The 60,948-nt window shown below is 34.5% G+C and overlaps 3 protein-coding genes and 1 non-coding gene across 7 annotated transcripts; all 4 read left to right on the top strand.

Annotated features, from left to right (window-relative positions):
* Positions 1–217: 217 nt before the first annotated feature.
* On the top strand, positions 218–11,532 carry LDL1 (LSD1-like 1). Its single transcript, XM_086429935.1, is given in 4 exon segments — positions 218–2,623; positions 2,626–2,865; positions 11,103–11,179; positions 11,267–11,532. Coding segments are annotated over 2 exon segments (2,547 nt in total). The 5' UTR covers positions 218–286; the 3' UTR covers positions 2,836–2,865; positions 11,103–11,179; positions 11,267–11,532.
* A 14,264-nt stretch (positions 11,533–25,796) lies between these two features.
* On the top strand, positions 25,797–43,196 carry LOC147409529 (putative pectin methyltransferase QUA2). Of its 2 annotated transcripts, none has more exons than XM_086429960.1 (10): positions 25,797–25,917; positions 26,497–26,771; positions 27,392–28,126; positions 28,218–28,350; positions 29,450–29,690; positions 34,139–34,364; positions 36,300–36,475; positions 36,638–36,941; positions 37,077–37,215; positions 42,628–43,196. In XM_086429960.1, the coding sequence occupies exons 3-10, from the start codon at positions 27,960–27,962 to the stop codon at positions 42,778–42,780; spliced, it is 1,539 nt and encodes a 512-aa protein (XP_086286086.1). In that variant the 5' UTR covers positions 25,797–25,917; positions 26,497–26,771; positions 27,392–27,959; the 3' UTR covers positions 42,781–43,196. The 2 variants fall into 2 exon arrangements, with proteins under 2 accessions (XP_086286086.1, XP_086286078.1); XM_086429952.1 differs by lacking the exon at positions 25,797–25,917 and adding an exon at positions 25,966–26,206.
* Positions 43,197–44,699: 1,503 nt separating this feature from the next.
* TRNAY-GUA (transfer RNA tyrosine (anticodon GUA)) lies at positions 44,700–44,792 on the top strand. Its single transcript has 2 exons — positions 44,700–44,736; positions 44,757–44,792. It is a non-coding gene; the product is annotated as a tRNA-Tyr (tRNA).
* A 3,551-nt stretch (positions 44,793–48,343) lies between these two features.
* On the top strand, positions 48,344–58,092 carry MBD8 (methyl-CPG-binding domain 8). Of its 3 annotated transcripts, none has more exons than XR_015174356.1 (5): positions 48,344–49,306; positions 52,390–52,531; positions 52,609–53,997; positions 57,235–57,698; positions 57,851–58,092. XR_015174356.1 is itself a non-coding variant. In XM_086429941.1 (4 exons), exons 1-4 carry the CDS (start codon positions 48,450–48,452, stop codon positions 57,646–57,648), a joined length of 2,802 nt encoding a protein of 933 aa, XP_086286067.1. In that variant the 5' UTR covers positions 48,344–48,449; the 3' UTR covers positions 57,649–58,092. The 3 variants fall into 3 exon arrangements, 1 of the variants encoding a protein (XP_086286067.1); XR_015174353.1 differs by having other exon boundaries at positions 57,886–58,092; XM_086429941.1 differs by having other exon boundaries at positions 57,235–58,092.
* The last annotated feature ends 2,856 nt before the right edge of the window (positions 58,093–60,948 follow it).

A 60,948-nucleotide genomic window follows, 5' to 3' on the forward strand; every position in this document is an offset into this window, starting at 1 on the left:
ATACTTACGAAAGCTTGAGGTGAATGTACATTCATATATTCCTATCCAACGGTCACAAATCATCAATCAGACAGTTTCGCCCACGTAGAGATAAGCCACCCTGGACATGGACCCACAACCCCACTGAATTTGTCTTTTTGTATTTTGTCTATCTAGTCAACTCGCGAGTCACATCAATGAAGCCCGAGTTTCGTAATCTAATTCTAATATCAAAACCCTAGTCGTCCCGATCAAATTCATAGCGAGCGGAGCGAAGCGAAAGCCGTGCGGACTGAAACTCCCCACCATGGGAACAGAACCTGCAAATCTCCCTCTTCAAACTTTCCAAGATCCAATGTCGTCAAATCACCTCCCAAACCCTTCCAATCTACCCGAAAACCACACTACAGATCCGGAAAACCACTGTGTTGACCCCCATGTCTCATCGGAAAACCACCTTGCAGAATCCTTAATCGAAAAGTACATGAAGGACACTTCAGAGGCGATCCCGGAAAACCACCAACCAGACGAAATAGCTCCTCCTGCGAAGAAACGTAGAAGGAGAAAGAAGCAGTTTCCAGAGATGATTCCATCCGCCGCAGCTGTAAACGGACTTCGTGTCCTTCGTCCACATGCGAAATCCAACGTATATAACGAGAAAGTGATGGATGAGATCATCGAGATGCAGATCAACGATAATCCTTCGTATTCGAAGAATCGGAGACGTAAGATTGCAGATCTCGCTAGAGAAGTTGATATCGAAGCTTTGATCGCAATTTCAGTTGGATTTCCTGTAGATTCGCTCACAGAAGAAGAGATCGAGTACAATGTTGTTCCTTTACTTGGTGGAGTTGATCAGACGAACTACATCATAGTTCGAAATCACATACTCGCAAGGTGGAGATCGAATGTGTCAGTGTGGATGACGAGAGATCATGCTTTGGAGTCAATTAGATCTGAGCATCGAGGGCTGGTAAGCGCGGCTTATTCGTTTCTTCTTGATCATGGATACATTAATTTCGGTCTCGCTCCATCGATCAAAGAAATGTGTTTGAATCCGCCAGGAGGAAGAGCAGAGAAGGCGAATGTGATTATTGTTGGTGCAGGTCTTGCTGGATTGGCCGCCGCCCGGCATCTCTTGTCGTTAGGGTTTAAAGTTGTGATCTTGGAAGGTAGAAATCGGCCGGGCGGCCGTGTTCGTACGAGAAAAATGGTTGGTGATGATGTTGTTGCCGCAGCAGATCTCGGTGGTAGTGTTCTCACCGGAATTAATGGGAATCCACTTGGTGTTCTGGCTAGACAGCTAGGGTTTCCACTCCATAAGGTACGCGATATATGTCCGTTGTATCTTCCTGATGGAAAGGCTGTTAATTCCGAGATGGATTCAAGAGTTGAGGTTTCTTTCAATAGGTTATTAGATAAGGTGTGTCAACTTCGACAATCAATGCTAGATGAGGTTAAGTGCGTCGATGTTTCTTTAGGTAATGCACTCGAAGCTTTCAGACGTGTTTATAAAGTAGCAGAAGAGCCGCAAGAGCGGATGCTATTAGATTGGCATCTCGCAAATCTTGAATATGCGAATGCTTCGTTGTTGTCAGATCTATCAATGGCATTCTGGGATCAGGATGATCCGTATGAGATGGGTGGCGACCACTGTTTCATTCCTGGTGGGAATGCGCGGTTCATCCGTGCACTTGTGGAGAATCTTCCAATCTTTTATGATCGAACTGTTGAACGTATACATTACGGTTCAGACGGGGTTATGGTCTTTGCGGGTGGACAGGTTTATCGTGGGGACATGGTTCTGTGTACGGTGCCATTAGGTGTGCTCAAGAAAGGATCGATCGAGTTCATCCCCGAGCTTCCACAACCGAAGAAAGAAGCAATTTCGAGGATAGGTTTTGGTTTGCTAAATAAGGTTGCAATGTTGTTTCCTTACGATTTTTGGGGTGGAAGCATTGATACCTTTGGGCATTTGACGGAGGATTCAAGTATGCGAGGAGAGTTCTTTCTGTTTTATAGCTATTCTTCTGTGTCGGGAGGCCCACTTTTGGTAGCTCTCGTTGCAGGGGAATCCGCTGTCAAATTCGAAACTATGTCTCCTGTTGATGCCGTGGGTAGGGTTTTGGATACATTGAGAGGGATTTTTGCTCCAAAAGGTATTCTGGTTCCCAACCCTGTTCAGGTTGTTTGTACTCGTTGGGGGAAAGATCGGTTCACATATGGATCTTACTCTTATGTTGCAATTGGGGCTTCGGGAGATGATTACGACATTCTTGCAGAAAGTGTGGGAGATGGAAGGGTTTTCTTTGCTGGAGAGGCAACAAACCGACGGTATCCCGCGACAATGCATGGAGCTTTTCTTAGTGGGTTGAGAGAGGCTGCCAATATATTGAGAGCAGCTAATAAAAGATCCTTGGTTCTTCCAGAAAAAGCAAATAATGCTAGAGAGACAAATAATGCCAATGCTAGAGAGGTAAATCAAGTTGGAGAGGAAAATGACGATTTGGATGGGCTGTTTGAGACTCCCGATCTGACTTTTGGGAGCTTTTTGGTTCTGTTTGATCCAAGATCAGTTGATCTTGACTCTCCATCATTGTTGCAAGTGGGATTTGGTGGTGCGAAGTTGGCTTCTGGTCTCTATTTTTATACTGTTTGATACCGAGAAAACAGGTCATGGAGCTGAAGGAAATGGATGGAGATGGAAACAGGGTAAGGGCGTTGAATCGCAACTTTGGGGTAAGATTGGTTGGGAGGAAAAGTTTGGGTAGTGTTGGAGAATCTCTTATAGCCGGCATAAAAGCTGCTAGAGTCAATCTCAATGGGAAAATCACAAATGAATCCCACCAGATGTAGGAAATTTCTCCTTCCAGTTCCATTTGATAGGTATTAATGCCCAACTCTTGGAATTATTACTTTGAAGATTTTCATTCTGGTTAACTTCAAATTAAGTAGATGGGTAGAGCTCGTAGTGCCTTGGATAATTAATTGATTTTATGCTTTTGGGACATCTTTCTTGTTTAAGAATTGCTGCTCTGAGTGGTAGAACTCGTAAGTCGTACATCTTAGTGACCATATTCTGGACCCCAAATATATCTTTTAATTTTATAGATTGCATAATTCCTAGTTATTTTTTAACAGCTTCATGATGGGCCAAGATTTAAATGGGGACTTTTATGTATGCTTGCCTTTCTTCATTATTGTGTTTCTTTGTATGATCATTATGAACAAATCCTTTATCTAAGTTACTGTGTATGACATGGGTTCTGCACAATTAGGTTTCAACACTCAACTAGAGAAAATATTGGGGTTTTTTTTTTTGTTAAGTATAAAGATTCTAGAATTAAGGATAATGAGAAAGAGAACAAGGGAGGCCGAGATAGCCCCCACAACAGAAAAAACAACTTACAAGGACAAAACTAAGTGAAAAACAAAACACAAACATAAATCAAATGAAAACAACAAGCAAAAAGAGCAATACTAAGAGGCTCACAAGCTATCCCATCTAAATACAAGATCTTCAAAGAAAATCCTGATGAACTCCTTGTTTAGCTTAGTCCAAAAGAACATCAATCCTAATATCTCCATATAGACTATGTGTGCTCATTTTTCTCCTTGCCTTTGAACACCCTGTTGTTTCTCTCATTCCAAAGATCCCACTTTATGGCCGAAGGAAGAATAGACCACAAATGCCTCTTTTTGTGAGAGAAGATATTGTAGCCCTACCCTTTTAGCAAAGAAAGGAAGTTATTGGGAATAACCCAACTTATTTGAAATAAGGAGAGAAATGAACACCAAATACCTCGAGAAAAAGAGCAATGAATAAGAGTATGATCCACAGGTTCCCCATCTTTCATACAAAGAGGACAAAAATTGAGAGTGATCAACCATCGAGATATCAAATTATCTAAAGTAAGAATCCTCCCTAAAGAAGTGAGCTAAGTGAAAAAGGATACTTTGGTCGAAACAGAAGATGACTAAATGACTTAGGTTGGGTATGAATTTACTGACTTTGTAATAAGGGCTTTGTAATATGTTCTAACAATAAATCTCTTATCTTTAGCCTTGACCCACACCCTCTTATCATGATCGTTCTCCCTAAGTTGGATTTCATTTAAAAGGTTGAGAAGAGATGTCACACCGGTTGTTTCCCAATCGTAGAAATTTCCCCTAAAACCCAAGTCCCAAGAATAAGTATTATCGTTGTAAATTAGGCATTATTCAATTGAACAATTCTTACTTAATGGACGGACATACAAAGATGGGTATTGAGATGACATAGTTGAATTCCCACACCACCTATCTTCCCAAAATTGAATCCTATTCCTTGACCCCACCCTAAAACTTATCTTTTTCTTAAAATCACTAACCTCCTTCAAAATCCCCCTCCACACACTACAACCATAACTCCCTTTGCCTCCCCACTATACCAACCAAATCTCTTTTTTTCCATATTTCGCATGCACTACCTTCCTCATCCACAAGTTATCCCTCTCTTCATCGAACCGTCATAGCCATTTATCCTAAAAAGCTCTATTTATTAACCTTAGGCCTCTATTGGATTCTTGCCCAACCATTGAAATAGAGTTGGCATGAAATGGGATTATGCTGCTCATTTAGGCAGGTTGTAGCTTCTATATCTTTTGAGAGCAATGAATCTAAATTTTGTTGTTTAATCTGTCGTAAAAAAGGATGCAAATGAGGATGGCATTGAATTTGATGATTTTGATTTGTTGATGAACCCTAACTTGGATTCATGATGCAAAAGAAGTATAACTGAACAAATTATCCCTAGAAAAAAAAACAATAAGAAGAGTTTTTCACAAGGAAGAACTATGTTATTATCAAATATCAAGTGTTCGATTGTGATAGAAGGATGGATTTTTTCCATTGGATAGCCAAGAAGTAATAATATCCTATACTTCAGGTTGATGGTTTCTTGTTGAGGAGAAAACAAAGATTTGAGATTAATGCTTTGCACTTCTATTGCAAACTCTATTTGAAGGCTTAACCTAAGCTTGATGGATCAAGATCAATATTTGATGGTAGATGTCAGAGGTCTTGTTGTAGACTAGCACCTAAGTGCATAAGAGGTGCTTGAGACTTTTATGAAGGTAATGGAGGAGTTTCATGAAAGGAATGTTGTGTTCATTGTAGCTATGTGTTTTTCGGCTAGGCAAATCCCACTTTACTTAAGAAATTGGAGTTGCCACCATTCATTAGTTTTAGGGTGTGACTAGTCACCCAAAACAGAATTTTCTTTTGAAAGTCATTTTTTCAAAGAAAAGTGGCTCCAAAGGTCAAACTAAAGAGATATGGGTAAGGAGATTCGGTTGAAGAGTGGGTAAGGTGTAGCTATGTGGTCTTCTGAAAGGAAAATCCTACCCTCCTTTCATCACATGAATTCTCTAGGAGGGAAGGAAGATCTAAAACATTATCGGGCAATAAGCTTGTTGGGGAGTGTCTATGAGAATTTCTTTATGGTTTTTACATCTAGACTTATAGAGGTTTTGAGCTCATTATTTCTCATTTTTAAGGAGACTTTGAATGAGGTAGATAAAGTCTAGGCGGGGCATGGGATGGCTGATGAGTGTGTTCGTTCAAGAACCCAAAGTGGCATTATTGTTGTTATATACGCATGTAGGAGTAGTATAAAAAGTAATTTTAAATTCTTGGACTATAATTGGAAGAATTATTTTTGGGGTGAAATTGAGAAAAGGGTTCTCTACTGTATAATGCTATCTTATTGGTGTTAGTTTCGTACTTTTCAATTGTTTTTGTTTTTTTTTTTTTTGTTGGGCTCTCAATCTCCCTTTCTCATTGTGGAATCATTTTAGCAAACCTCGTTCAAATTTCAAAGTGTAGACGAGTTATTTGGAATGCATTTTATGTTGTTTGAAGTTTATAGCATTAATATAGATATTGCTAATAATGAGGTCATGGGAATAAAGGGGTCATAAATATTGTTGAACTTGCTAGCTTATTGAGTTCGGGCCGTTAGATGGATAAGTTGCTTTGGTCGTACTTCGGTTTTCGTATTGGAGCAAATTATTGTTGACTCTACTGCACTTTAAATGGAGACTAGTGGTCTCACATAAAGAATGCCTATCGGAAGGTGGTGAGATTACTCTTATCCATGCGGAAGCGCCCAATGAATTTTCTTCCCTTATTACCTATAAAACTTTTTTTTTACCCTTATTCTTTAACCTTGTTTTGGTGGTTAAGAAGATTTAGAAACTTGAGAGAAGTTCCTTTTGTTATGGTTAAAAAAAAACAAAAACTTAATGAAATATACCATTTAGTACATTGTAAAAAAATTATTTGTGGTTCTAAAAGCAAAGGGAGGTCCTGCTTTTTGACCCTTAGAGGTTGAAAAACTTGGCCTTTCTAGGGAAATGGTTATGGGAGACCAAAAGTAACCAAGAAATAAGTCTTTCAAGTGAGTAATTAATTGTAAGTTTGGTAGTCGCAATTGGGGATGGGACGACAATGTTGTAATTCAGCTTATGATGTTTGTGTTTGGAGAGAAATCTCAAACTTGTATTTATTTGAAAGTTTATGATGCGTTGACGTAAACCTTCAATCGTCCATGATGGATTTATATACTATAGTGTCCAGTTGTCTTGAGAGTAAGTGGTTGTGGGGTATGGGATTATTTGGTTAGGAGATGTTTGAACGATTGGGATTGGTCATGTTGGTTGCTCGTCTTAAAATATCCCGATCATGTATATGAGGAATGATCACATTTGGAAGTTAGAATCTAAGGGGAAGTTCGGAGTTAATACGTTTGGCTTGAGCTTTCCTGAATACAAGAGGATCTAGTGACTTTAGTTTGATGAGATGCCATATTTTTTGGGGTATTGATGCTAGAAAAAAACTTTTATGATAGTCATCTCCTCCTTTTTCGTTTCTTAACATCTCAAATATTGGAACTCTTCTCTAGCTCTTTAGTATTTGGTGGGTTATGCTCAAAAAATAAAATAAAATTGGTGGATCATTCAAAGTTGGAACTAGTCACAAAAAACTCGATCCCCTCCCCCCAAAAAAGTCTCATTTAAAAAGCCTTTTTCAATTGTAAGTCTATAACGATTAAAACAATAAATAAATAAAAAAAACTCGTTTTTACGTTTTAAACACATTTTTAAGTTTTAAACATTTAAAAAAAAAAAAAAGTAATAAAAACCTTCTTTTTATAAGCCTATGGTTAATTTGTATTGCCTTATGGTTGTTTGTCATTCGGTTCATAAATGTTTATTGGTTTTGATGATAATGTCTTGATGTTGTGGTTTTAAAATTGTTTCAAGTGTCTTATTTTACTCTTTTGATATGTTGATGTTTAAATTTTTGTTAGCATCATAAAATGTATACTTATGCATGGAAACATGTTATCATGCATAGATAGTGAATAATAGTATTTTTCTTACTCAAAAATATATTGGAAACTTGGAATAAATGTTTAATATATACATGTTTGGAAAGATATTATCATGCATAGATAGTCAATAATAGTATTTTTCTTACTCTAAAATATATTGGAAACTTAGAATAAATGCTTAATGTATTATTTACATGTTTGGAAACATGTTGTCATGCATAGATAGTCAATAATAGTATTTTTACTTAAAAATATATTGGAAACTTAGAATAAATGCTTAATGTATTATATATTCTACGATATATTTTTTATAATTTTTTTTATTATATTTATTGTTTTTTCCTATTTTATTCTCGTTTCTTTCCCCTTTTTCTGAAGTTTGCCCCTCCCATTTTTAACCCGTATTCCGACTTGGTGACTGGTTGGAATAAGAACCTATTTCAGAAGTATGGTGATGAATTTTGTGGAAATTGTTTCCCTTTTCAAGTAGTTAGACTGTTTAGAAAAAATAAAATACTAAGATCTTTGATGACAGGTACGAATCCGATGAGCATGATATAAAGAAGTTTCAATCAAAACTATTCTTGTAGAATTCAATTTAAGGGAACTTTGTGTTGTTTTCTTCCACAAGTTAGAGGGTTTGTCCCAAAAGATGTCTCCAATGGTGAATAATTAATCTTAGATGGTGGTTCCCCTTTAGGTATTCTCTTATCTATTATTTTTATTTGCAGATTTTTCTTCCGACTTTTTTTCTTCTTGTATTTAATACAAATTAAAAAAATCATTCTTCTTATGACTTCAGTGTGTGGTTTGGCATCTTTGAAGTGCAAGGTGATTTTGTAGTGAGTGGATAAGGCCTTGATAATGTGAGTGCACACGTCAATCATCGTTCGCTCATGAGCATACACCTTAATTGTCGTTGGCACGTGAGCATACTCGTTGATTGAAAGGTTGGGTGAGATGACCTAGTTTCTATATGAATCAATCGTAAATGGGTTGAGTCAGTTTTAGGGCATACTTCATGAGGCACTAGGCCTTGAGTAGTCATTTAGAGCGAAGTGATATAAATCCATTGCCTCATGTCTATGAGTTGAGTCATTTGGCCGAGCATCAGACGTAGTTATATTATGATTATGGATGCGACTGAATATGATGGTTATGAGATAAACCTAATTTAATTTTTAAGAAAACGTATATTAGGTTCGTATATTGGGTTCTTCACGCTAAGGTGGTGATGTGACGACTAATCAATATGAATTGATTTCTAGCATTAGGATTCTTCAAATACCATAAATATGAAAGAGGGGAAATTCAAATGAAATCTACCTTGTAAATTTATTCGGTTGACTATTGGGAAATTTATTGTAACTACTGATTACATTCAGGTCAAAGATCTTACCCAATCCTTGGGGTTTATTTTCAATGGTTCATCATGAATTATATATAGGACCAATAGTTGGAATGTCCAATTAGTGGAGCCTGACATGGGGTCTAAAACCAATTAAGCTAACTAAACCTGTATGGAATTTTTTTTTTCATAGGCTGTATGCAATTTTCTATGACACCCCCAACATCATGGTAAGAAAAGTTTGATAATTTGAGCTTGTCTGCCTTGTCAAAGTAATTCACTTGAATAAATTTGAAATTTATGTGATCAGTGAAATTACAAAGATTCATTTGTGTTTGTACGTGGAGATGAGAAACAAGGCGGCGTGATTTAAGGTTGACAATCAAGTAATTAAAAAAAAAAAATTGAGATGTGAAAGACTTGGGTTGCATTGGATAGGTCTTGATGCTAGATGAAAATGGATCAATTAATTGTAGTCGGGAAGTTTTGAGATTTTGGAAACACCCTTTGAATTCAACAATGAGGTGGTATATGACTGTGTATCTAAATTGGTACTATACTTTTTTATTGTACATTAAAAATATAATGTATTTGAGGTAGATAGGCTACATAGATGCACTAAACCCAAGAGATGATCATTGGAATGGATTTATTCAGGTGTTCAGACACATTGAACTTGGTGGTATTCCATTATGCATAGAGGATAAATGATGAAAAATGGTTGGGGATTTAAGCTACTGATGGATGTGTTTACTTTTGCTTGGGCCTTTATTGCTTTAAAATGCACTAAAAGGTTGTGCATAGCTCAATTAATCATGAAATTAGGGCACATTGACTTTTGAAAAGGCAAGCATATGGTGAAATGGTTGGGGAAACCTTTTAGTAGATGTAATGTCATGGACCCAGCATGTGGTTACCATTCTAGCATTATTACTACTTGCAAGATTTAAAATCACATTTCGATGCAGTGTTTCATTCAGGAGAAATATCAAAGCGCTCTCAGATTGGAACATGGGAGACATTCCGGTTTTTTCAAAACATTAATGTTTTGGGGTCAATTTTGTGTTCTGGTCTCGGCCGAAACCAGAATGCTCCATTGAAAGCATTCCAAAATGGCATGAAACTTTGAACCATGGGTGTTTGCATCTAATTGTGTTTAGTAAACATGCAAGGATATAAAAGTGCATGTTTGGATATTCTTTAGCATTTTATATTGTAAGGCAATCATTCTTTATTTATTTTTTTATCAGTAAACCTGTTTTTAATGAGATTAGTAACTCGATGATGGTAGGAATTGAATCCATAGACTTTACCAACTATTCTAGCTGGCACCTTCCTTTGTGAGGCAATCTTATCTTGATGAAGTAGTGGGATTGAGTACATCCAATATGATTACACACTTGAGACGATATTCTAGTTCAAAAAAATTATATTCCCTTGCACGACATCTCAGTTTGACTCTGTATATTATTTTTCACATTATTTACATGGGGGATCATTATATATGTGGATAACATTCCCATGTTTTAATTGGAGGGGCCTACCTACTCAACCGACTGCTACTCTCCATGTTATTTTTATTTTATTACTGAATCTTTGTTTTGTTTTGATGGTGATGATGACTTTCCATATTTTGTTTAACAGTTTTAACAATTGTTTATTTGTTTCCTTTTTTAAGTTGATTGAGACTATTATTAATTGGGAGAGACCCGTTTTCGCTACATGTCTCTCCATCATTTCTTTATTTAAGATATTTATGGATGTTCTATGTATTTCTAATTGCATCAATGTTATATTAAAAAAAATTAGGTATGTCTAGTAGTATCTGTATTTAACTCAATTCATATCTAATCCCTTTATTATCTCTAATTGGAATATGTTGTTGCATTTTAATTTGTGAATTTGGTTAGCAAAGATTTATTTTGATTATTCATGAACGTTCACTGCATTTTTTCCAACCGTAGCAATTGATATTGCACTGTATTGAACCCTGGCAGGGGCTTACGGCTTACTAGGTTTTGAATTCACATTTGAAGATTTTTTTTTTTTTTTTTTTTTTTTTTTTTTTTTTTTTTTTTGTGGAGGGGTGGGGGGGGAGGGTGAAGCCATAAAAATGGTTTTTTGTGTTGTTGATTTCAAAGTCAGTATGTTTCATGGTTGTGGCTTGATTGATTGGGAAGTCAACATAGCATTGGAAGCAATGGCAGGTAAAGTGCATTTCATGTCTTAGTGAAATTGATAGTTGTGCTCTTATACTGTAATTGTGTTTTTTTTTTTAAACAATATTTGATCTCCTCTCAGTAAAATTATCAAACTGTGTGGATAAGAAACCCTAACAAGCTGTGCATATTCTATCATTTATGCAAAAATCCAATGATCATTATGAAACAATGCTGACAGGTCTAACTCCGAGGAAAGATGCTGACAGGTCCAAGGATCCTTCTCTGCTCATCAATGTGGGTCCACAGAATTACAAGGTACAATCCGAATCCTTCATAGCTAAAAAAACTCGTCAAGTATACATAATAAAAGGGAGCGCCCCGTTATAATTGTTTCTCTTGCAGGGTGGGGGGGTTGGACCCACTAAAGTATGGCTCTTGCATTTGAGATTCCTTGGCCACACGATCAACATTAGGTCAACGACGATGTAGGTTATTCTTTCTTAGTCAGGAAAATGGAACATTCCAAGCAGTGCAGAGAGAATTGGTATTATTGGCCTCACCAGCCCCATTGATTGAAATGTAAAATTCATTTTTTAGGTTTTTCAGTAAGCAAATTCTCTGTGTACTGTTATTTTAATAGAGTACTACATTCCATTATTTTTAGTTAATCTTTCTTTTGAGTCTCTCTAATTTTAGTACATTTATTGAAGGAAAATAGTATACTCCTCTTAATTGGGCTTTTTTAATATAGAACTCTCTCATGAAATTTGACAAACCTTGTAATTATTAAATAATTAATTTCTAAATTTGGAAATTTTCCTCTAATGAATCGCCTGTATTTCCTTGTACACTTGCACAGGAAAATATTTAAAACAATTGAAAGGATGATTTCCATGACTGACCTGAATTCAAAGTGGTCCTTGGGCCCTCTCTTACTAACAGAAGAATCCAATATAGAAATGATGATCTCTTGAAGTGATTCCCCAAATTCTCTAAATAAGGTACGAATAAACGAATTTAATTGCTGAATGTGATAACATTTCCTCTCCTTATCCTCAATTTTATTTTCTTCAACATTCAAATCTCAATAGTAACAAAAATAAGATATTTTTGTGACCGGTAATGGTTTTTGGAAGAAAACTAAAAACTTCATTTACATAATCAAGATTTTTTATTTTCTATTTTTTTAAATTATTTATGAAACTTTTACAATGCAACTCGATTTTCAATGCCACACCTCTGATCTTCCAATAAACTCACTCTATTACACCTTACGATTTTAAAATTAATTTTTTTAGAAAAATCGGAGCAACTTTAAGAATCCCTTCCCCCCCCCCCCCCCCAACCTTCATTTTCCCTAAATATTGTTTAATATACCTCTTTTATCATAATCTATTTGGATTTGAACCTAATCGCCACAACGACTTCTTCCCCTGTAGAGGATGGTTCATCACTCTCAACATTCAAAACCCGAGTCCCCTATTTTACCTTAAAGATAAGATTAGATGTGTTTCAAACTCATTATCTTGTTAGTTCTTCTTCCTTTCTTACCATGCCACAAAAAACATGGAACATTAATCTAGCTTGGCCTCAACATTTGTAGTTATATAGAATAAGGAAAGAAAATAGACTCAAGTATTTTTTTAAAGTCATTTTTTTATGGGTGCTTCCTCAAGTTATGCAATGTGTCAATCTTGATCTTCTAAAATCGGGTTGAGTTCAGGTTTGCCCAAGTTAGGTAATTTGGGTGGATTTGAGAGGTTGACTCGTTGAATATGCCATGTTTCCTTTTAATCAATAAATGAGTTTTATATCTTATTAAAAAAACAAAATCACTAGTAAACAAAATCACATACAATCTCCAAATCCATTATTGAGAAAATATTTAGACAAATCATACTTAATCAAAACTCACATTAATAATATCCAATTGTCCACAAGTCATAATAATAAGGTGAAACAAAAATGTTAAACAAAATAATATAAATTACTATAAAATTATTTGTATGTTAGTATATAGGCATCGGGTTTGAGTTGAGTCAGGTTGAGATATTCTAACCTAGGCTCAACTCATTTTCAACATAACCCAATCCAATCTCTCCCATCAATTGAGTTGAGTTCGGGCTAGCCAGCCCAGGTTGCACAGCCCTAGTCAAACCAACTGAGCTATGGGTTTAAGTCCAAAGAGAGAGATTTCCTTTTCCACCATAAGAAAGTTTCTTTTGAGAATTTAATCGGTAATCCCAAAATCACCATAAAAGATCACAATATGCCATTAAGAAATCTGAGTTTATTTGTTGGAGTATCCATAAAAGTTAAGATGAGTAACCATCACAATTCTGGGTGGGCTCAAAATCAGACAATACCAATTTTCCCCAAAATTTCAATGATAATATTAAAGATAAACAGAATAGAGGACCACCTTACCTAAGGCCTCAAGAATACTAGTTGTCACTTCATTCAATCTTAGTGTTGTTTGGTAACACTTCTAAAGTCTGAATGAAGGTGGTTCACATTTAAAATTTAAGTTTCAAAAGTTTTATTTCTATTTGTTTCGTTTTAGATTTCAGACTTCAGAATCGAAATTCAAAAGTTTTAAATCAACAATGAAGGATGTTGATCAAATTTTTGAAGTTTGATTTCTAATTTTCAGACTTCAGACTTTAGAAGTGTTACCAAACATAGCCTTAGTCGAACCAATTTTCTTACAAAACCTGGTCAGACCTGAATGGACAACAGTCTAGTCTGATTTTTAAAACACTATTTTCGAGTTTCGACTGGTTAACTATGCCAAAAAGTTGATCGAAAATTTGATCAATTTCCATTTATGATTGAATTTTTACACTCTACTCCATTATTTGGCTAAGTGCATTTGCAATATATTGAAGAATTAATAGCTATGGTTCGGAGTCCTTGACGTTTGTTCTCTAAAATTGGGGAGTTTCTTCCTTATCTCGACACACCCACACTTGCTTAAATTACACTCTATGTCTAATGTCTATGTCACATCACTTTATTTATTTGAATTTTAGACCTTAGAATCTATTAACAGCAATGTCGGCCCATTGAATTACAAAGGGAACAAAATAGATATAAAAGTTATAAGGAGGTCACATGCAGGATTAATGATTATGATTATTACAAGTAAAAGATGAAGGATGGAGAGTGTCTGGTGCTTAGTCACTTAAAGATAGTAATGGGCAGCTAAACAACCCACATGGTTTTGGGTCTTATTTGAAGTGTGGGGCCTTGCATTTATATAATTGAAGGGAAAGTAACACATTTAACTTTGTTTAGTTGTATATTTTTCAATTTTTATAATGACGATGCCCGAAGTAGGGTGTTATTAATGGATCAGGTCAGACCCTAAAATATGCGTGGTGTTATCGTAACTTCTTCGCCCGTGTTCTTGTTCCATGACCCAATAAAGGAGGATCGTTATGATAGGTTGACGATCAGAGTGTGAAAATCGCTCATCCCTTAACATGAATCTTGATCGAACATTTCATTTTGTTCATGTTAGGGCGTCTCTTAATGAAAAAAAAAAAAGAGTAATTGATTTCTGGGGAACAAAATTCGTTTATCTGATCTCAAATCTTTGGGATAACACTTTGTTATTATATGTGGTATTTGCACTCTATCTATATAGGTATTGTACTCTGTCGTAACCATATTCGAGAGGGACTCTACTTGATAACATGTATATATATATATATATATATATAAATTAAAGAGAGTTACTATTACCACACCATTTCCAATTTAAATCATCAAAGAATTGCACACAATTGGTGTGGTGTTAGCAAAAGTTGGTGTGGCAATAGCAACTCTCAAATTAGACCATATATTTTATTTAAATATATTGTATATCTATTTACCATTTATCTAGATAGATTCGATCTGAACCGGGCATGATCTAGTGATTCTAGGATTGAATTTGGATCCAAATTTTGTGATTTGATGAAAGCCCAATCAATAAACTATGAGATTGGTCCCAAACCTACCTCAACCCTTATCGTATTAATTCTAGATAGACCCTCTTCAGATCCAAATCAAACACATATCGAACCAACAACTTTATCAATGCTACGATAGAAAATTAATGAATTAAAACATTGGATCAAAACTTAATCTGGGGGTTCAACACAAGTCAAGTAGTGATACTTGATTTAGGGAGATTTGAATCCCATACCACACAAATCCAGTAATTCTAATTCATATATATTAGTATAAGTATACAAAGAGGTGATAAATAAATAAGAGAGCAACTAACGCCACACCAACTTTGTGCAATTCTCATAGGAATTGGTGTGGCATTAGTAAAAGCTGATGTGGCAATAGCATCCCTCGAAAAATAAAAAATAAAAAGCAAAGTCAGTGGTGCTTTTGTGATTTAAAGCAATTAAAGGGTTACTAATGAATCTCACGTAAAAAGTCATAAATCAACAACGCAATCATAGGTGCCAGAAGAGCAAAAGTAGAGCGCTTAAAATAAAACATGTTTGTTGGGGGAAAAAGCAAAGTTTGACGATACTCTCTTCTTATGAATTATGATAAAGAGATGGAGATATTCATACAGTCAATTACGTCAAATCGAAGAAAAAATAATAGTTTGGTTCGCTCTCACTATACTTGAATACAATATGGTACGCTCCCATTACAACTAGATACAATAACACACCACCACACAAAGAAATCCAAAGTTTTACTATTTTTTTTATGATTATGTAAGGACTGGGGATGTCGACGGGGACTTATTTAATTGAAATCGACAAGAAGGTATTGGATTCCTTTTTATTGGAATTGATTCGAGTCAGGTCTCTTTAAACTAAATTGATTGAGAAATAAAATCGATAGGAACTGATAAAAAAAACAACGATCAAGACTTGAAATTGTTTGAAGAGAAATTTTTTGACAGTTACGATTTTTATAATTGTAAGTAGAGAAGTTAATTTATATACTTCTGTTATGATCGTTGAACGTTGTTTAATATGGATATTGATAATTTTGGTTTGATGAGATTTAGGGGGTGTTTAGTTTGAATTGTAGAATCAGATTCTTGAAATTGATTATGGATTTGTTTGATTCAAAATATATAAAGAGAGTTTCTATTGTCACACCATCTTTTACTAATGGATGTGTGCTAATTCTTTTATAATTTACATATGACTAAGGGTGGCATTAGGAAAAGTTGGTATTCGAATAGAATCTCTTTATATAAATTGACTTTTTTAATAATCCAAAATCTCATTTGTCTATATTGTTATTAAAAGCTGATTTTGGACTCCAGAATTTAATTTCGTTTGGCTACATTGTGATGTAGGCTATAGTTTCTTACTCTCAAAGTTGGGCAAATGCAAAACTAATATATTAAATACTAAATGCCAAAATATGAAAATGCCCCTTAAAATTACAAAAATACCCTTAAAGTATGAAAAATGCATAAAAACTATCAAAATTGCTTCAAAGTGCATTTTTAAAGGCTCGGAAAGGTCGACAAATTGTTATCTATTCACCAAATTGGAAATTCAATTCCCCTTTAAATGCACATGCTATATTGAGCAAACAAACAATTGTGGCATTATCGATGACCAAAAGTAGTTAATATTGTGGCATTGCATCGCATCATTCCTAATTATTGGTTTTGTGAAAAGAAAAAAATCTAATTAAAAAACTCGAGGTTAAAGTTGAGAGTAAAAATATTTAACTTAGATATTGAGGATGACTAATTTTTAGAGAAAAAATCTATGAATTTTTTTTATGTATAAGAGGTTGAAGATAAGGGCATTTGAATTATTTTTTATTAGTTTCCAAGAAAATTCAACCACCAATAAGTATATTCCAATTACCCTAATAATAATGATGTTTTTTGTATTGTTGTTGTTTTTAATAATAATAACACCTTGAATCATGGGAGTTTTTGAGATATAAGACATTGTAAATATAATTAGACATACATTTTTATTGTTATAATATCATAACGTCTTTTAAAATGATAGAAGGTATTTTCAAATTTTATGGATTAATGTGCTATTGTGATAGATTTTAGTGACAGATAAAGAAATTTACTATTATTGCCCCCACGACTATTTTTTTTCACTCTTAATTGTCCCCACAATTTTTTTTCTACTCTTCGGTGCCCCCACATGAGCAAAATCCTGGCTCCATCCCTGAAGGTTGAATGGTGCCACGAACCAACAAATTCTCTCGTTACATGAAAAATAAGTATATATATATATATATATAGGGTGCAACTTGGTCCGGTTCAAACCAAGAATCGAACCAAACCGATAGCTTTGGGGTGGTTAGGAACAAATTGTGGTTCGATTCCGGATTACGAAAATGGAGAACCGATCAATTTGGTTCGATTCTCGAATCAAGTTTGTATAGAACCGAACCAAACCGATAACCTAACCCCTATGCAATAAATAAATATATATGTATATAATAATTATTAAGAATTATTTTAAGAGTTAGTACATAGATTAGTGATCTTTTATAAATAAACTAATGACTTTTTATAGATAGATTTATGATTTATTATATGAAATTTTATGTTTATTTTTTCATTCAAAAATATTATTTATAATTTATAAAATATTTGCAATTCGTGAAATCGAATCGAACCCAACCGACTTTAATTCGATTTGGGTTGGTTTGGTTCCAATGGAATTTGATTCGGTTTTGGTTCTTATTTAGTAGAATCGACATATGTCGGTTCGATTCCAATTGGACCTCAAACCGAACCAAGTTGCACCCCTAAATTATATATATATATATACTATCACAATAGAAATAGAAAATCATTTAAGAAGGTTTTCACAGCTCTCTAATTTTTCATAATTTTTTATTTTCAATTAAAAAAGGTTAATCTGAACCTCGCCATGTATTGAATTCTACAATTCGATTTTGCTATAAATTCGAAACAAACGTCACCTAAACTAAATGTTACCTAAAGAATACGTGACTGATTACGTAAGCGCTTAGATGTTGATATTTTTCTCTGTTGGGTATGTAGGGTTAATTTTGGTAATTAAAATCAAGATCTAAGGCCTTTTAGGTAAAAGTATCCCGAACATGTGACATCGCATCACGTGAAATCCTTTCTTCACCAGAAAATACCTCGATTCATAGATCTTCATTGATTTTTTATTTTGATAAACTTCATTATTTTTTATTTTATAATAATTTAATATTTTAAAAATTTTATATATTAGAAAAGGAGAATGAGAGAGAATTCACATCTACCTAGGTCTTGGAATAAATACATTTATTTACAAAATATAAAGGAAGCCTAATGTGTTGATCACAAGTACCTATCTCCCTCACTGGTTGCACCAGATACTGCCATGTGGCGAACTCTTTTTCATCCACTCCTTCGTTAGCGTAGTGTTCGACATCGTGCTTAACTATGTTGATGTGGTGCGGTGTAGACTGTAGAGTGTCATAGATTTTTTTCCTCGAGATACAAGACAAGAAATTTATGATAATCTACACATTACCATGTCAGTGCAATGTCGAAGGAAGTCAGTTCAGTATTTTCTTAAAAAGATAACTTGTTTGATAATTTCTAATTTTGAATTTGAGTGATTTTCATTAAAAGTTTCAAAATTTTCTTCCTTACTTTTGGATTAACAAAAAAATACTCATAACTAATGCAACGCTTTTTATTTTTATTTTTTTTTATGAATATAAATTTATTGTACAAAATGGAGCTCGAGATGACTTACCATATACGATGCCTAGCTAGAAATACTTCTCAAACACACTCATGTGATAGAGAAAAATGGTACCAAATATCCGTAGTACGTAATTGCAATGAAGAAAAAGAGGATTTGTCTGATTCCCCATCCGACTTATACATCCGAAAAGGAATTTGGGAATGTGAGACCACTTCTAATTACTTGGTCCATAGGTAAAATCCTATTTTAAATACTGAGTCAAATAAACAAGAAAATTTTGGATAGAACCTTTAGTCCCCAAGAAAGACTTAAGAATGCAAGCCAAGACACATCGATGAGTTAATGTTAAAATGCATGCCACAAAAGATGGAAGCGGATCCTCTTTAGCACAATTTCTTGTAGCACGCTTCCAATATATAAGAGAAAATCATACTAAAAAAATAATAATTATCACCTCAACCCTCTTATGACCATGACTTAGATCTGATTTTAAAAAAATAAAAATAAAATAAAATAAAAAATTTCTCCAGATCCATGTCTTTACCAATGAACTGCTACTAAACTCCCGATATTTTAAGTTTGAGATTTAATTGCATATCTGATGTGGCACTCTTTTAACTACTGAAAGTGTGTTATAGAGGATATGCTTCCACAGAATAAATGTACTTGTGACCAACACCTCATATTTTCTCTAAATACATAATTTTATTTATTTATTTTATTTAATGAGTAGTATTTTTCACATGTCATGCACATGTAGATTATTGAATTTCAATTATTTGGTTGGAGCATCTCGAGAATAAATTTATTTTAAATAAGACAAAAAATATATATAATGTAATTAATTTTTTTGACATGGACCATTTTATGAATGAAATGGGTGTGTAAATGCATTTTCTGCAACCATTATGGGCCTTTTTTGTATATACATGAGATGTGCATGTATCTACAGCTTATGCTATGCTGCAACCACTGTACTTACACGTGGCACACATCCATTTTGTTGGGCCCACTAATTGATGAGAACTTTAATAACTACCTTTCAAAATCACTTTCATGATAGGGTATCTGATGGTCCCCAAGTCCTAGGTAAAAGAAAAAATGATAATTATTATGAATTCACTATCAAATATTTTACAAATCTTGTGAGTTTAGAATCTCATTTTCTTTATCAAAATCTCAATATTTTATGAAAAATAGAGTTAGTGTTTTAGTAACCTACGACTTTTCTTTCTACCTGTCAGTTTCTTATTGGATGTGATATTTAGAGAATAAATAGAGGCAAAATAATGAACCTAACCTTCAAATTTGTCATAATGGATGACTAAGACCTTTGGAATTAAACTTTTCTATATAATTATGAAACCAAATCTAAACACTTTCTTCTAAGTCAATATATGGGTTTGTAACTAATGAGAAAAAACAATTTCTTTAGAAATAATTTGTTAGAAAAGTAAAAAAATTAGGAAAATATTTACTTGTGTTTTGATTACATATAGGAAAATGTCAAAAGAGGGTTTGTGTTTAGTTTTGAAGGATTGAGATCTAATCTTAGAAAAGATAAATAATCAGGCCAATGTCAAACTTCAATTTTTCTGATAAAATTATTTACTATTAATTTTAGATGGTTACTATTGCCACACCAACTTTTATTAATGCCACACCAACTTTTAGAATAAAATATATTTACGATTAGGGACGGACAAGTTACACACAATTAGTAGTTGGTTGCACACCAATCTTGAAAAATAACTTTTTTATAAGATCTATTTTAACCTTCAAATTGCACTTCATTATTGATAATGTTAAGGTTTAGGGTTATTCACTTTCTAATGACTTTCACTGCGTTTGGATAGAGCTTCTTGACGACTTCTGCTCTTGCGGGGAGCTAGCAAACGTTTGGATAGATTTTTGCTTTGGCGTGGAGAGGTTTTTGCTTTTGCAGGGAGTGGTTTTTTGCTCTTTGTGGAGAAGCTTCAAGGACTTGCTCTTCCGCGGAGAGATTTTTTGCTCTTGTGGGGAGAGATTGAGCTTTTGCTCTTGCACGGAGAGGTGTATCCACACAGGCCCTTTGTCTTCTCTACTAAAGTAAATTGTAAACATGCTTGTTATATGATCAAGTATTTCTTACAAAAATTATTGAACCAATAATTATTTATGTGAAAATGACTGAAGAAGAAGAAGAAGAGGAACGAAAATAAAATAAAAAACAAAAGAGTGTAACATTGTTATTTTAATTTGGAGTGCAATCATCCAAATAGAGTGCAAATGAAAACTTTTAAGAGATGGTGCAATTGGTAGTGGGCGGTGTGCAACTAATCGATCTCTTACGAATAAAATATATATAAAGTAAATCTGATGTGTTGCTCACAAATACTTATCTCCGTTGTCACGCCAAATATTGCTGAGTATCTCCCATGTTGTTCGTAGATGACTCGTGAATCTAATTGGTGATTTTTGACCATTGGATTAATTCATATTCATCAAGAGTTTAAGTAACGTTATTTTTCATACATTCATTTGGTTCATTATGAAATCAACGAGCATTGGTTATAGCCACCAAACCTTACTTTATCAAGTTTTATTAAAAATAGATTTATCCGACTTAACTGTTCATTTTTATTATAAAAACTCTGATGGAGTTTTGACAACTCCAAAGGGAACCTTACTTTATGAAGTTTGTTACCTACCAAACCTTACTTTATCAAGTTTGTTACGAAGCAAACTTTAGAGTCATAAAATTAATTTGTTACTTAACATATATTAGAGTGGATCCTAACTATATCAATTTGTGGCATCTAAGAATACGATTTGATGTCATAAGGTTATAAAGGATAAAATTTTAAAAATTTTGAAAATTTATTTTGAAAAAAAGAAGTTAATTTTCACCGTTGAAATTAGTTTTAAATTTGGGAGTTTAGTAGTCATCCACTTTTTGATCAAGTTCAAAAATGAATTTTTTTTTTATTGAATTTTTTTCATTTGAATATGAGTTTTTCCATGAAATATAAAAGGCTGTGCCGTTGGATTGCCCATTTGATAATCCATGTGGGCCCAATGACCCTTTAGTAAGATTTTAAATCTTTTTAAATTAGTCATACTAGCCTGATTCATAAGATAAGATTTGTTCGGTAACAACCTTTATAAAATTAGGGAGTTATTTTAATAAAATTACAACAGATAAGTCTGCCAGGTAAATCTATCTTTATTTAATTATTATCAATTATTTATTTCTCATTTAATAATTGGAATTTTTTTCACGTGTGTTGCACATGTAGATGGCAACTTGAGTGGCCATTCTACGACTGAAATATGTACATGTAGTGCAAGTGCATGATCTCAAACGCAATGAGCCCATTGGATATAAATGAGATGCACTTGACTACTAGTGCATTTGGCACTTATCCAATGTGTGGGACCTACCCTTTGATTTGAAATTTAACAACCTTACCCAAACCACTTGAGATACATTTTTCTAACTAATTTAGTAAAGATTCGAGTCTTACTAAGCATCGTTTCTCTGAAATGGATTACCACCTTAGCAATCCAAGACAAGAGCTCTCTAAGTTGATTCGAAAAATTCAGATCCAATAAAAAAAATAATAATAATAATTGAAAAACAATTTTTTTAATTCAATCCAAGATTAAAAAATAAAAAATATAGCCGCCAGAACGACCACATATCTCCCGGACTTAAAATTGAAATTCGACAGTGAAAAATAAATTTTTTTTTTTTTAATATTTTAAAATTTATAGAATTTTATCCTCTATACCTCTGAAGCATTGGATCATATTTTTTTATGTCACGAGTTGAGTGCAAGGACCCTTAGTCAGGGTGAAATCCTTACTAACTTAGTAAGACTAGTTGTATTCAACCATTTTCATGATGGTTGGGTCCCACTAAGGTCCCTAACCCTAATCCTAGGCTTAATGGAAGGAAATGATGAATCAGCCATTGACTTGAGCCCATTATCCTTCCTCTTTTCCTATGTTTTTCGAAAAATAAGAAATGATAGTCACTCTTTTCCTGCACCACTCACCATCTTAGTGGAGGTGATGTTAGAAGCACTCTAAGACAAAATAGTGACTTTTCTAACCTCCTAAGTCAATTAATTGTTGTTTGGTCAATTTTTTTTGCCATAATGGGTGGCTTGATCATTTAATAAGGTTTATTTCAACCGTTCGTTGTCTTGTGTGTGTGATTGATTTCGATAATGCCCTCTTTTCTAACCTAATTTTAATTGATTATGATAGTTAAGAAAGTCAATTGATTTTCTCAACAAATGATTTTGAAAAGAGCCGTGTTGATCTGACTAACCCATGTGGCATACTCAATCAACACCTTTGACATGACATGTTTGAGAACTGTTGATTTACAATTCTTGTGATACAAAATTATATTTTCTTTTACAGGAAAACGTTGTTCTATATCCTGATGAGTGCAAATCTACGATTCTCAAACATATCACATCAGGGGTGTCGATTGATTATGCCATGTAGGTAAGTTAGATTATCATGATTCTTTTGAAAAACTAAATTTCTCGAAAAAATAATTTTCCATATTTGATTTTTTTATTATAATTAAAAAAATATTTAAATTGAAGGTTCTAAAAGAATAAGAAGAAGCATCATAGAAATTTAGACGAAAATTGTGAAAATAAATATGAACACTTTTTCAATAACAGAAAATGTGACTCTAAAAAAAAATCATTTGCTTTTGAGTCAAGGAGGAAAATATTTTCATGCATGATGCAGTCAAATACAAGGTAAATTATATTTCCTGAAAATACTATTTTTTTACAAATATCTTTCTCAATCACCGACACTCTAAAGGGCAATGTTTACAATTGACTTAATCATCGAACTTTGTTACATTTACTAAAAATTAAAGAAAAAATGTACACAAAAATAAAATTGTCATCAATAAATTTTATAAAATATAAAATTCATAAAAAAAGATTTGATTGTTCATTAACAAAACCTTTTATTACAAAATTAGGTTGGACTCAATCGAATCACTCAGTCACTATAGTTGTTCAGAATTCACAAACCATTCCGACCAACAATCAGAATTTCTTCGAATATGTTCTTGAATTCATTCGAGACTTGAGCAAAACTTAGATTGGAGGAGAATAGGGTATTGGGCCGAGCTAGATTTGAACCAGCGTAGACATATTGCCAACGAATTTACGGTCCGTTCCCATTAACCACTCAGACATCGACCCTGGAAGAATCAATTCTAGACTTATTGATTTGTCTTATTTTTAGAACCCTAGCAATAGATTGATATCCCATGTCCACCACCTTCTAGTCAACCACAAATCTCTAGGATAAATTTTTCATGACGATGATATTCTTTATCTAGGATAATTAAAGTTTCAAAAAAATTTGTTCTATTCCAACTAAATTTGACTCTATTAAAATCTTTTTATTTACTAGGCAATTGAACTACTTATTCTATAAATTATAAATAAAAGGTGTCTTTCAAAAATATAAGTTAAGTAATATTGTGGGATCCATAAAAGAATTTTTTTAAAAATAAAATTGATTGAAACAATATCTATATTTTTAAACTTGAGGGAGAAAGTATATATTATATTTCTTTTGAATATTTGGAGAAAATATCTAAATGTTATCTAGATTTGGGACACAACTCGGTAAAGCATTAGTGATGTGAGCACTCAGGGGTATTTTAGACATTTAATGATATTTTCCATAGTGCTGTATCATCTCTGACTATCTACTCTTAAGGAAATATGAAGGATGCAACTTGGACATTAAAGGGCAAAGTGGTCAACAAATTAATAATCCATAATTTTTAACAGAATAGATTCCATAGTTCTTTAACAAAAGAGTAGACATCCAGCGAACAGTGACAATGGTCAGTCCACTTTCTTGTTCACACAGGAGACATTTTTAGATGCCGTTCAATTTATCTATTTGAGCTTTAACAATTTTCGGGCCCACTAAATATTTGGCAAAATTATTAGCGATGATCGAAAATCTAGGCTTGTGGGTCCTTTACTCTTCTTGATTGTTGTTTGTTGATCTTCTTCATCATTGATGTTGTTCAAATTTTTAATTAATCGTGCCTCCTCGAAGATCAAGTCAGTTGTAAAGTCAATGTAATTTTGACTTTAAATTACGTAAAATTGTGTATTTTTATTTTTAATGGTTGCTTATTTATAATCTTGAAATATTTGATTGTAAAAATGACGGATTAAGACAATCATATCTATAACAGAGATGATGACACGTGTTGGCATATAATTTTTTTCTTCTATAATCAATTACCAACATATGTCTATCTTATAGTTATGATATTGAAGATCCCATTTTTTTATTCTTTGGGCAAATGAAAATAATGTAGTAATTTTCGTGAACACTACATTTAACATTGCATTGATGTGATAATGTGCAGAGCTGACAATGATCCAAAATATACTCGATGTCTATTGTTTGAATCAATTTGATATGAAAAAAAATGAAAAATTGGATTTTTTTTTTATCGTATTCAGATGTATCCCAATCCATTATGAAAAAAAAAATCAGATCCGAATATATTTTTAATATATATATATTTTTCTTAATTTCATATAAATACATATAGATAAAACATTTTAATCTTTTTTATTTTTTTCTATATTTATAGTTGGAAAGTATATTTTAAAAAAAATTATATGATTTTATATATTTTTTAAAATTTTGTGAACATTAATAATTTGGAAATAAGGCATGTGTTCGGATCGGATCAGTTTCGAATCAAGGATAAAATGAAACAGATCGAATTTGATTCACATATTTATTAACTCGATTAAATCATTTAGCGGTATTGATTCGATACCTTTATGCATATTGTTGCATCAATGCAATGTTGAATGCAATGCCCTCAACATAAAGATTTTCTATCCAAAATACTCTCAAATGGTTATTTTCAAAGTGTATTTAATGCATGTTAACGTGTGTCTTAGGGCACATGTTAGAAGAATCCTTTCAATTAATCTCAACTCAAGGAGTTTCAAAGATTGCCACGTGGCTTTATCTAAATCAGTCAAATGCTACAGTACGAAGACACCAAAACTTTCCCGTTCACGAGTCATCATAAAACAAAAAAACCGGAACAAAAGACCGACACGTTGGCCTGATGGTCACCGACACAAAATGTGGGCCCTATACATTCTCATCTTCTCTATGAATTTACTAAAAAGCCCTCTAACTTCACATGTGATTCCTCTATACTGTTACACTGAACATCATTTTTGTATATTTTATTATCTTTCGTCCTGTCTATTTAGATTTGGAGGTTCTCGACTCTGAAGCCTGGCCCTCTCATTACTCTTCCGACCACTATCCAGAAATTATTTTCTCAAAGTTAGTTTTTCTCGAAAATTTTGTTGTTTTGTGCTAGTTTAGGAATGAAATTTATTTTATTTTCTTTTAAAATCCTTAATTAAAACAAATAAATCTCTACTAACGTGGAATCGAGGGTTTTTATTAATTTTCACCTAAAGAATAGGATCTACCGATCGAATGGATTTATTAAATCGATAGTTCTTCCATGATTGTTTGACAATTTTGCGATTCAAAAGCCGCTTTTCGTGAGGATTTGTAATGTAGAGAAGTACAATTCTCAGCTAAATCCGCAATTTTGTTGGATTTTGTAAGAATTTAATGTTTTTGAGCTTCAATTACTTCAAGTTTTTAATTAAAGCTTTGTTTTTCCTCAATTTTATGTGATTCAGATCTAGCTAGCTAGGGTTTTTATGAGATAATAATCTTGGATTGTTGGAATATTTTAATTAAAATTGAAGGATTATTAGTAGAGATTTTAAATGCTTGAAAGCCGGGAAAAGTCATTTGCGATTGCACGGAGTCACTCTTGGATTTTTTTTTTGTTATTTTTATTTTAAATTTAATCTGATTTTGTTTTATCGTACTTCTGAATTACAGTTGGCTTCAATCTCTACAACTCTCTAGATTGCGTGTTCGTTTGGAAACCCGATTTTAGTTTATCTAAGGTTATTGTCGCGTTCGTTTCGATCGCGATTTCCAGATAATAAATCTCTCTCTCTCTCTCTCTCAAAATTATTTAAGAAAAATGGGAGAAGTCGCGTTGTCCAATTGAGTGAGGTGTGAAGAAGTTTATGATGCCGAACGAGTTCAAGAAATCCGCAAATTAAAGCCTTGAAATTGAGGGGGGGTTTTGTCGCTTCGCCTACAATAAGGTAGTTTTCTTTGACTCTGTGAGACGATTTGAGGTTTAAACGCGGCAATTATTTATTCGTCGATTGTTTTTGCCTCTCTTTCTCTGCGATTCTTTTTAAATGTTTTTAATGGTCAAAGGTATTGGCTTTTTTGTTAGTTGATATGTCTGTGATGTTTTTATTTTTTATTTTTTATTACTGATTTGTACTTCTGGGTTTCATTTACTTAGTTCAGTTGAGCTACTGTAACTGAATTGAGCTGAAATTCCTCCCTTTAATGTCCTTTTTCTTAATAGCTGGGTTTCATTAAATGCGTTAAGCACTTTTTTCTGCTTACTTAGTTCTTGTTTCTTTGAATCTTGGTTCTTGTATTTGACAATTGTTCTCGCTTAACAAGGTAATATTGTTGTTGCCAATTTGAATGTGTTCTATTTGTTTTGTGTTTTGGGTTTGGGAATTGGGATTTAGTTTGTTGAAATTGCGTACAGATCTTATCCTGAAATACCCTTTACTTCTTTCCCCTGTTTTTTTTTTTTTTTTAAATTTATCTTGATGGTGAAAAAATCTTTCTGGGTTTCTTGATTTCTTCCCTTGTATTGAGTTTTTGATTCTCTTCAGTTTGTTTATGTGGGTTTTTGTAGGTTGGAGAATGTCACGACCGCTTCATCGTGGTGTATCAGGTGGACGGATCGCTGAGAGCAGCCAATACTCCTGGGATTCTCAGATGAAGGACAGACCCGAGAAGGACGATACAGTCCGAACACGTTCTCCACGCGAGCGTGATCACACCCCACTCTCCTTGAGTTTCCTTGTTAGTTTACTTTACCCGGACAATGCTTCCTCAAAATACTCCAAATCGGGTCTAGGCGAAAATGGTTTTGCATCAGATCCCCTCAACATAGGAACTTCTAGAAATCGGCAGAACTTAATTTTGGTGTTTCTCAAATTCAGTTTAGTTCTCATTGTGATTCTTGCTCTTTTTGGGTCTCTTTGGTGGACGATTTCCATCTCAACATCGTCGAGAGGTTATATTGTTAGGGGTTACATGCGACTTCAAGAGAAACTCATTTCTGACCTATTAGACATTGGAGAGCTGTCTTTAGGGGCAGCAAGGTTGAAAGAACTGGAATTCTGTTCTGAAGATTCTGAAAACCACGTTCCCTGTTTCAATGTTTCCGAGAATCTTTCTTGGATAATTCTGATAGTAACATGTACGATCGTCAATGCAGACAAGACTCAAAGAAAGGTTGCTTGGTTCTTCCTCCTAAGAACTACAGAATTCCCCTTAGGTGGCCGACGGGGAGAGATGTCATATGGGTTGCAAATGTGAAAATCACTGCCCAACAGGTTCTTTCCTCTGGAAGTTTGACCAAGAGGTTGACCACGATTTCTATCCATTAATTGAATTATCTTTGGCTCGTTGTGTATGATTTGTGTTTGATATGTTGGTAATCTAAATGGTTGCAGGATGATGATGTTAGAGGAAGATCAGATATCTTTCCATTCGGACTCTCTTATGATTGATGGAATTGAAGACTACTCACATCAAATTGCTGAAATGATTGGGCTGAGAAATGAATCTAATTTCATTCAGGCTGGGGTGAGTGAATTTTTATTAGCTTCTCAGCTAATCTCTTGATTATGAGTAGTTGGTAATGTAATTAATGGTGAAAATTTACTGATAACTGATGGGTGTTACACTGTTTATTTCTTCCTATTTTAATCTCCTATAATTCCTCTTTGATGCTTCAAACAGATGTGATATTTATTATTCAAATTTTAACAACGTAGAGTTTTTTTTTTTTCTGAATAAACATTCAAGTTTTCTACTTAGTTCTTTCAATAAAAGTCAATGTTCTTCCACTTGTGGAGCAAGTTGGGGATCATGTTGGCTTCTAATTTTATAGTACACATTGTTGTGACTTAGGCTAGAAGGAACTAGGAACATGTTGGCTGGAAAAATATAAGTACTTGAATATTATGATACTCAGTAGTATGTGTGCTTGTAGATACCAGTCTTGTAGCTCTTAACTAACATTTTTATTTGTAGTTGTTTAGTGGTTCCCAACATTTTGGATCTCACAGCCCATGCGTGTTAGCTTATTTCAAGATGATTCAAGCAACATCTTTGCAGTTCAAGCACTATTGAATGTTTCACAGTTTTGGAGGCCCCAAGACCACCACTTCAATATGATGACTCTTGATTTACTTAATATTTGCCCATACTAATCGGTGTGCTATCAGATCATCAATTATACATGACAGAGCATGTAATTAGTTTTATAAGTATTTAGATGCTAAAATTGTTATAATATAATTCTCATATTTACTTATAATCTATTTTATTATTCTGCTTCTTATTTGAACAATGATATTTGTTACATTAAGATGTAGATCGAACAAAGCCAACGTTAATGTAGTGCATTTTTTTGGGTATTATGGAACTATTTTGACATCTTGGTGAGTTGAACTCATATTGAACTTGAACCAACTCTCAATGACTATTTGTCTTGGGGCATCGCCTACCTTGTACATAATGGTTATTTCAGGTTTGATTGAACACATTGAATTTTTTTTTTTTTTCAAATTGCAAGATTAGTTTTTTGAATATTTGCAGTGTCCATTATATCTCTCCTTATCTATTAGAATAAGGAACATCTCATTTTGACTTGTAGTCTCCCCCTTCCTCCCCTTTTCAGGTTAGAACAGTCTTAGATATTGGATGTGGATATGGTAGCTTTGGTGCACACCTCTTTTCGAAACAACTATTGACCATGTGCATTGCAAACTATGAGGCTTCAGGCAGTCAAGTTCAATTAACTCTTGAAAGAGGTCTTCCTGCAATGATTGGTTCTTTTACTTCAAAGCAGTTGCCTCATCCATCTCTCTCCTTTGATATGGTGCATTGTGCACGATGCGGTATCGAATGGGATCAAAAAGGTACTTATTATAAGCTAGTCTTGATATGATATTTTTGAAAAAGCATCTCCCCTTCTCATGCTCAAATTACCAAAATACTATAGGAATTTAAAGTTAAAATGAATATTAATTTACTGATGAGATAAAAATAGTCAATAATGAAAATCATTAAAAAAAAATTCTTGGTGTGAGCTTCTCTGATGGAGCCCCCACTCTTTTTTTTTAACTATAAATCATCTTATGGAATAAAAGTTGTGGGCTTTTAAAAAATTACGAGAAAAAGAGGACCCTCTTTAAAAAAATAAAATTGAATTGATCTCTCTATCTTATTTTGTATAGTGATAATAAGAGATATAGTAAAGTATGCAACTTTTTGAAAAGCTAAAGATATTTCTTGGAAAAATAAAAAGGCCAAGATTCATAGGTTTGTCCTCGCCTTCACACTTAAACTTATTAAACCTATATAACAAGAATTGCTCCACCTCCCCATAACAAAATAATCCGACATGTGTCGATTGGAAAGCGGAGGCTGGAAAGCTATAGTGCACCAGCCATCTCTGCCTCCCCCCTAGAAGAACAACCTTAGTGCTTGGCCCAATAAGCATATGTGCCTAATTAAGGGGTTGAAACTAAACAACCTGACACTTTGTAGGAGTGTTTTGAGCTTGTTACTGGCGTGCTATGACTTTTTAGCCTCTGCTTATTGGGCCGGATCTGAGAAGTCTTTAGCTCTTTGCTCCCCTGCGAGAACAGAACGCGATGATTTTAAACATTGCCCATAAGTGTTGAATTGAGGATTGAGTAGTTAATGTAAGATTTCCTATGGAATGACAGGGATGGAAATAGTAAGTTCCATATGGTGAAGTGGGGTCAAATTTGTCTATCTGAAAAGAAGGTGGTTGTGGTATTTGAAAAATTGGTTCAATGAAACGGCTTTCTAATGCAGAACACAAATCAAGTCAGTGGACAAGGATTCTGACGAAAATTTTGTAATTATTTAGGTTTTCACTTAATTAGGTCTAGATTTATCGTTCGAGATTATTTTAGATTAGTTATTTTTTTAGTTTTGAGTTGAGTTGTTTTATTATCTTGTTTTATTGGCCCATGGTCTTAGTATAATGTTTAGGGGTAGTTTAGTAACTTTAGTTTATCTTTATTTAAGTTATTAGGGTTGAAAAATTAGGAGAGAGAAAGTTATAAAAATTAGGTTATTTTAGTTTGATTAGGATTCTTAGATTTATTTTCTTTATATATAGATTGTATTAGGTTTTTTTTTTAATGAAGAGAATGATGGAATAAACATAATGTTTTCTTTTGAATGTTGGTGCATTCGATGTGGTTGATGCCATGGAAATCATTGGGGGTGATTCCAAGGTAAATATCATTTTTTTTTCTTTTTATTCTCTATCTCTTCTTCAATCCATCTTTTCTACACTTTTTTTTATTCTTGAGAAATCAATAAACCATCAAGAACCTTTTAATCCTTTCAAGTTTCAAGAAACCAATCCATAAACATTGTTTTCTTGATTTTTTTCAAGAAATCTTGAATTCTTGATTCTTAATTTTTGACTCTTAATTCTTGATTTCTTGAAATCTTGGATTCTTGATTCTTGAAACCCCATTCCTGATTCCTGATTCTTGATTCTTGATTCTTGAAAGTCCTTTCTTAATTCTTGATTCTTGAAACTCCTTTCTTGATTCTTGAATTTACTACCCCATTTTATTTTAACCCTTAATCATTTTCTTACCCTACAGACCTTTAACCATTTTCATTGGGATAGTGGTCATACTTGCAAATGATTAAATGCCCTAGACCTTCTATTAATCGTAATTGAAAACTGTGTTTTATATTTCAACATATAACCAATTGGTATTTTGGAAATCATTTTTCCTATTGTTTCCCAAATCGTTAACCCAATCCTAAACTAAATTCTCTATTTTCCCAAATTTTCCTTTCGTCCTTCACTGTCTTGCATCACTTTCCTTTGAAAATGGTTGTGGACTGGAGGTTTGGTGGAAAGTAATAGTCTATTGAAAAGTAGTCATCAACGCTAAATATGGGTCAGATCGATTGGATGGGAGAGTAGCCAAGTGACATCTTCTTATAGATGTGGGTGTTGGAAATGAATTTGTAGCCAAAAAAACAATGTTAGGTTTAGAGTGGGAAATGGCTCTAGGATATGATTTTGGGAAGATTGTTGATGCAGAGTTCACCTAGATCTCGCTTTTCAAATTTATTTCCAATGTCCCATAAGAAAAAAAGACTAATCAAAGACTTCATGGTTAAACTCTGGAAATCAAAAGTCGTGGAATCTTGGGTTCGGAAGAGACTTTAATGATTGAGAGATCCTAGAGGTCATAAAATCGATTTTATTTCTTAGGTCCACATTGACTCATCGGTAGGGGACAAACATGAGTGGGACAACAACAAGGATAAAGTGTTCTTTGTATGCTCTTTCTACAAATCCATTGATAGCTTCCCATTGCACCACTTCACATTGTGTAATTTGGGGATCAAAAGTCCCATCAAAGATAGAATTTTTTATTTGGTTGGAGACCACGGGAAGAATTATTACAATGGATCAAATCATGGTAAGGGGAACCACTTGGGTCAATTTCTGCTTCTTTGTAAGTCTAATGGGGAATCGACAAATCATTTGCTTATTCATTGATCCTTTACTAGATGATTTGGGATTGTTTCTTGTCGTTATTCAAAACTTTTTGGTGTTTCCCACTATCAATCTTAGTGCTCTTTTAAAGTTGACAGTACATGGATCTTAATTTGAAAAAACTAATCCTTTGGTGTTTGGTTCCATTTACCATTTGTTGGGGAGTTTGGTTGAAGCAGAATGGTAGAGTGTTTGAAGGGAAGGAACATCCCTTGCAAGTCGTTCTCTTGTCAATGTTGGGGTTCTTATTCTCTTGGAGCAATTTTTTTTAAGGAGTTCAAAGGGTTATTGTTTGAGGATAACATAATATGCTCCAATTGACTTTGTAGCTATTTTTTTTCTTTCCTTTTCTAGCTTTAGTTCGTATTTGTAGGTGGCCAACTTATCCTCCTTTGTCTCTCTTTTATTTTAAATCAAGCCTTTTACCTATTAAAAAAAAATCAAAATGAAATATTTGATTATGCAAGGATTTGTTTGGAATGTGGCTGGCATATTTCTGATGACAGTAAATTCTTAGAGAAAGCAATGTATATGCGTGGATGTATATAGAGCTTACTGTTCTTCTCAAATGATTCCGGCAGCAGCGAACAAGCTTCGTAGATGTGTGTACACATTTTGGGGCAGTCCATAAACTGAAATTGACTGAAACATTTTGTCAGACATAAGTCCACAACTTTACATCTACACTACCAGGATTTATGAGCTTTGGTCTTGCAATTTCTCATCTGACCAAAGGAAACTCGAGTGTACAATGGATAGAATCTTGGACCAGATCTGGTTTGAATTTGGAAGCAATTTCCTGAATTTTGAAGTAAAAGACTTTATGGTGCTTCGTGGGCATTGTTTTCTCCATCATTAGCCCTTTGGCTTGAAAATAAAATCATCACAGTCAAACTGACTTGGAGGGATGAACAACTGTGTTGGTTTAGCTTATGTTGGTGACTAACTTGGGAATTTTAACTAGAGTTGTTATCAAGAAGATATTTTTCTTGGGAGAGATTAATGTGCTATCAGTAAGAGTGGGAGTTGATTTTTTTTTTTCTTCCACTTAGAATTTCCTTGCAAGTAGTAAGACACCCAAAATGCCTCAACTATGTTGGTGGATTCATTAGAACAAAGTAGGCAAGTGTAACATGTTGGTTTGAAAAGATCGACTCACTTGTTGGTTCTGTGGATTATGAAGGGGCACAAGGTTTTCAGACTATGTTCAAAAGCACTTTCTTTTCTTAGCGTTCTTTAATATGTATCTTACTGAGTATAAGAGTCTCAAATTTACTTTGACATACATTTTTCTTTCTTGGTGTGTTTCATTAGCTTTTATCACTAACTACATTGTCTTTTATTGCTTGTTCCTATGTATCAGAAATATAATATATGTGTTCTCGTGGATCAACCTTTCATCATCAAAGTCTTATCCCAAATTGACCGAATCTTATTCCTCCATATTCAATTCGATGTAAATCCACATATTCTGCAAATCAATCTTCCTTTTTTTCTTTTTCAGTCTTCCTTTTTAGAACCTTCAGCCTGTCTGTATTCTTCTTACTTGCACTGTTGCTGGTCTTCATTGTCCATGAAGAAACCATCTCAATCTAGTTTCCCGTAGTTTATCAATCAAAATACATTTTGACGGAACAAAATAGATTCCTTTTATTGAAGATCCATGGAATACGCCACTGTACTACCTTTTTTAATAAGTGCACCACTACTTTACTTATCAAGTATCTTAGACCTTATCATGTGAACTAATGTGTTTGGGAATGTGATAATTCACTCACTTGTTTTAGATACTTGATGCAGATGGTGTTTTATTGGTTGAAGTTGATAGAGTTTTGAGGCCTGGTGGATATTTTGTATGGACTTCACCGCTTACGAACACTCAGAGGTCACTTCGTAACAAAGAGAATCAGAAGAAATGGTCATTCATTCGCAATTTTGCTGAAAATCTCTGCTGGGATATGTTATCACAACAAGATGAAACTGTTGTGTGGAAAAAGACCAGTAAAAGAGATTGTTATGCTTCTCGGTGAGCAATTAGCGTGAAAACAACATCCTTTTGTCACATTATTTAAATTTTATTATATATTATATTTTGTGGATTGGAAATTAATATGACAGTCCCAACTTAGCTAAGCTAAGTTGGTAAGGCTTGTGGATGTTGAGACCACGACCTGGGTTCAAAACCCATTGAAGCCGCCTTCACCTCTGCTGGCCACTAACCCTTGCTTGCCCAAGAAAAGAGGGGTTTTAATAAATACCCCCTTACAAAATTGGAAGTATTAGTTTTGTCCCCTGCAAAATGCAAGACTAGGTTTACCCCACTTGACTGGTAGTCAACGTCTCCTTTTGTGGATAATTAACGGTGAAATTTTGATTTCTTTTAAATAAAATCAAAATCCTACCATTAATTCATCAACAAGAAGGGACCTTGACTTTCGGTCAAGGGGGTCAACCATATCTTGCTTTTTGCAGGGGGTAAACCTAAAATCACCAATTTTGGCAGGGGGGTAGTATTAAAATTTGTCGAGTTTAGTCCCACATCGGACACTCATTACCTTGTCTCTCTCCTTATAAGCTCTTGGGCCTCTCCATTCATTACTAATTGGTTTTGAGTTGGAAGTACTAAATTTTGACATATTTCCACGAAATATTTCCATTTTCACAAGTTCCTACACGAAATTTAACCGACAATTTCCTTGTGTAAATATTTCGGTGAAAATCGCTATTTATTTCGCAAAATATTTCAATGAATAGTGAATTTCGATCGAAATCATCAAATTTTAGGTATAAAAATGCAATATTTCTGTGGAAATATTTCGACGAGTAGTAAATTTTGATCGAAATATTCTTTTTGAGAAAACTTGTAAATTACACAGTATTTAATAGTAATTTTTTTTTTCATAATATTGCATACAACATTCAATTGTTAATGTAAATCATTTGTTATTAGTTATCTATTTCATCTTATTAATGTATTTTAAGCATATTGGTACATTTATATAAGCATGTACACAATAAGCCATGTTTTAATTAGTTGAAAATATTAGTAATTTATTCATATTTATTCAAAAGATAAAAGAAATATAATAACACATGAATGCAATACTTAATAGTTTCTTTGATTCAGTGTTTTACATATTAAGTGTATCTAGTTAACACAACATTGTTATTCTCATTTCCACTGGTGGACTCTCCATACTTGTGTGTTTGTGTAGCAAAATGTTGTTGATCTCCAATTTCACACTCCATACAGTAGTTTATTGCATTTTGATGACTTAACAAATGTGCTTTTAATGTCTATTTTATCATTTCCTATAGGGTCAATTAAAATTTGTATCAGTTCTCAAAATTGTATTAGTTTCCACGCTAATCGAGATATTTCCACTTCCAAACTAACCGAAATAGACACTAAAATTGAAATTTAATACCCTGGTTGGACCTCCAAACTTATCATGGTAAAGCGGGCCTTTCTCTCCTCAACGCCATTCAATTCATATCTCCACGTGCTTTAGCCTAGTCTGGTGCACACGTGCGGGGGCATGTTGAGTTTAGTCCCACATCGGACACTCATTGCCTTAGCTCTCTCCTTATATGCTCATGGGCCTCTCCACTCATTGCCAATTGGTTTTGCGTTGGACCCCCAAACTTAACATGATATCAGAGCGTCAGGTTCATATAGGTCATGGGTTCAAGTCTCCTTGAGGGAATTTTCCACCCTTATGGGTGAGGGGGAATGTTGAGTGTTGTGTTATCCGCCTCCACTCTCAGGTGTCATGTATTGTGCCCCAGTTCGACCCATAGTTATGCCTTCCCCATCAGATTGGTCTTTTGGGGTAAATGGTTGTCAACAGAATTTCCTAATAATGGATTGGAAATTAATATGTAAATGTGTTAAATATTTTAATATGGGAATATGTGATAAACATGTTGAACTAAAGTTACACATTGCATGCATTTCTAGAAAGGATGCTTCTGGGCCTTCTATCTGCAGTAAGGGACATGATGTTGAATCTCCATATTATCGACCACTTCAGCCCTGCATTGGAGGAACTCGGAGCCGCCGATGGATTCCTATTGAAAGAAAGACAACCTGGCCTTCTAGGGCTAATTTGAACTCAACTGAACTTGATATTCATGGTAATTTTATGCTCTTTTACTTAATCTTTTCTTTCCCTGTTTATAATAGGCTTTAGTGTGAAGGTAGGGTTTTGATCTGAGGTCTATGGTATTACCTTACTATGCACTGACTTTATCACCTCATCAACTTCTCATATCTATTAATGATTTCATGCTTATTAGGTGTACATTCAGAAGTTTTTACAGAGGATGCCCTAAGCTGGAAATTAGCAGTTCGTAATTATTGGACTCTGCTCTCACCCCTTATATTCTCGGATCATCCAAAGAGACCTGGTGATGAGGATCCTTCTCCACCGTTTAACATGCTCAGAAATGTCCTAGACATGAATGCTAGATTTGGAGGTTTTAATTCTGCTTTATTGGAAGCCGGGAAAACTGTGTGGGTCATGAATGTTGTCCCTACCAGTGGCCCGAACTACCTTCCCCTAATCCTCGATAGGGGATTCATTGGTGTGTTGCATGATTGGTACGTGTTGCTTTCTCTCTATTTCTTGTACCATGAAGTTCTAAGAATCTAGATGCGTTTCATTTGCTAGTCACTCTCTCATACTAATTATGCTTTCCTATCTTTATTTTATACTAATTGGAATTTTTGATCCAGGTGTGAAGCATTTCCAACGTACCCCAGAACTTATGACATGGTGCAAGCAGAGGGACTCCTATCACTTGAAACCAGTCAGCAACGCAGGTGCACCATGCTTGATTTATTCGTGGAGATAGATCGGCTTCTGCGTCCAGAGGTACTTTTTCCTATCATAGCTCTTTTTCATTTAAATACCTGATTTCATGGAGCATTCTTATTCTTCTTGATGCTAATGTAATGCACAGCTAATGTTGAAGGAGTACGTTAATTAATTGGATGTGTGGACTAACTGCTACGTAACTTCATTAATTATATGACATTGTTTGAAAACGATGCTACGAAGGTATTAAATTTCGGTTTCAGTGTCTATTTCTGTTATGGAAATATTTTGCCCATTATTGAAATAACAATAAATTTCATAGAAATGTTTCTGGAATGATGGAAATATTGATAAATTTTTCATTGAAATGGTAGGAAATAATAAAATTAACATGGATAGTCACTCATAAGTCATCAAACTATAGTAAACACTGTATGGGTTGGAAATGAAGATCAATAGTGCTTCGTTTTGCATTGGCTTTCGTATTTGAGAGCTCGACAACCAAAAACAACAGTATTGTACATAGAAATAAGAATGCTAATATCTTATTAACTACATATACCCTCACATTAAGACACTTGCTTAAATAAACAAACTAGTACATTATACATTATTGTATTTTATTAAAAAAATTAAAATGCTTGTGAACAATTAATAATTAAATAGTCAAGTTATTAGAATATGGACAATTGTAGGTGGGTCCTTATTATGAACATGTTAATATGCTTAGAGTATTCAAAATAAGATAATACACGAATATCTAATAATAATAATGATTTGTTTCTTTAATAAATATATATTATGAGTAATTTACATGTCCTTTCTACTAGTAGGTCATATTTTCTTTTTCTATTTTTATAAATTTTATCATTAATTTTTGAATGAATAATTTTTCTGTGAAAAAATATTTTTGTTGGTTTTTATTGGCCACCAAATATTTCCATTGAAATCTTGCATTTTTATATTTGAAATTTGATGATTATTTATATTGAAATTTACCATTCACTGAAATATTTTTTGAAATGAAAAGTGATTTCCTATATATATATAACTGTTAAATTTCTTGTCAAGCCTTGCAGAAATGGAAATATTTTGTTATATTTTGTGGAAATATATCAATATTAATACTATGGATGCTACCCCCTTTTTTTGGTAGGTAAACAGATTAGTGGTTGGGTATTAGTAGGTGAAGGCGGGTTTTGAACCCAATTCCCTGGTATCAACAGTCATAGACTTTAACCAACTCAGTAAGGTGGCACATAGGAAACTTGTTAGTTCGAACTTACTAACCCAAGTCGGTTTTGTTAGTTTGAGCCAATGGAATTGAGTTGAGTGATGCTTAAGAAGACAACATTGGGAACATGTTAGTTCATACTAACGAAGTCAAGCTTGTGACCATTAGGGTCAAGCTTATGTAGCCAACAGGTCTGAATATAGGGCTTTTATGGAAAATGCATGTAGGGCGCATGTAGCAAATGCACATGCAACCAGCGGGGAGGAGTATATGCATTGAATGCATGATCTCACATGACTTGTTAGTTTGAATTAATGTAAAATAAGAGTATGCATAGGGCACTAGCTCATGTGACCAGAGGGGTTCAAGCGTACACAACCAATGGGACCTAGCCTCAATGGGGATAAATTTAGCAAATCTACATTCATGCAATCAACTAGGTCAAGTATAAGGATCATATAGGAATGTGCATAAGGGGTCTAGTATAGTCACTTAAGGCTTGTCATATTGGGGGGATTCCCCAATTGAAGGATGCACATTTTTTTGTTAGATTAGAGTCTATGCCAATGATGGTGAATGCATTGAGATATGTGCAAACATGCTATTTTAAAAGTTGATATGAGGAGAGGCTCGCTCAAAGGGGATCTCTCGAAGAGAGCTTTAATTCCAGTGACCACTAGGTCATCCTATTTATGGTGAGTTACATGTAAAAGGTTATAATGCCCCAATTGTTGTACTTAGACTCGGGGGTGGAGCCACATAGGGGCTATAGCCCCCATTGAAGTTTGAGAGATTTATCAGCAGACATGTTGCATTTTTATTATATAAAAAAAAATCCCTTGGAGTTCTGACAACTCCAAAGGAACCTTACTTTTCAAGTTTGTTACCTAACAAAACTTGGAGTGAGACCCACATCATTTTGAAAGATTAAATACTTCTAGTACCCTCAGTTCTTAAATCAAATACATATTATATCCTTTCTCCTCCCAACATCTATTTTCTCTCCAAAACCATGAATCGAATCCAAATAGATATATAATATGAGTATTATCATGAAATCTAGAAAGTTGTGGCATTGGATCACCAATGTGATCATGTAGGCCCAATGATGATTTTGAGAGAAAGAATTAATGTAAGAGGAGAGTGGATATAATAGGGGTATTTGTGGGCCTGTAAACGGATCTTTATCAAATTGAATACAAATGCATCCGAATTCAAATTTGAATCCCAAAAAAAAAAAAAATTCTAAATCTGACCAATATTGTGAACATATATGTGAATTCGAATCTGATTAGCTTATCGGATATCCGATAATATTTGATTTGATTCAATGCGATTTGAGGCCCTCATCTTTCACAGTTCAACCTGTACAAAAAAAAAACCTTAATTTTTTTTGGGAAACAAATTGAGGATTTTTTGGCTTGGAGATAAAAATCAAAGTGGATTGAAGTTGAAGATGAGAATAGGAAGTGCTTAAAGATGAGGGATTGATGGTAGATAAATCCAGTTTTTTTTTTTTTTACTTGAGGTTGAGGAGAGAAGAGAGAGAGAGAGAGAGACTTACTAGTTGTTGCCTCGTCGGAGAAGAGCTAAAGGATGATCCATTTGTGGGAGAAAAAAAAAGGTTTTTTTGGATAATCTTGAATTTTAGAAAGAGAAAGAGATGAGGGATTACTTGGAGTCACCGGAGAAGATGCTCCCAAACCCTAAGTCGAGAATGAAAAGGAAAGGAAGATATCTGTGATTTCGAATTGCCAAGTTAAAAAAAGGGTTTTTATTTATGTAATATACAAATATAATTACTATATGCATAATCTAAATTGAATCAGATTGGATGTATCAATATCTGAATCCGTGCCCGAATTGTAAATAGTATATGAATTCGAATCTGATATCCAAAATTTTCGGATAATATCCGAAATTTCGAATACGAATTCAAATCAGGTTTGGATTTTTGACTATCTATTGAAAGGCCTAGGTGTTTGATTTAAAGAATGAGGGTATTATAGGTATTTAATCTTTTTAAAGTATGTGGGTCCCACTCTAAGGTTTGTTGGATAGCAAACTTGATAAAGTGAGGTTCTCTTGGAGTTGTTAGAACTCCCAAGGGAGTTTTTGTAATAAAAAATGTAACTATGAGGTTTGTTTGGTAAATCTCTCAAAAAAGAAAAAACAATTGAAGTTCCATTCTATGCAAGAAATAAGGTTCATAGAGGCGTATTTTACTGCCCCTAAATAGACCAAAATGCATAGATTTATCCGATGTTAATTTCAAAAATAAAAAATAGGTTATTGAGGAGGATATTTCCGCTGGAATATACCATAAATATATTATATAAAAAAAAAAACATAAGTTCTATAGAGGCGGAGATATAAAAGTAATATTTAAAAAAATAAATAGATAATAGGATGTCGATATTAGTATTAAATACCATGTTTCTAGTCAGTCTACCTCAATGTCGAGTGGTCTTTGAATGACTAATGTTTCTCATATTCCAAGGTTCAATTTGTTAAAAATCCATTGTTTTGCAACTAAACAGTGATGAGCCCAACATTCGCATAGAAGGAAGCCAAGATTATTGATCAACCATCGTTAGCATTTAGCCCCCACTGGCATTAAAACCTGGCTCTGCCCCTTAGACTCGGTTGTATTGACATGTGTTAGGTCTTGATCACATGTAGCAGGAGTTGCTGCCTTGTCACGCTATGCCTTGTGTGATGCTCTGGAGCGCATGTTCTCGTCATTGATAAATGTCCATTACGTGTCCCTAATGCAAAGAGAACAATATTGGTAACACGAAAGGTTGACATTCATGGTATCTCCATGGCATTTCTATAGCATGCCATGTGACTTATCCATCATGTTGCATGTCACCTTGCATGGCGATGTTGGGTGCAACTAGGCATGCACACGGCTTTTTTGTAGCACGACAGCTGACTTAATTAGATTGATGCACCTGGCAATCCACACAGTGGTTTGAGTGGGCGTGCACCTGGCATTTTGTGTTAGCTTGGGCGAAGTCCAAGATCCACTATCTGCTGTTGCGGGGGTGGGGGGGTCTGATTATACATGCACTTGTCATTTTGTTCCAGGTGACTTGGGGTCCAAAATACACCATCTTCAAAGAATATGGTACAATAGGACATTTAGAAATAATGGAAATTAAATGCTTCTTACCAAACCATACTGGCTTCTTGATGCTTTTTGGGCATATTCTTTCTATTGTGAGTGTGTATTCTTTAAATATTTATGGAATTTATTAAACCTTTTTAATTCGTTGTTAAATAATCTCAGCATTTAATTTTTATCCACCTGAGCATGTGAAGTCATGATTTTTTGCAAAATTAGCCTTTGCATATCAAGAAAGTCAAGTCTGTTGGAGATACTCTTCGGCATGTCTTCTCTAGTTTGTTACATGACACGTTTGTTTTGGGTAGTTAAGCTGTGTTGTACAATTGAAGGTGAATTTGGAGTAGGTAGTAACATAGTAGATAATATTTCTATACATAATATCCAAATCAATATCCTTCATCTTTAGCATGTTTTGGAGGGAAAATCTCATTTTAGATTTCCTGATTTGATTTATACTTTCCAATGACGTCTAGTCTATATATATTGCACCAAATGGCATACAGTGATGTTGTGAGTAAGGTTTAAAATCTTATCTTGAGGCAGTTTTGAGTAAAACAGGAAAGCCAAGATGGTCTGGACCCAACATTCCAAAAACATTTTGAATCCAAAAAATACCCAAAACATTCAATGTTTTGGCGTTTGTTTCATTCCGGTCTCATCTGAAATTGGAATGTTCTGCCAAGAAATCCTGGAATGGAAAGAAACTTAGAACCATGGTCATAAAGAGCTTTTTTTTTTTTTTTTCATGAACAAATTCTAGATCTATAGAGTTCATAAATTACATCTGAGAATGGTCTACAAAGTTTTGCGCATGAAGGGCTTGAGACTCCGATGTTTGTCATAAATGAGGGCTTCATCTGATAGATTTTTGTCTTTTGGTCTGAATGACTTCATCAAATTGTTGCAAATTGGAATTGTAGACTGTACCACCCTTCAGTCCAATCAGTGGGATGCCCCTCTTTAAGGCTGACCATATTTTAACTGCATAAAATTGTCAGACTTGTATGAATCATATATCAGAGAATTCCAGAACTGCTATGATACCTTACTTATATCTTGTTTTTGAAAATCTAAAAAAAAAAAAATTGTGAGTCGTGTGCAGGGTTGGGTGATACTCCGTGACTCAGCTCCTCTCATTGAAACAGCCAGAGCTCTTGCAACAAGGTTGAGATGGGATGCACGAGTGGTGGGGATTGAGAGTAATAGTGAGGAAAGACTCCTCATCTGCCAGAAACCTTTCTTTAAGAAAAATTGAAGTAAAACACGAATTCTGAAGGAAGTAAACCTGAGAACATACATATTCGTTGATTTCTCGATATTAGTTTATAATCCTAAAGTTGCACCGTGAATGGGAGAAATGGAATTTTTTTTTTTGTGGCCGAAACAGAAAGAGAACCAAACTGCATATAAAGAGAGGAAACCAAGAGGATTACCATGGCCGACACGATCACAAACTCCTATGGAACCGCAAGGTGTCCACAGGGCCTTGTAATTAAGGGGGGAAAATCATGGAGAATAGAATAAATTTAATTTTGAATGTCTTGTTTTCATTAAATTACTACATTACAACGACGATGATTTAGATTGTCAAGAAATTACAGAATAAGTAAGTGATGCTTGCTGTAGTATATATGTCAATGCATTTATGTGGAGAAATTCTTTTGTTCTTTTGCAGAGTTCCTTCCTTGTAAACCTCTATCTGCACTGTAGAACACTCTTTTTCATTGTTTAGAATATGAGAACTTTAAAGCCAATATATGAGACCAGAGTGATTGGGGGCTGTGATAACAAGGATTTAAGAGGCAATGCATTGGTTCTCCGTAATAATATATTCAGAGACAATACAGTTCATGGTCAATGTTTTGTTCATCACCCTATACATTTGGAGTTGATGTGAAACTTTTAACCATGGTTTATTAGCTAAGGCGATATCTTTCACCATTGATTCTGTTGGATGAGACAGTATGGCAAGCTAATTTATTAGCTAGCAATTTCTCCATTTCAGAAACATTTTGAGTATAATTAGGGTTTGTCATGCAAAAATTGGTTCAAACCCTCAATCCAGAGACTCGATTATTTGACTATTTGTGTCAATTTTGGAGAAGTGAACCCGTACTTTTTTTTTTTTTAATAGGTAAAGATAATTTCATTAAAAAAAGTGGACGTTGAGAAGATCAAGGCGACAATCCTCCAAAGAAAAGAAGTAAGATTACCCCATATTTACATTACACACCTTCTCCCATCTAACAAGGAAATCTTCGAAAAAAATGATAGTCTCGATTGCAAATCTGATCTTCATCTACTGAAGAGGAGAGCTCGTAATCATGCTGGCATGTGGAGCATGGTGGTGTATTACGATTGCAAAGGATAAAGGCCCTAACTTTTTGCACCAAAAACACTACTTTTCGCACCAAAAACACCCGAGTGTTTCTGGTGTTTCAATTGATAGTTTCGACCAATAATGGGTGGAATAGTTTTGTCTAGGAAAGTTGATGGGTTGTGGCATAAATGGGAGGCACCGTCAAAAAGGAAAGTGGATTTGTTTGTTAAATACTAGATGATAAAGGGAGCAAAGGAGTTTACACAACTGGGATGATTTGAAGAAAATAAAATCAAATACTTAATACAATGTGAGTGACAAAATGACTTATTCCTGTTTGGATAAAAAAGAGAAATAAACTAAGAAATAAGTAATTTTGTGAGAAAGTAACTTTTAAAAAATAGAGTAGAAAATAATTTTTATTTTACTTTTCAGAAAGTTAGGATTCAGATTTTTTTACATTTTAAAACTAATTTCCTAAAAATGAATCCAAACAGATTTTATGACTTTTTAACTTACACAAATAAAAATTAAAAAGAAAAAAAAGAAAAAGAAAAAAACATTTTTGTGCATCTCCGAACGGGCTCAAATATCAAGTTTCTCATTTGATTGTATATTCATTATTACAACTCATGGTAGCTAAAATATAAATATAAATATAAATGCAAGATATTTGTTGATTTTGGTTCTAGGATCACCTATTTCTATTTGTTAAGCCATTGTGAATTTCAGTTCTAAGAACTTGGTAACCTAATTGGGCACACTTGTTGACACATAATATATCATATCGGATGATAACGAAATCTACATGTAAGTTTATAATTAATATATTAAAAGACGACAACTATCACAAACCGACCTTAGCTCAGTTGGTAGAGCGGAGGACTGTAGTGGGAAATTTCCTGTAAGCCATCCTTAGGTCGCTGGTTCGAATCCGGCAGGTCGGATATAAATCTACTTTTTTTTTCTTTTTGGGTAAATTAAGTTTACTTCTACAATTTTACCTCATTTCCACATCCCTATCTCTTAACTCTCTCTACAACCTGTTTAAGCCCTTTAATTCAACTTTCCCTTCTCAAAGGTCAATTAATTTGCCTGATATAATGTATTATTTTATCAAAATATTTAGATTTTATTAAGCATTTCACCACTTCATCAAAAAAATTCTCATCCTAACATACTTCAGCTTCGTAAATTGGTAAACTTTGTAAGTGATAATAACATTGTTCGGGGTCCATTACCACCACAAATTATTTTCTAACTTGAAAATTTTCACTTGGTCTGTATTCAATTGAAGTGGTAAGGGCACAAAATCGTTGATAATTTTTCTTGTGTATCCTATAGAAAAAGATGTATGGTTATGTGCCCTTGCCACATCAGTCGTGTACAAACCGAATGAAAATTTTCGAGTTAGAAAATCACAAGTCTTCTTAATTAATAGTCATGTGAGGGTGTACCTGTCTTCTAAACTATCAAGGTCATCAACCTATATGATGTGATTGAACAAAGAGAAAATTTGATACGTGGAAAGCAACCTTATACAATTTGCACGTAGGGCATAGCTAGGATTTTTCCCCTGTCGGGGCAACTAAGGGTATGTTTGATTGCATGGAAAGTCACTTTCCATGGAATTTGAAATCCATGGAAAATTAGTTGTGGAAAATAGGTAGGGTTGGAAAATCAAATTCCATTGTTTGATTTCGCATGGATAAAATCATGGAAAAATATAAGAAAAAAGAAAAAGAGGAGAAGGAGGAAGAAGATGATAGGAGGGGGAGAGGAAGAAGAAGATGACGAGGAAGAGGGAGGGGGGAGGATGTGGCGACGAAGGTGGCGGCCACGACGGCGACGAGTACGGTGGTGGCAGCCATGACGGCGACGGCGGCGGTGGCGGCCACGACGGCGATGGTGGCGGCGACGACGGCAACGACGGTGGCGGCGGTGACGGTGGCGACGGAGGTAAGTGAGGAAGATGGGAGGGAGAACGTGGTGGTAGTGGTGGCGGATGAGGTGAGGGATGGAGAAGAATGAGAAGAAGAAAGATAGTAGGTGGTCGGAGACGGAGCCGATGGCGACGGCGATGACGACGATGACGAGGTTAGTATAATGGTGATGGTGATGGTGGTGGTGGTGGTGGTGGTGGTGGTAGTGGTGGTGATTGTGGTGGTGATTGTGGTGGTGGTGGTGATTGTGGTGGTGGTGGTAGTGGTGGTGGTGGTGGTGGTGGTAGGGAAGAATTGGTGATGGAAAATATGGGTGGATTTCATTTTCCCACCCATATGGGTGGGAAAGTGAAATCCATGATTTAGTGGACTTTTTGAATGGGGTGGAAAATGAATTCCATTTCCATGTGCAATCAAACACTTGAAAAATATCATTTTCCATGAAAATTGATTTTCCACCCTATTTTCCATGTGCAATCAAACATACCCTAAGAGTAGAAAATGTTTTGTGAGGACAATTAAGAGAGAGGAAAAATAGTTGTGGGGGGTAACTAAGAGTGGAATTTTTCCCCTGGAGACAATAATGATAGATTTTTTTATCTGTTGCTAAAATCTATCGCAATAGCTCATTAATCCATAGACTTTGAAAATTCTTGTGGGGGCAAGTCCCCCCCCAACCCGCCATTGATAATGACTTCATGAATCTCCTTTTCATTTTCATCGCAAATCTATTTGTTCATTTTCCTTTCAAAATTTATTGCATATTATTACGAATGCTAGAAAACACTAAAATTGATGCTAAAGCTAAAGTGATTTAGGAAAATCTATGATTTTTCTATCATAAATCTGTTGACTTCAAGCACTTCAACATTTATTATAAATTAATTTTAATCTATTCAACCTTATTTCAAATTCAAATCAGGTTCTTATTTGATGGTTGAAGTAGAAAAAAAAATCTTAAAGGTTGAATATGAGGCCTGTGACAAAGTTGGAAAGTAAAACATAAATAATAATAATAATAATAATATATTTTATTGATTTAACCACTTTTGAAGGAGTTGGACTTCTATATATCTTATCTCTTCGAGGATGCAAAACCTCATAAAAAATTTATCTGAAATATTTATTCTTCCTTTCTTTAACGTAAATTTATTTAATTATCCTTATTTATTACCTAGTTCTTAAGGATAAGATTAAAATGTAAATCAATCAAATCTTTATTAGATAAAATATCGTTTGGAGGGATTCTATTGCCACACCAACTTTTATTGAGAGCATTCTAATTCATATGAAATCACCAAAGATTAGCACACATCTTGAGGTGCTCCTAGTTACATTTAGTGTGGCAATAACAACTCTCCATCATTTGTTAAAACTAATAACTAATGTTTGACGGTGCCAACTTGGTAAAGATCGAGAATGTTTTTGAGTTCAAATCCTATTGAACTCTCCTTCACCTCTATTGGGTAGTGACTACTAATTCTTGTTTCCGTAATGTTGTGGCTAAATCCCAAGTCACACATGAAAAATTGATTATTGAAATTAATTCTTTCCAATAACAAATAAATTAATTCTAACAACTAAATCTTAAGAACATGTTGCAAAGTAAAAATAAGTAACAAGAACGAAAATAGAGAAATGATCACAACCACAACACAAGATTTCCGTGATTCACTCACAAAGGGGTTACATCCATAGATAAGTAGAAATGCATTAATCAAGGAATAAATTATAAGAATGAAGATCTATAATACCTCCAACACTTAGATGAAACCCACTAAATCTTTACATTCAACTCTAATAAGAATTCAAACAAGAAATCTCAATCCCACTTCCGTTATTATAAACTCGTAACAACAATGTAATAATCACTCTTAAGAACTTTGAATTTCTAGATTTTATAAGAAATGAAAAATACATATAGAGACTCAATGATTTCTCACACTCTCTACAAAGAGAAAAAAACTCTTTTCTTACCCCTTTTTACAGACTTTAACAATCATTTGGGGACCCCTTTTGTTTCCCATAAGCTAATGAAAAAGACTTTACCCAAAATACCTTATATAAGTGGAAAAACTCATTAACCCTTACAAGCAAAAGATGGTGATTTTATATCACCAAACCTAATAAATAAATAAAACAAATCCTAAACAAAGAAATAAAATAAAATTTATCGAAGAAATTGAAGATAATTGATTGTGAAAGAAATGTAAGGGGATTGCTTGCCTAAACAACAACAATAATAAAAAAGTGCTTAAAAGAAGAAAATAATAAATTACCGAAGAAGTTGAAGATGACTGATTTTTAAAGAAATACAAGGGAAAATCTTTCCCCCCAAAGAAGAGAGGTTATTTTACTACATGTTTTAAGATGAGGGTATTTAGGTCATTTCAAAATAGTCTAATAGAGAAGACTGAGGTCAAACGAGGCATGTAATAGTTTAAGATAGAAGGGAGAGGGGTATCTTAAATATTCACCAAAACATGGAGGAGGGTGTTCCTAAATCACCCGATTAAAGTTCTCTCTCTCTCTTCACCCGATTAAAGTTCTCTCTCTCTTCGTTTCTAGATCTCTCTCTCTCTCTCTACCAAATCTCAAAAGTTCTTAGTAGTTTTCGCGTGAAACGAAGCTGGGTCGTCTTCCTTGATTTTCTCCTTAAAAATGACGATCGTGACTGTTGATTCCTCATCCGAACATCTCCATCTCGAATCAATCCCACTAGTCGATCTTCGTGTCTTCTCTCAATCTGAACTCAACTCCTTATCTCTCTGTTCTGACGAATCATTCGATCTCAATCGATGCGACGATGTCGTAATCCCTAAAATCGATCGATCCGTCTTTAACGAAAGCGCAGGAAGTCGAAAGCAAACTTACTCTCGCCTTCGTCTCGCTCCTCGCAAACCTGAAATCACCAGCATTGGTCGTCGAAGACGTTGTACGGGTCTTCTTCCCGTCCCCAAACCTCCATCAAACCCTAACGATGATCCTGAAACAAAAGAAAACAAGCGAATAGTATCTCTTCTTCAAGACTTGTTTGCAAGAGACAACAATCTCATCTCGATTAATCGTGGAAACGATGAGTCAACAAGTTTGGATTTGGAAAATCGAGTTGTTTTGGAAGAATCACCGATTCTTGTTGTTGGGGATGGTGGATCGATGGGGAAAAAGCGAGGAAGGAAAAGAAAGGATGCGAGTGGTTATGAAAATGGATCGAATGTTGGAAATAGGGGTATGGAGATTGTGAATCGGAATGGTGTTGTTGTAGATATTGCTGCATTGGGGAATATTGAAGATCCGTTTGGACCTGAATTGAAGAGGAGAACTGTTGGTTTAGAGAGTGAATCAGATTTGTTAGGGTTTTTGAGAGATTTAGAGGGTCAGTGGGGTAGTAGGAGGAAGAAGAGGAAGATTGTTGATGCTGGTGATTTTGGAGATGTGTTGCCAATTGGTTGGAAACTTTTGCTTAGTCTCAAGCGGAAAGAAGGACGATTTTGGTTGAATTGTCGCAGATACATAAGGTTTTATTATATTTCCATGTTTCCCCGTTTTTTTCTTTTTAAAATTATATATATATGCGCTTGTGATTCTTAAATCTTTTACTGCTCTTCCTTGGTTAAAATCTGAGTTTTTATACCATAATCCGCTTTCACCTGGTACTTACTAACCACTAATCAGCTTGTTTATTGGGAAAAAAAGGGAAAAATAAGAAAGCCATTGAGACTTGAGAGCATTTCCTTACTATTGCTCCATGAGAATAGATCACCACAATGAGGAAATTGGATATTATGATTCAACAGGAGTTGCCTCATCAAACCTATGTTGGACTGTGCCTTATTTGGTGGCATCGCTATTGTTATAAAATTTACTTAAGGATCTAGTGCATGTGGTCATTGGGGAACTCACCCTTGTAAATTAGAGAGTTGGTAAAGGCTTGAGGAGAGTTGATCCCATGATCTAGGTTCAAATCCTGTTGAACCCACGTTCACCTTAGTTAACCATTAATCCCTTGATTGCCCAGCAAAAAAAGGTGTTGATCTTCTTCACGGTGCTATCTATTAGTCCAAGGTGATTGGGATTTGGCGATAGAATGCTTTGAAAAGAAGTTAGCAAAATGGAAAATTAAATAGCTTTCTCATGTTGGAGTAATCACTTTAACGAAAACACCTCTTCAACTGTTCGAAGTATGTCATGTCCTTGTTTAGGATGTTGGGGGCCATGATAGGAAAACTCCATTGTTTGGCAAGGTAATAGTACCAATAAGTACTTCTATCTAATTGTTTCGACTTTGGACACATTGTGCTCACCAATCAAGACTGGAAAAGGTGGGTATTAGAAGGTTTAAGTATTAATCCATCATTGTTGGGTGAGATATATTTGGGGTCTAGTTGTCCATTCTTTAGCATGTATTTATTTATTTTTATATTGGGGTGAGATAATAATATAGTCGGTATCTCAATTTTAATTCAAGTATGGGTTTCTTTCACACTAATGTTATGAGAAATATTTACCATCCGAAAAGAGGAAAAAAACAGTCTTTGAACATTAGCATCCTCCATAACTATGTTTCTTCATGAATGCCCCTCTAAAAATGTTCCTAGTATATCTTTTAGTCCAATGAGTAGGGTTACACACTCAAATTTTTTTTTGGATAGATATACTCGATTTCTAGATAGTTCTCCTCAAGCAAAAGGTTTCAGTCAATATGGATAGTACAATTAAGTTGTGGGAGGACTTATGGTGTATGAGAACAAATCTTATGTGAACACTATATTTTATGCTTAGGTGTAAATAAACTTGATGCTTGGGATGTTACATGTATATAAAGGGGTAAAAGAGGAAAGATGGTAAAGTTAGAGGTGTATTGTTGAAAAACAAGGGTAAAAGAGGAAAGATAGTAAAATTGGAGGGATATTATTGAAAAAATAGGAGGGGAGGAGAGGAAAGACAATACAATTGAAGGGGTGAAGAGAATCTGTAATAAGTGGAGTAGTGTGGACCCCACTCCTTTGTAGTTGGATGAGACATTTATCCCCTACAAAATTAGTTGGAGTGGGGTCTACCGTTATGCTTTATTATATATATATATATATATATATATATATATATATATATTTGTTGATGGATGGAAGAGGGGTTCTGTATGTTTTTTAGGAACCTCTATAAAGTTGACAACTTTCTTCATTTTCTTATTTCTTGGCTTCCTCAAGGGATGATTATATTCTTCCCAATCAGATCCTTGATCATTCATCATATACACTTTTAAATAGGACTCAAAGTGTAACCCTAGAGTCTCATATCCATTGTTGTTATATGCAATCTCTAAAATGCATGTACCATAATGGCATATGGGATTTAGTGATTTGGATCATTATATTTTGCTTATCAAAAAAAAAGTTTGGATCATTGTGCAGTCTCGTACAACAGTATGCAATTGTATACTGCTCCAATGGTAAACAATTTGACTATAGGATTATGAATAATTAAAAAAAAAAGAAATTATCTTCTCCTATAAATACTCTAAGCTATATCTTTCACTCTTCTACTCTCATATACTCTCTTCAACTCATATTTTCACTATTCTTCAAAATTTTTAGTTTATGCATTCTTATATATATATTAGAGTTTGCCCTTACCTACGGCATGGGAATTCTCTTTGGGGTTAAAGGGGTTAAAGAGGAAAGATAGTAAACCTAGAGAGGTATTATTGAAAAAGGAGGGAGGAGAGGAAGGACAATGAAGTTGAAGGGGGGACAAGAGGAAAGACAATAAAGTGGGGTTGTGTGGACCCCACTCTTTTGTCGCACTCTTTATACCCCACAAAGTGTAGTTGAGTAGGGTCCACCATTGTGTTTTAGTGTGTGTGTGTGTGTGTGTGTGTGTGTGTGTGTGTGTGTGTGTGTGTGTGTGTGTGTGTGTGTGTGTGTGTGTGTGTGTGTGGTGTGCGTGTGTGTGTGTGTGTGTGTGTGTGTGTGTGTTAAACATGCCAATGTAATAAATTATAATGAATTTTCATTATAGAATACGATTAGAAAAATGTTTTTCCTGGGGTTATTGTACTAATTGCAAAATCTCTCTCTTTTGATTTTTCTTATTTTTTTCTGTTTTAAAAGACAAAAAATAAAATTTTGTACTATACGATCACATATGCTATTGTGCGATCACACATGCGCATAACATATCCTAATTGAAAGGATTTTATCACATGTAACACACATTCAGGGGGTTGGGATCCACCATTTGGGGTGTCTTGCACTACCTGTGAGATCCCTAGATCAGATGTCAATTCAAATGGATGATGATTACCATCCAGCCCACATATTCAGATATTGGTGAATGGTATAGAATTCTGGTTGGATGGCAATGGTAGTCTAATCATTTTGATTGATTTGTGAGATCTTACTAGGCAGGTTTCATTAATTGTTTGATGAAAATCCCCAGCATATGTGCCTGCCTTATGTTCCGATATTTTGGTTATGGATGATAAATCACCATTATAATTGTTAGAATAGATATTTACTTCCATTGGTATTTTGTCACTATTTCTATTTCGTGGTTTGCTTGGTTCCTTACAACTTGTTCTCTAATTCTATATATTGTTCAGTCCAAATGGACAGCAGTTTGTGTCCTGCAAGGATGTTTCTTCATTTTTGCTCTCCATTTTTGGGCCTCAAGATGAAAGCCATCCAAATTCTCGTCAAGGTGATGAAAACAATCATGCGGCTTACAATGTTGCGTCTGGAAGTGTAAGTCCAATGTTTTAGTGAAAGTTATTTGGTCCAACTCCAACTCCATTTCCTTAGATTTGTGGGATGTGCAACAGACTGCAGGTTTTACACCGGACCTCATGTACTATACTGAATCACCTGTTGCATCTTTGTCCTCTGAACTTGACAACCAAGTTGCCTTATTAGGGTCTGAAAACCTAGCAGACGTTGAAATAAAAGATCTTTTAGAATGCCATAAATGCAAAATGAGTTTTGATGAAAAGGATGCATATTTAGAGCACTTGTTGTTATTGCACCAAAGGAGTTCAAAGAAGCATAGAATTGGTACATCTATTGGTGATGGGGTGATAATTAAGGATGGAAAATATGAATGCCAGTTCTGCCATAAGATTTTTCATGAAAGGCATCGTTACAACGGTCATGTTGGAATCCATGTGAAAAACTATGTCAGGAGTCTGGAGCCATCATCTGGTAAGATAGCTATGCAAAATAATGTTGTGCCATTATCTGCAAGTGGGGTGCCTTCAGGGGTCTCTAAGGTAACATCGGTTGACATGGACAAGGGTTGTTCTAGTCAACTAGCTTCTACAGCCAAACCCGATGATGAAATCAATATTGGATCTCCTCATGTTAAGCCAGAAGGGGGTTCCACTCCGGAAACTTCTACTGCCCAACTCGAAGATGAAATGGATGTTGGATCTCCTCATGTTAAGCCAGAAGTGGGTTTCATTCCAGAAACTTCTACTGCCAAATCCAACTATGAAGTCAATGTTGGTTCTCCTTATGGTGCCGAACCCATTGATGATCTGAATGTTGGTTCTCCTCATATCGAACTTGGTGTAGGTTTAAGTCCAGAAACTTCTACTGCCAAATCCAATTATGAACTACAGGTTGATTCTTTACATGGTAATCAAGATACGGGTGCTAACAAAATTGACAGAACTTTGGCCAACCCTTCTCACGATAAGCAGGATAATTGCTTTGAGATGACCGATGACAAAGTGGGGAAGATTGATGAGGCTAACGATAATCCAGAGAATGAACTCAATTCTTGCTCGGATTCTGCAACTGAATGCTCTGATAATGAGGAAAACAATACTTTTGAAACCTATGATGGAAACTATGTTTTAACAAGTACTACTGGTGAAATCAATAATCCTCGCCCTGAGCAGGAATCAGGTTCTGATAGATTTTCGCTTGATTTATCTGGTAATGAGAAAATCAATGGTGTGGAAACTGTTGTGAGTGAGGTTTTCTCAATCGGTGCAAAGTCAACCGAGCTTAATGAAGTTGAAGAATCTGAAAATAATGAGCCAGAAATTGGATTTTGCAAGGGCCAAGCTGGGTTTGATGAGGATGTTGAACTTGTAACTATTGGGACCACTGATGAAGTAAATATTATGCAGAGGATGGTGGATGAAACATCATCACCGTTGGTGGAATCATCAGACTGTTTTCCCACCCTCAATTTGATCTCGGATAAGGTACAACAATGACAAATTTACTGCCTTTGAGCTTACAATAGATTGATAGGGAAAAAGCATGAGATTGTTCTGATAATACGGTAAAAAAATGAACCATGACTTTGTTTGGTTACTTGTCTTTGGTTTTTTAATAGCCTTTGTCTTTTATTTTGGTTCGTAGAAGTGACTCTCCTTTAAATAATTGGTTTTCACAAGGCCATGATACAAGTCCATGAACAAGGGAGTTAATGTTGTCCTATTTTTTGCTTCTATCGCATGCCAAGAAATGATTCCGCAAGTACCTTGACATGCCGAATTTTTAAAAGCACTAGGGCAGGGCCTTGACTGGGGTATAAGTGGAAAAAATAATAATATTTCAATTTTTCTATCTTCCAGTAAAGGCTGTATAAACTGAACAGAAAGAAACAGCAAAAAATAATCATAAATGTGCCCTCTGTCAAACACATAGCTGGGCGGTGTCGTCAAACACCTCCAGAAGTACCCCATCCCCACCTTCTCCTATTGCTACAACTCTCCAAGCGTCTAAAGGTTTGCATATCTCTCTAATATTGTCTAAATTGCACATTTACAAACACTCTAAAAGGCTTACTACTTGTAAGTTTTCTACTGCTTCTACATTTCTTATGGTCATTCTTCTTCTTTCAATTTACAACTTGTTTTCTTAGTTCTTATTGTTCTACTTCTACTTTTTATCTTTTTCTACTTATCTTCTTCTTAGTCAAGATAAGAAGCAAGTTAACTTAGAAGCCAAGAAGCAACTCAACGGCTTAGAGATCAATACGTAGAGTAGGTACCTGGTACAAATTACTAGTACGAATAAATAGTTAAATATTGTAACTTGTATATTTTTTAACTTTATGAGTTTCTTATAATTAATACAGATTTCATTTTATTTTCTCCAATTTCTTGAGTTTATGCATTCTTGGCTTTCTGCATACAATATAGTTGCAAATGTATGAAGTTTACAAGAATGTTTTTTATGATAGCAATAATTTGCATTTTTCCTTTTTTTTTTTTCCAATTTATATAATATCTTTTTTTAAAATTCTGCCACCACATGGGATGTGCTAATCGCATATGCGCATAGCATATGTGATGAGGACATCATGAGCATACCCTTCAGAGTGTTCTAGAGGAGGACAAGACATTTAAAGTTGTTGTGGATGGACGGAGTGTGGACATGAAATTTATGGACGAGCATCATTTCATGGATTCTTCTCATTGGGTCATTATATTTCATATTTTTATTTGATTTATGTTTAGGAGAGTCTATTTTAGTGTTTAGGATAAGTATTTGGTGTTATTTTCATGTTTTATTAGTCTAAGGTGTTAGTATAGGTGTTTAGGGGCAATTTGGTAATTTTATAATGAGTTTTCATAGGCCGAAAATTCAAGGAAAATAAAGTTACGTGATTGATACATAGATGATATTTTTGGTTTTGTTTAAGTTTATGTTTAGAAGAGTCTATTTTAGTGTTTAGGATGAGTATTTGGTGTTATTTTCATGTTTATTAGTCTATGGTGTTAGTATAGGTATATAGGGGCAATTTGATAATTTGATAATGAGTTTTCATAGGCTAAAAATTTAAGGGAAATAAAGTTACGGGATTGAGACATAGATGATATTTTTGGTTTTGTTTTATTTAGTTTGTTTTAGTTTTATTTATAACAATTGGATGTTATTATGTTAGGTGGATGGTTGAGATTAGATTTAGGGTTTAGAGAACATTATAAATACATGTTTATTGTTGTAATTTTCTTTAATGATGAATAACTATAGAGTTTGAGCTTTGATCTTACTAAAAATGAGTGTGGCGTGAAGCCATTTTGGAGTGAGACCAAGATAACATTCTTTTTTTCTATCGAGGTTGGTATTTACTGTTTTCTTAGTATCTTCTGTTTCAATTATTCTTTTAATTTTTGTTTTAAACCATCTATAAACACTAGCCAATCCTTTCTATAACCCAAAACCCTATCAAAATTCCTTCATCCTTTGAAACCTAACCCTAATACCCATAAAAACCCAACCTAACTCTTTCTTACTCGAACCGCATCGTTCTAGACCACCTTAACAATCACCCAAAACCTGACCACCTTCCGTTTTTTTAGTCTACGACTTCTCCAAACCTTTTTTTTTTTAAAATTTTCTGTCCAACAAATCAGCAATACTCATTTGACTATTTTGCATTGAAATTAGAAATCTATTTTAAGCATCTAACTGAATCCTTAGGCTAGAGGAAAGCTTGTCGTCCATTGGAACCTATTATTAGAACTTGAATCGCTATTACTGTGAGATTGTGACAAACCTTTGAACTGTTTTTTTATTATTATTATCGCTTGAATTCTCTTGCATATCTACGAATGTATGAGCTCACGATTTATGTTTACACTGCTTATATTAATTAAGTCTGATCTCAGAATTTTCCACCATTCTTGGTGTGATTCCAAGAAACCCTTAGTGTGATTCAAAGGTTCTATCTTTCTATCCATTTTTTTTCTTTTTATTATTTTCTCTAACTTTCTTGAATTCTTGATTTTTAACTTTTGATTTTTGATTCTTAATTCTTGATTTATTGATTCTTGAAACCTACAAACTTCAACCCTTTCCCCCTTCCTTTAACCCTTATCCAACCTCAGCCAAAATATTGTAATTTACAAAACTTTGCATTTAATATCTCAATAGCCGATTGGGATTTTGGAAACCCTTTTCCTATTGTCACCCAAATCCTTAACCCAATTCCAAATCCCGAAACAAGTTCCCTAGCTCCCATATATCATCTTCTTTCCTCATCATCCTGCATCAATATGCCTGGCTGCACACTATGGCATATGCTATTTAGCAACATTGCAGCTGAGATAAGAGGATACTCCTAAAGAGGTGCCATAGCAATACTTCTTCTTCTTCTGCTGCTGCTTCTTTTTGTCAGCCCTGACCGTGTGAGTTTAGGGTTCTGCTTAAAGCAGATGGCTTCTAGGGCTGTGTGGGGTGGTCTCCATGCATCCTTTAACAACATAGCTCTACATATGCCTATTTTTGTTTGTTGATAGTTTTCACATTCTGTATAAGTTGGTTGGTAATACCATGAGCGTGTGTCTTTGGTAAAACATCCGACTACTGTATGGTTTTTGAAATTTTCTGTTGGCACAATGGCGGTTTTAAAGTGCTTTATCAGTTTAGAATTTTAGTTGCTTTTATAGTATAGCTAGGAACTTAATTTTTAAATTTTTGTATTCAAGGGAATGGGAGAAAATGATTTCTGCAGTAATAATCAGAAGCTAGAGAACATGTCAGATTTTGACGTGCTGAGTTTGAATCATATGGAGCCTTCAAAGTTTGGCTTTGTGACTGGGCAGGAGTCAAATTCTCTTCCAGAGGAATCCATGGACTTGACTTATGATGTAGATCTGGAACAAGCGCTTGATACCTCGGTTCAGTTTGAATGGGAAACAATCTTACCAAAAATGGACATCAGCCAGCAGCAGCTCAGCACAGTGTGTGTATGGTGTGGAATGTCATTCAACCATGAGGCTATCACCCCTGAAATGCAATCAGATTCAGTTGGTTATATGTGTCCTGGCTGTAAAGCCAAGATTTCAGGGCAACTCAATGTTTTGGACGATGGCTTATCAATTAATTTCGATAAACTCTAAACAATGGTATTCTTCTCATCCGATTGGGGATAGCTCTTCTCTGAAATGGGGTAATTTCTATGCCTCTAGGCTTATTAATTATTTGGTAGGAATGCTGCCATTTGACTTAGGTTTTTACTGTTAAATTAATTTTATGTATTTCTTCTGATGGAAATTGTGCAACAAAATCTGGCATGGATGCTTTCTCCTTTGACATTACTAGATTGACTGGCGCATGCTCTACTTTTTTTTTGATAGGTAAGCTGGACTTGTACCCACGATCTCAAAGTTGCTTTGCACACTCTACTTTAAATTTAGGGCTGCTAGAACACTATTAATTTCAAATTTTCTTGTAGGATGTTATTTTATAAAAGAAATGGTCTGTTTCACGATCTGATTTTAAACTTTATCATGTACGTCCAGAACTCTGAATGATTTTGATCAATGTGATGCATTATCATATCATTATTAGTCTTGCATGATTACATTTGTTGATCAGGCATTGTATGAAAGTGTGTTGCTGTGTTATTTTGAAGTACCATACTCAGGCTTTGAATTTTTTTTTATTTTTTATTTTTAATGTCGCCCAATTGATCCATAGGCTTCCAATGTATTTGCGTAGATCCTGGATGAACCTTACTCGTCTTCAAACATCCGGTTATCACGTTCCTTCCAAAGACCCCTGCACATAGTTAACAAAACCATACTTTATGCCTTCCTTTCTTTTTCAAAGGCCCTTTTGACACGAATTGGAGATATCTTCTATATGTCATTTTGTAAGTACACTGGATCACAGCTTCCCATTTGTCTTCATTGGGCTGTCATGGAAGTATCTGTGAAAGTGCACACTCTGGCATCTTGATGCAAGACAGTGAGGAAAGAAGTTGAAATAAGGGGGTTGGGAACCTGGTTTAGGTTATAATGATTTGGGCTATGATAAATTTACCCAAAAGGGTTTGGATTGTGGGGTTTAATTACGACATTTTGCAATTACAGTTAGGGGTTTAAGTTTAAGGGTTGAGGTTTGTAGGTTAAAGATTAGGTTAAAAGCTTGAGACACCAAGAATTCAAGATTTCCTGAAAATCAAGAAAACATAAAGAAGATAGAAAATAGATGAGATTCGAGAAGGAAGAAGATAACAGAAAGAGAAGGGATAGAAGAATGAAATCTTGGAATCACACCAAGAAACTCTATAGAAAGAATTCACCCAGAAAACTCTTAAAGAAAACCATTTTTATTCATGAAAATCTCTATAGATTAAGTTCTAGGAATACAAGCTATATATAAAGAAAAACCTATCTAAGAATACTAATAAAACTAAAGTACCAAATAAGAAACCTAATCTTAGAGTCCTCATAAGAGTAGACTACTAAAATAAAAACCAAATCAAACAAGGATTTGATCTCCACGTAACAGCCAAAAGAATTTGTAAACATCAAAATAGATACTATTCTTTGCCGTGGGTTTCTAAAAAAATATAAATAAAATTCTTAAATTATTATTATTATCCCCTACAACTAATAGGAATTATTCATAGGCACATATAATTCTCATAATTGTGAATAGATATAGGGTTGTAATATTCTCAAAATAAAGTCATTGCCTGAAAATAAACTACAAAATAAAAGCATAAAAATATCCTACTCTTAAAGCTTTGATGTCCTCCATCACATCTATGTCAGAAGACACCCTTTAACCTGACACAATCCAATTCCCAAAATCTCACTAGTACTTCATCTCCTTTGCCCTACTCATGGATTTGTAAACTATTAAATGTTCCTTGGATCGTGTCCTTTTCTTTTCTACTCTCATAGATTTTCTTCAGTTAGTCTTTTGTCCTCTTAGGACATGTATGAGAGTGCTGGTGTGAGAGGAAATAGGTAGGAGACAGACAATTTTCCAATTACAATTTGCTTACATCAGGGATCGACTTTGAGTCTGTATGTGTTTGCTCTAGTTATAGATGAGGTAACCGTGCATTTTCAAGGGCATGTACTGTAGTGTATATTATTTACTAATGGTTTAGTATCAGTTGATGTGACTAGAGAGGGAATCAATGTAAAACTAGAAAAAGGAGAGAGTTGTTGGGAGTCTAAGGGCTTATGATAAATAGAACCAAGATCGAATATGTGGAGTGTAAATTTAACATTGACATTCATGATGAGGAATGTCAATTAAAATTGATATGGAATAGAGATATCTTGAAACGGCCATTTTCGTTACCCTTCGGTCTAATACACATAAGGATGAGGAGATTGAGGAAGATGTTGTGCATAAAATCAGAGTTGGAGGTTTAAAGTGAATGTGAGCTTTTGGAGTATATCATGTAACTGATTCATACTAATCAAATTAATAGGAAAGTTTTATAAGATAGGAATAAAACCAGTTATGCTTTATGTAGCTAAATGTTGGATAGCTAAGAAGCACATTGTTAATAGATTGAGCCTAACAGGGATGATGATGTTGAAATAGACTAGGAAAGATAAAATTAGAAATGAATAGATTTGAGAAATGCAGTCAAGTGAGCTCCAATAAGAAAGAAATTAAGGGGAAGTAGATTGCATTGGTTCGGGCACGTTCAATGAATGTCAATTACAACCTTAGAAGGAATAGGCATGCTTAGAGTGCTAACAGGACGAGTGAAAGTTCCAAAAGAACGTGGAAATAGTGAAGGTGGGAATGAATACACTTTCAATAATAAAATACGCGAATGTGGATGGAATTGAATGGAGGGACCCAATTCATTTTTATTTTTATTAATAGCAGGAAAAAAACAGCAAACAAAGCAGGGAGGTCGAGCTGACCTACACCAAAAAGAACAATACAAGAAAAGAAAAGAAACAAAAAGGGTACAGAACACAAATACCGAACTAGACCTCTGATAGATTACAAACAAACTCCCAAAGAACTAAAAATTCCTCGAAGAACATCTTTTTGAACTCCTTAAAGATCTTGCACCAAAAGAACAAAAGCCTAAGGACAGACATACATAACTCTTGAGAAGACTGCTCCTTTCCTTCCAAGAGTCTAACATTTCTTTCCTTCCAAACACCCCATGTAATCACGAACGAAGACCTTTTGAATAAACGAAACCCATTTTCCAAATGAACTCATTCCCCAAAAACCTCTCACAGTACCCAACACACAAGATTCCACTCCAGACAAAGAGAAGTGAGCCCACACCACTTTTGCCAAGGGTAATGCAAAAGTAAGTGATTTATTGATTCCTCATCTAACAAGCACATGCAACAACAATTCGGGGCACATAAACCTCGTTTTTTACTGATCGATCCGTCAAAATCCTCTCATTCACTGTTGTC

Source organism: Akebia trifoliata, chromosome 2, assembly GCF_017979445.1.
Source record: "Akebia trifoliata isolate Shusen 1 chromosome 2, ASM1797944v1, whole genome shotgun sequence".
NCBI classification, from domain to species: Eukaryota; Viridiplantae; Streptophyta; class Magnoliopsida; order Ranunculales; family Lardizabalaceae; genus Akebia; species Akebia trifoliata.

Bases quoted from the DNA above. Each gene is read 5' to 3' on its own strand.
- LOC147409529 (XM_086429960.1), top strand. From the start codon at position 27,960: ATGTACGATCGTCAATGCAGACAAGACTCAAAGAAAGGTTGCTTGGTT. The intron at 28,127-28,217 runs GTTGACCACGAT...AAATGGTTGCAG, and splicing joins TCTGGAAGTTTGACCAAGAG to GATGATGATGTTAGAGGAAG. The intron at 29,691-34,138 runs GTACTTATTATA...TACTTGATGCAG, and splicing joins TATCGAATGGGATCAAAAAG to ATGGTGTTTTATTGGTTGAA.
- MBD8 (XM_086429941.1), top strand. From the start codon at position 48,450: ATGACGATCGTGACTGTTGATTCCTCATCCGAACATCTCCATCTCGAA. The intron at 49,307-52,389 runs GTTTTATTATAT...TATATTGTTCAG, and splicing joins AATTGTCGCAGATACATAAG to TCCAAATGGACAGCAGTTTG. The intron at 53,998-57,234 runs GTACAACAATGA...TTTGTATTCAAG, and splicing joins TCAATTTGATCTCGGATAAG to GGAATGGGAGAAAATGATTT.